This window comes from Bos taurus, chromosome 27 (assembly GCF_002263795.3).
Source record: "Bos taurus isolate L1 Dominette 01449 registration number 42190680 breed Hereford chromosome 27, ARS-UCD2.0, whole genome shotgun sequence".
Lineage (NCBI taxonomy): Eukaryota > Metazoa > Chordata > Mammalia > Artiodactyla > Bovidae > Bos > Bos taurus.
The window spans coordinates 6,918,415-6,989,583 of NC_037354.1; the positions used below are offsets into that span (position 1 = coordinate 6,918,415).

A 71,169-nucleotide genomic window follows, 5' to 3' on the forward strand; every position below is an offset into this window, starting at 1 on the left:
TGTAGGGAGCACTTGAACTCAAGCCCAAGTGGCTTTGACTCCAAAGCCCTTGTTTTATTAAATATTCAACAGTCCCAGACAACTAATGTACTTACTGAATTACATGAAATCAACAAATCCTTTAGCTCAAGTGTGATCTGTGCATCCGTCGGGACATACTTATCCTACAAGGTTATGTGTTGCTCACCTGCAATCCAAGCTAAACTGGGTGTCTTGCATTTTGCCGACAGCCCTCCTCAGGATACAGCATGTCCAGGCTGTGCTGTGGTGACAGCGCCTCCGGATCTTAGCATCTTCAAAGAGCCAAAGTGAATTCTCGCTGAAACGACGCCAACCCGGGAGGGCCCGCGTGCTCTGATCACATCCCCCCCACCTCCGAGGAGCAGCCACCACCGTGGGTGCTGCTGGTCCCGTGTCCTAGCAAAGCGCTCTTAGGACTCTCGAGCTTGGGATTAAGGCCCCAGCCCTGAAGGGAAAGGTCAGTTCCGCTCAGAAGTCACTAACCAAGCAGGTCCAGTTGTTTAGTCACTCGGTTGTGATCCACTCTTTGCGACCCCATGTACTGTCGCCCACCAGGCTCCTCTGTCCATGGGATTCTCCAGGCAAACATACCAGAGTGGGTTGCCATTCCCTTCTCCAGGGGATCTTCCCGACCCAGGGATCAAAACCGCATCTCCTGCATTGGCAGGTGGGCTCTTTCTCAGTAGGGCCACCTGGGAAGGCCTTTATCTGGTATGCTTTGGAGCTTCTCACTCAAGAATACACCGATGAATTACCTGTATTAAGAAATACTCTAGCCCAGAAAGGCTCACCTGATTGTGGTCTATGCAAGAACTTGTTTAGGAGGGTTCAATCCTCTCTGAAAATGGTAGCAAAAAAAAAAAAAAAAGGAAAGAAAAAAGAAACGTTGAGAGTGAAACAAGATCATTTTAATTTCCAAAATTCCTTTTGGACGGTCAAAGGTGTATGTGTGTTGGGTTGTTGTTGTTCAGTCAATGAGTCGTGTCCAACTCTTTGGGACTCATGGATTGAGGGTGTTTATTCTGAAAGGAGAAATGGACAGATGCAGAGACATGAAAAAAAGGTGGAAAAAAGTGCATAATTTTCCAACAGAATGCAATGTTCAAGGATTTGTCTCCAACAAATGCACCAAGCCTCAGAGCCATAAGCAGAAGTGAGAGTCAATGTGGAAATCCTGACATCCTGCAATCCACTTCCTTTACGACAGGCAAACACTTGGACCATGTGTCCATAGATGAAACATCCTCAAATTAGGCCCAGGCCGAGCTGAACATGTCTGGTAGGATCAAAGCACTTTCTTTCCAGCTGAAATTTTCAAACTCTCTGCCAGACCGCCTGCCCCGATTCAGGTGTGCCACCAGACACTGGTTCTACTTGCAATTCCGAAAACTCCTTTCCCATCATGAAGCCACTGTACCTTCCCTTCCTCTTACTTGTGTGTCTTATCCAGACAACATCGGGTTAAGTGGCAGAGGCAACTGGTCGGAAGATATGGTGGATGAGCTTGGAGCCTAGAGTAGGGAAGGTGAAGTTGGTTCCTCATCCAGGGATGTGCTAAAGGGAATAATATCAAATCTGAGAGAAGCATAGCATATGCGACATGCTCCATTCTACAAATAATGAAAGAGAAGCTTAAAGACGTGAAAAATAGCCTCCCACGATTGCCCTTAACTAGTTGGTGGTAAACCCATAAATTGTAACGGTGATAGAAAACATTTACAGGGGCCTTTACGGCTTGCAAACGATTTCCATGTGACTAACAGTAACACTAAGAATGGTAAATCATGTTGACCACTTCCAATCCCAAAGAAGGGTAATGCCAAAGAATGCTCAAACCAACACACCATTGCACTCATCTCACACGTCAGTTACGAAAGTTAAGTGCTCAAAATTCTCCAAGCCAGGCTTCAGCAGTGCATGAACCGTGAACTTCCAGATGTTCAAGCTGGTTTTAGAAAAGGCAGAGGAACCAGAGTTCAAATTGCCAACATCCGCTGGATCATCGCAAAAGCAAGAGAGTTCCAGAAAAACATCTATGTCTGCTTTCTTGACTATGCCAAAGCCTTTGACTGTGTGGATCACAATAAACTGTGGAACATTCTGAAAGAGATGGGAATACCAGGCCACGTGACCGGCCTCTTGAGAAACCTGTGTGCAGGTCAGGAAGCAACAGTCAGAACCGGACATGGAAAAACGGAATGGTTCAAATAGGAAAAAGAGCACGGTACGTCAAGGCTGTCTAATGTCACCCTGCTTGTTAACTTATATGCAGAGTACATCATGAGACATGCTGGGCTGGAAGAAGCATAAGCTGGAATCAAGATTGCCGGGAGAGATATCAATAACCTCAGATATGCAGATGACACCATCCTTATGGCAGAAAGTGAAGAGGAACTAAAAAGCCTCTTGATGAAAGTGAAAGCGGAGCGTGAATAAGTGGGCTTTAACCTCAGCATTCGGAAAACAAGGATCATGGTATCTGGTCCCATCACTTCATGGCAAAGAGATGGGGAAGCAGTGGAAAGAGTGCCAGACTTTGTATTTTGGGGCTCGAAAATCACTGCAGATGGTGGCTGCAACCATGAAATTAAAAGACGCTTACTCCGTGGAAGGAAAGGTATGACCAACGTAGATGGTATATTGAAAAGCAGAGATACCACTTTGCCAACAAAGGTCCGTCTAGTCAAGGCTATGGTTTTCCAGTGGTCAGGTATGGATGTGAGAGTTGGACTGTGAAGGAAGCTGAGTGCCGAAGAGTTGCTGCTTTTGAACTGTGGTGTTGGAGAAGACTCCTGAGAGTCCCTTGGACTGCAAGGAGATCCAACCAGTCCATCCTCAAGGAGACAAGTCCTGGGTGTTCATTGGAAGGACTGATGCTGAAGTTGAAGGTCCAATACTTTGGCCAGCATATGCGAAGAGCTGACTCATTGGAAAAGCCTTTGATGCTGGCAGGGATGGGGGGTGGGGGCAGGACGAGAAGGGGACGACAGAGGATGAGAGGGCTGGATGGCATCACGGACTCGATGGGCATGAGTTTGAGTGAACTCTGGGAGTTGGTGATGGACAAGGAGGGCTGGCGTGCTGCGATTCATGGGGTCACAAAGAGTCAGACACGACTGAGAGCCTGAACTGAACTGAACTTCCTCTTTGACTGAAACGATGAAACTTTTAATGTCTTATCCCAAATATATTCCTCATAGCAATATTTATCGGGTAGGCCATTTTACAAGATGGGATTAAGAAATCAAGTAATTTGTTCAAAGGAGTGCAGATTGAATGTAGGGAGCACTTGAACTCAAGCCCAAGTGGCTTTGACTCCAAAGCCCTTGTTTTATTAAATATTCAACAGTCCCAGACAACTAATGTACTTACTGAATTACATGAAATCAACAAATCCTTTAGCTCAAGTGTGATCTGTGCATCCGTCGGGACATACTTATCCTACAAGGTTATGTGTTGCTCACCTGCAATCCAAGCTAAACTGGGTGTCTCACATTTTCCCTGCAGCCCTCCTCAGGATACAGCATGCTCCAGGCTGTGCTGTGGTGAGAGTGCCTTCAGATCTTAGCATCTTAAAAAATCCAAAGTTAATTCTTGCTCAAATGACGCCAACCCAGGAGGGCCTGTGTGCTCTGATCAGTCCCCCCATTCCCGAGGAGCAGCCACCACCGTGGGTGATGCTGGTCCTGTGTCCGAGCAGATTGCTCTAAGGACTGTCGTGCTGGTGATTAAGGGCCCCAGCCCTGAAGGGAAGTGGCATTTCTGCTCAGAATTCTTTAAACAAGCAGGTCCAGTTGTTTAGTCACTCGGTTGTGGTCCACTCTTTGTGACCCCATGGACTGTTGCCCAGCAGGCTCCTCTGTCCATGAGATTCTCCAGGCAAGGATCCTGGAGTGGGTTGCCATTTGCTTCTCCACGGGATCTTTCTGACCTTTCCCTGATTGATTTGTACTCGCTTTTTATAGTCTCAGCTCACACATGGCCTTCACTGGGAAGACATCCTTCATTCACCCAACTTGAGTAAGAGAAGAGACTTTGGTTCCATGGCCTCAGCTACCAGTAAAGTTTCTAGCACACAGTAGGTGTTGAATAGATGTTGACAGAATAGTCGACAGAATAAAGAAAACAATAGAATCAGGCTTCAGCTTTCCAATGTAATTCAGGGATGATCCATTAAATGTGAATTCCTCAATGTACTTAATTCAGGAAGTTCCATCAAACATGAGTCCATCATACAGCAGAAGTGTTTACCATGTGATGAAGACCATTCATTTTCTTCCCAGACACACACTTGTGTGAGAGTCACACAAATTAAGCATTCTACAACCTAAAGAAAGAACTAAAATGTCTGTTTTTGGAAGAAAGTCTTGAGATCAAGATCTGGGGGAAGAAATAATTCAGTTCAACCAGGAATCCCCAAAATACACTGCCAGGAAAGTATTCTGTCTTATGCACCTCTTTTCCCTGACTTTGTCCCTCCTATTATACTTGCTTGTTCAGTAGGAGAAAGGCTGAATTTCAAATTTGTTGTGAATAGAAATTTTATGCTGTAATTTGGAAACTAGGATCAGAGACTGTAAACAGCTCTCTTGGGCTGACATTTACAGCCTGTTATTGTGCCCTCTTTTCATACTGTTCATGGGGTTCTCAAGGCAAGAATACTGAAGTGGTTTGCCATTCCCTTCTCCAGTGGACACATTCTGTCAGATCTCTCCACCATGACCCGCCTGTCTTGGGTTGCCCCACGGGCATGGCTTAGTTTCATTGAGTTAGACAAGGCTATGGTCCTAGTGAGATTAGATTGACTAGTTTTCTGTGAGTATGGTTTCAGTATGTTTGCCCTCTGATGCCCTCTTGCAACACACACCGTCTTACTTGGGTTTCTCTTACCTTGGGCGTGGGGTATCTCTTCATGGCTGCTCCAGCAAAGCGCAGCCATTGCTCCTTACCTTGGCGAGGGTTATCTCCTCACTGCCACCCTTCCTGACCTTTAACGTGTGATAGCTCCTCTAGGCCCTCCTGCGCCTGCACAGCCACGGCTCCTTGGACGTGGGGTTGGTCCTCCTGGCCACCGCCCCTGATCTCGGGTGTGGGGTTGCTCCTCCCAGCCGCTGTCCTTGGCCTCGGGCGTGGGGGCATGGGGTAGCTCCTCCGCCCGCCACCCCTGGCCTCGGATGTGGGGTAACTCCTCTCGTCCCGGCCCCTGACCTCAGATGCGGGGTAGCTCCTCTCAGCCATCCCTGCTCCGTCACGCTAAGTGCAGGCGGCTGCAACGGGGGGGGGGGGGGGGGGGGCACTAAGTGCAGGTGGCAGCGACAGGCTATATATATATGCATTTTTCAAGTTTTAATGGGTTTTTCCCAATTGCACATGCTAGAAACTGTTGTACCACTTTATCCTCTTACTGACAATGTTAAACAGTATATTTGACAGTCAATATTCTCATTACTAGTGGTTTTAAGAATTGTTTCCATTTTTCTAAATTGAATGAGGGAATATTTTCTTTTTTGTTTTAATATATTAAAAAAATTGTTTCTGAGGTTGAACATTTTTTAAAATGTTTTTGGTTATTTTTATCTCTTACACTTTACCCATTTTTCTATTCATCTTTCCTTGCTGACTTCTCAGAAAGTGAAGTGAAGTCGCTCAGTTGTGTCTGACTGTTTGCGACCCCATGGACTGTAGCTTACCAGGCTCCACCGTCCATGGGATTTTCCAGGCAAGAATACTGGACTGGGCTGCCATTTCTTTCTCCAGGGGATCTTCCAAAACCAGGGATCGAACCCGGATTTCCTACATTGCAGACAGACGCTTTACCGTCTGAGCCACCAGGTAAGTGGTGACTTCTCAGAATCCCATGTATATTTAAGGTCACTAATCCTATGGTATATGTATAGCAAAAATTGTTTCTGGCTTGCTTTTGGCTGTGTGCTTGCTCATCTAATAGATGGAATTTATAGCTACACTTAGAGATTACATTTGGTTTTCTTCAAAGATATTTATTAGTATTTGTATCTACTCCTGTCTGTATTCCTGGTTAGTTTCATCCTTCATTCATTCAGTCCTTGAATGGAGGCTCTTCTGAAAACCTATGACAGACAAGTCCCCAGCAGTGACCTGAGAACTGTTGCTTGCACCATCCAGCACTATGAATTTCCTGAGCCCACAGACATGCCCTCACTCCCACATGTTTCATATGGAAGGCTGATGTCTGAGTTCCCATCTCTGTCCTCTTAGGAAACCTAATCTTGCATGGAAGAGAAACAAGCTCATACATGATTGGAAGAATTGAAAATGATCAGGGCCACCCGGGTGATCCAAGTACAGCAGGCCATCCGGGGGAGGACAGGGGAACACATATTATACACCCATCAGAGCACCTAAACCACACAGCCTGCCTGGCACCTACCTAGTCCTGGTCAGAGACTGTTCTGTTCCTTCTGCTCTTCTGTTTGTCTCTGCTGGAGGCAGCACTAAGTGATCTGAGCTATTAATAACACAGCTCCTCGAGTACAAAATAATCAAATCTCCCTCTTTAGTCTCTTTCAGAGGGCATGGCTACACTCACTGATTCTCTATTACCAAATAACATTTAAATTATTCCATCAAGTTAAACACAATGTTATTGCTTCATTGAAATTACAGGTTTTACTAAAGAAAAAAAATATGTGGGTGATTGAGTCTAAGAACTAGATTTCCCTTTAGATGTTTTTGCCTCCTCTTAGTACAACCTTTTGTACTAAGAAACTTACCTTCAGTAAGTTTCTTTCTGGGTCCTTCAGAGTGTTTTTGTAACTTGACTCCTAGATATTTCATGGTTTTTCTTTATGAACCACATTCTTCTTTCATTACATTTTATAACTGCTACTGTTTGCATAAGAAAAGCTCTGGATCTGGGATAATAATGCATCACTAGCCCACAAGTTGAACTCTTATTCATTTAGATTTTTTGTGGTTACTTCTCAGTGGTTTTGCAGCTCTAAAATTATAAGTCTCTAAGAATTATCATTAACCTCCTTGATTCTGAACTGTAGGAGTCTTCCTTTCTGCTCTTAATGAAAGACATTGACTCACAATGCCTGGAACTGGCAGAGATCCTCAAAGCCAACTTCCTTACTTCACAGAAGAGGAAATTGTGGCCAAACAAGGTCAAAATCATGCCTAGGCATTATCCTCTGGTAAATGTCTTTTATGCTGTAAACTCTTTCTCAGTTATGACAATGCAAACATTAACTTGTTTCTATCCATTTCCCCTGTTTTTGGGTTTCTTTATCCCTTCTTTCTCCTGTCAAAGATCAACTTCCTCAATCTCAAAAAATGAAACAAGGTTTTTCAAAAACAGTTTTTAAAGACAGTTGCTGTTTTTTAAATAGATGCTTCCACCTTTTTTTCTTTATGTGTAATTTCTTCTGTAACACCTTTGATTTTTCTTCCAGGGCTTGATGAAGAATTTCAACTCATGCATGAAGCATGAGTTGTAGTTTCAGCCAAGATGTCCTTGGGTGGTCAGAAATGACTGTGTCCAGTGAAGAAATGGAGGGAATCTTAATGACAACACCAACACCCAGTGCTTCTGCCACCCTGGGATTAAGTCTACCACTCTTGCAGGGTCAAAATGGAGATGACTGAGTTCATGTCAAGATTCCTGTTTGAAAAGTTAGAGCGAGATAAACATCCACATTGGGTCTAGTAATGTGAGCTATTTCTGATTATGGGCCCTGAGTGAAATCTCTGGAGGATGTATGAGCTGTGAGAGAAACTGTCCAAGGCAAGGATGGTTGCTACTTCAAAGGAGAGAAAATAGAAATGGAGGGAAGAAGGGAAGGAGAGAGAGCAGTCACAAGAATCTCATAAAATTCTTCTTCAGTTTTGGGGCCATAAAAGGCCCCAGTCTGCTCCCCACGTGCTCCTCCAGCAGGCCAGCCAGGGAGCATGTGGCCCTGGGTAAGCATGTCTCTTCTCTGTCGGGTGCTGGCAGCTCTGTTCCCAGCAGGCTCTGCTCTGAGGAGCCTACTTATTCCACTCTGACAGGACAGGCCTCACTCTGAGCCCTCGTTCTCTCCCTAGAGAAACAGAATGACGTCCTTGAGTCATGAACGAATTGGGAGTCCTGTTACCTGTCGACTTTGTTTCACCTACAAGACTCCAAGGTCTTGGAAACACATGACTGAGTCCCCTTAGTGCTGAGATGAGGTGTGAACCAGATGAAGAATAACTCGAGCCTGGAAATAAGAAGCACCTTTGACAGAATCATAGGAACATGGGATGGGATTCTTCTCCTTCTTCCTCTGTGCCCAGACTTCTCCCATCAATGCCCGTGCTCCCACGCCTTACGCGCTGGACCACGAGGGGCCTCACTCATCGCTCCTGTCTCAGGGGCTCAGGAGCCCGGGGCCCAGCATGCCCGCTTCTGCACACCCTCCAGTCTCGGGGTCCTGCTTCCAGTGAGAACAAGAAGGGGCCCCTCAAGCCCCTGACGATCTGTCTCAGGTCAGTCTGGAGGAGGCATCATCCCACGTGCGCACAGGCCGCTTTGGGTCTTGGGCCGCGGTTGGCCGCCCTGAGCGTCGGTTGCGCGGGAAAGCTTGTAGGGCATTTGGAGCACCGCACCAGCATCGCGCGGAGGGCCCCAGGACCCTTTCCCTGAGGAGCACCCCAGGACCCTCCCTGCAGCCTCCCGGGGATGACCTTCAGCGGCCATTCCCTCTGCGGGGAGCAGGACCACACCGAGGTCAGGAGGACTGAGCCCCGGTTGGACGCAGAGCCGGGCCGCCACCGCGCGTGTCCCTTCACGCAGCCCCCTCGCTCCCTCAGAAGCAGCTTCAGACAACTCTCGGATGTCTTGTGGAAAGATGACGCTGGACCAAGGCTTCAGACCCAGACTACAGTCCCTCCTCCGAATACAGGTAAAGTCCCTTCATGGCACCTCTGCGCCCTCATCAGCGAGATGCCAGAGCTGGGTAAGCTGAACCCCAGTCCCCCCGGATCTGAGGCACTTGGCTCCAGGCGCTTCTGAGAGGCGTGGAGGCCCGACGCAGAGCAGGGACCGCGGGTGGACGGCCACTCGCCTGGTCCTTGGGCTCCCGCCTGGGGTCCCCCGAGCCGAGACTGGGACCACCTGGGCCCTCAGCTTCGTTCACCCGCCTCCTCTCCTGTGGGCAGCAGGGCCTGAGAAGTCTCTCCTTCGTCCTCCAGGGCCTGTTCCCAGAGGCGGCCTGACAGCCCACCGTGTTCCCATCACCGGGCGCTAATGAACCAGAGAAATCACTGAGTGGGCACCTGCGGACGCGCGGTGCCTCCTGGCAGGGACCCAAGGGCCAGCGCCTGGCGCCCGGGGCCTCTGTACCTGGGCCTGGCTCATTGGCAGAGACTGGAGGGTATGCGAGGCAGCAAAATGCGGGGGCCTCGTCACTGCCCCTGCCTCAGCAAGCTCAGGGAGCCAATCACCCCCGACCCTGGAGAGCTGAGCTGCTGGGGGAGTGGAGGGTGTCAGAGGGTCCGAACCCTCTGCAGTACCCAGAACACTGAGGACTGGAGGAGATAGAAGGAGGAGAACAGCTCTCTGTGACACCATGGCACGGCCTTAGGGCTCAGATGGTCAGATCCCCCTGCAGAAGGGAGGAAATCAAGAGGAAATAGGGCAGCATGCCAGCAAGAAAAAGAGAGAAAACCTGTCTGGGGAGACAACGCAGTAAATCATACCTAGACGTGCACTTTAACCATTGCATCACCAGGAAAGTAGGCGGCAGGGGCGGGGAAGCAAGGAACTCAGCTGAGAAGAGGTGAAGAGTCTTGGGGTCTTCAGTACCTTGGTCTGTGGAGGGTGCTTCATCAAGTGCATTTGAAATAGGGAGACTAAAAAATGGTTTAGGTTGAAAATGACAAAAATACTTTGGCAATAATATTACAAAGTGTCCATAAAAGGAAATAGCACAACATTGCTTAATTTCACCTTTTTAATCTTCTTTTATTTTCTGATTTCTCTTCCGATTATTATTCAGAACTCTAGACACTTCCTCCATGAAAGAGTGTCATTAATGAGTCTCAGCATTAACTGAGAAAACACCAATTATAGAGTCCAGGAAACTGGGGCTGTGGCTCCAGAGATGCCACTTGCCTCTGGACCCCTGGGAAGTAGCCTCTCTTTTCTAGACCTTAGTTTTCTCATCTGGAAAATGTGATGATCACTTGCTGCTGCTGCTGCTGAGTCACTTCAGTCGTGTCCGACTCTGTGTGATCCCATAGACGCCAGCCTACCAGGCTCCACCGTCCTTGGGATTCTCCAGGCAAGAACACTGGAGTGGGTTGGCATTTCCATCTCCAATGCATGAAAGTGAAAAGTGAAAGTGAAATTGCTCAGTCGTGTCCGATGCTCAGCGACCACATGGACTGCAGCCTACCAGGCTCCTCCGTTCATGGGATTTTCCAGGCAACAGTACTGGAGTGGGGTTGCCATTGCCTTCTCCGGCGATGATCACTTAGGTCCCTCCAACTGAGATGCTACAGCATCAGAAGCCCACGGCTCCCACCTGCTGACACTAGGCTCTGTATGAACGGTTTCTAGAAAAAGATACTTATCCTCTCTTTTGGAAAAAGACAAGACTCCCTGCAGGAGGCAAGGCGTGGCTCTCAGGGACCCTCCAGCGCCTCTCAGCCATACCAGCCACTCTCCTCCCACACATCCAAGTGATCTTACTGCCCTCTGAGCTGTCCCATGACATTCAGCACTTCTGTGATGCGGGGAGCAATCACACAGGGGCTCAGACCCCCACCTCCCCTTCTTTTCTCATCCCTGCCACTGCTTGCTCAAGATATGGGGCAGAATATACATCTGTGTTTTTTCCCAAAATGCCGTGGTTCTACCTATATGAATTATCTCCTAAAGAATACCTCTAAGCTTCCTCTTTTTTCATGCTCTGCAGCCAGGAACAAAATGCCTCTGGAATGAGGCAAATGGTAAACTTTAGGTACCGCTCTCAGCTCAGATACACGTCAGTAGGTGGAAGGTTTAAAAAAGGAGACTATGTATGTTATGACTATGTCATCATATTAGACTTTAAGGAAAGCAGATGATGGTTTGTTTTCATTCTTTCCCATTGATTTCAGGGTTTCTTCTCTATGCCTCCAGGCCAGATAGCCTTCTGCAAACCGGCTGGGAAACTTCCCTTTTCTACTCTTCCCAGATTAGCATCCCTGAGGTGCTTTGGGGACACCAGGGTATCTCTCTGAAAGTGGAGCAGGTTGGAGAAACGAAATTGAACTCAGATATGACAGGGAAATGCCAGAGACCATTTTCCCGGGATCACATGAGTAAAGAAGACAACAAAGATGAGGAGGTAAGACAGCTTCAGGCTGGTTCAGAAGAGACTCCTCACAAGTTCCTGGAAAGGAGAAAACAAACAGCACTTCAGCGGGTTGAATAAAAAGCAACCCAAACCTTCTTTTATAGGTCCAATCAGGCGACTGCATGTGGAAGATAGTGTTCAATTCTGATCTGAAGTGCTAACCTAAAATATTCGGCTGGACTTCGAAACCACGTGACATGGAACAGGATCAACGATTAAACAATGTTTCGGGCACATAGCTGGGAGGGTTTCTTTCTGTTAGCTCTTAATGGGTGCAGGACCAGAAGAGAACAACAATGATGATGATAGTAAAAATAAGAATGAATAGATGGGATGTCCCTTGCAGTCCAGTGGTTTAAGACTTGCCCTTCCAGTGCAGGTGATGTGAGTTCCAACCTTGATTGGGGAGCCAAGATTCCCACATGCCTTGTGGTCAGAAAGACAAAACTTAAAGCAGAAGCAATAGGTTAACAAATTCAATAAAGATTTTAAAAACGGTCCACATCAAAAAAATAAAATCTAAAAGAATGATTAAAATTGATGAGCACTTACTCTATGGGAACCTGTGAATAGTTTCAGATGACGTTTTCCCATTTGCTTTCACGGAGTTAGTACCATCTGCTACTTCAACTCAGGCACAAGTACAGTCAAGATACAATCTTTTATTTTTCTGATAGTCACTCTTGCACTTAACCCAATGGGACTTCGAGAAGGAAAACTATCACAGGGTTTTAGGACTCACTTCTCTTCAGATGCCGAGAGGTGTCTGAGATCTATTGTAGCATGTCACTTGGCTCAGTTTGTACAGAAGATGGTCCCCTGCATCTTGACAACGGGCTTTATCTGTGCTCTAGGAACGACCCTGCTGATTCAGGGCCCTGTCCAGCCATGGTCATGTCTAATGACCGATAAAGCCTCATGTTCTTGACTCTTTGTGCTATAAAACACAGCATAGTTCCAGGGTAAGTGAAAGTCGAAGGGCTTTGCTCCTTAGCCAAAGCCTGAATCAAAGATGGCATCTTGAGATCAAAAAATGAGGAGGCTGCTGGGTATAAATCAATAAGTCCGTTTTTTTACAAGGTTGGGGAGCACCTTACTTACTCACAGAGCAGGACTCCAAGGCTCTCTCTGAGGAGCCACTGGGGCTATTTTGTTGCTACCTGGTGTATGTGGGTGGGGGCTTGGAAATAGGAATCTATTTTCCTAAGATTTGTGAAAGGGTAACTAGTCACATGGGAATACATCAGGGAAGGTATTCCTCATTGTTTGGGGACTAACAGAGCATAGAGGCTGCCTGGTCCTAATGGTTATTAAACAATATCTATTAACTACAAGACCCTGCCGACAGAGACGTGATTCATCACACAGGCCATTTCTGGGCAGGGTCAACAGAAGGACAGCAGGAGCTGCACGAGCCCAAGATGGCGTCAGTGATGCTAACAGACATCCAGGGCACCCTCCTCCTGGTTTTCCTTAACCTGCTGTTTCTCTCCTCCGTCTCCGGGCTTTGGCAGAGCCTTCCCTAACGTAAGTCTCAGCAGCTGGGGGTGAGATTTCAGTTTTTTCTCACCCAGAAAATCTTGGGCTTCTCATAAGAAATGATCCCCCTTATTCTGAATGAAGCATTTTTCTGTAACAAATGTCTTCAGAGTGACTGACTCAAGAATTCTTTTATTTTCCTCTCATCTCAAGATGATGGCTGATTACTCATCCTACATTTATACAGTTAATCAGAACCCACCAAGTGAAGCGTATTGAAGGTGATTATGATGGCCTTCCTACAACCAGAAGTAAACTAGTCTTACATTATACCAATACTAATATCATCCCTAATGGTATCCATGGGGAAAAAATAAGACTAGAGATATTCAGTGTGGTGTTCGAGTTTGTCTGTGGTGAAATTAAAGTTGGAATCAGGAATCTGACTCTAGGTACTGAATTCTTTATTACTGCAGGATGTTCTACTGGTCACCTTCCTCAAGGATTAAATATTAGAATCAAGTGAAAATTATTATACATTTTAAAAGAATGATAAATTGGCTCACGACCTTCCATACACTAGTAATAATCTAGAAATTAGGATTTAAAAATATTTTTATGTTGACCAAGGTGATTTTAAAATACCCTGTAAAGGGAAAACTTGCAAGAATAAGCAAGATATTTTTTATAAAGAAGAACACAGTGACTTTCATTACCAGTTATTATAATTTATGATCGTGCTGAGGCTTGAAATATGTGACTTTGGCTGAGGAATTAAAAAAAATGAAACCTGAGGCAAAACAAAGAAGCCAGAAACAGTACACTGGTTGTTCATCTGCTAACCTGTTCTGAATTTTCTTTAATTATTCATGATTGAAAGTCAAGTGAAAGTGTTAGTTGCTCAGTGGTGTCTGACTCTTCCTGACCCCATGAACTGTAGCCCACCAGGCTCCTCTGTCCATGGGATTTCCTAGGCAAGAATACTAGAGTGGATTGCTGTCTCCTCCTCCAGGGGTTCTGTCCAACCCAGAAATCTGCATAGCAGGCCGATTCTTTACCATCTGAGCCACCAGGGAAGCCCACTCATCACTGATTGGGACCCAGTTATAGAACTGGTCCTGGTCACACCACCGCAATGCCAGTCACACTCTTTGTTTCCTGTGAGATTGTTCAGGTTTTGGAAGAATGCTCGTGTCTCTTGTCCTTCCTCTTTGTCCCCCGCTTCCTGGGCACCTTGCGTCCTGTCTCCGTCCTCCTGGCCTAAACCTGCTCTGTAAACTGCAGAGAGCTGTGGTCCTGTCAAGGCCTGCTCCCTCCCCAGAGAGAGGAGAGTGACACCTGTATGGAGAGGCGGCCTACTCAGCAAACTACAGACGGGGCCACACCTTGGACAAGACACGTGAACAAGGAAGACACCGAATGATCGCACCTCTCTCAGGACTCCAGCCTGGGGCCAAAGTGGCTTAAGGGTCACATTTGCTCTGTGAATGAAAACACTGTTGCAACATTTGTGTTCAGTTGCTCAGTCCTGCCAAACTATTTGCAACCCCATGGACTGTAGCCTGTCAGGTTCCTCTGTCCATGGAATTTCCCAGGCAAGAATTTAAAGCATAATAACTGTCTCCCTCCCACTGCCTACCCTGCCATGGAAAACAACATCAGTCCTAATGATATAACATTCGATTGTGTAGATGTGAGAACTGTCTGCTTTTATTTGCACAAGAGGAGACCTGCTCAGGGTCTCTCGCTGGGTTCCTCAGCTGGGCTACCTCCATCAGCTCGGCTTTATTTTGCAGCAAACGGTGAATGCCCGGCAGGGTCCTCTGAAGGGCTCACAGCTCGGCGTCCCTTGCTTCAGGCAGATTCTACCCCGAAGATGGCAGGGTCTTTCAAAATTGAGCACCCTAATGCTGTTGGAAAAGGAAAAGACATTTATATGAAGCCTCGTGGAAGTCCCGTGAGGAAATATGGGAGTCTCACCATCTGACTGGGATCCCCTTCTTTCCCAGCTAAACACCAATAGTAAACGTCCCCCTCATATCTCTCACTCTCTGTTCTGATGTAAGATGTCAGTGTTGTTGATGAACCTGGTTTGAGAAGATCCCACGTGTGGGAGCAACTAAGCCCCTTAGACACCACCGTGAACCTGTGCTCTGGAGCCTGGGCTCCACAATGAGAAGCCCCTGCAACGAGAAACATGTGCCCTGCAACTGGAGAGTAGCCTGCGCTCTCCAAAACTAGAGAAAAGCCCGCGCAGCAACAAAGACCCAGCACAGCCAAAAGAAAAAAAAAATATATATATATATATACCCTTCTTGACACAGGAACACCTGGGTGTTAACCGCAGGGTCAGTAACCACTGCCCCGTGTGCCTCACCAGTCACCCCACCTCCCCATCATGCAAAACCCACCCAGCTCTCACAGGCTCGTTAGATGGAAGCCTTGTCCAGCAGAACTCAAGGTCACACCATGTCATGTGGAAAGAGGTCTCCGGTCCAGGCCTCATAAAGGAAGTTTGTCTCATACTGGGTTATACCAGTTAAGTGATTCAACTGATTTAGTTCACAAATCATCCAGCTCATTCCAGGGAAAGGAGAGGATGGAGAAAGTTACCACGAATAAGACATTTAAGGTCATGAAGATGCAACAATATGCTTTGGAAAGAATTCTCTAATCACTCAATGCCTACTTTTGGGTGTGGAAGTGACCTACTAGTAGCTCTGTCATGCTTTACTTTCTGATCATGGTTAACTTAGGGAAGGAAAAACCAAGTAATGATAAGAAAGGGCATCCTGGTTGGTATTTACTGGGCAGTACCTGGAAGAGGATCAAGAGAGCGGTGAGGAAGACACGGAGGAGCCTCATTGTCCTGGAACGGAGGTCCCGGAAGGTCTGGTGCGAAGGATCAAGGACACAGTCAGAAGTCCGAGGAGCTCAGGGCCTCTAGGACCAGAGCAGACACGACCTCCTGCCCCAGGGCCCTGCACCTGCCTCGGCAGGAGGATTGTGACTGCTCCATCCTTTCTGGCTCCCTGAGCCCCAGCTGTCGCTTGCCTTGGGTTCCCTCACACCTGGGGTTCAGATCTGGGGTTGAGGCCCTCCTGTGCCCACATCTATGGAGGCGGCGTCCCCATGAGGCAGAGGCTGGAGCATCCAAAGCCAGTGGTAGGGCGGGAGTCCGGCTGTCACAAAAGGAGGGTAAGGCCAGACACTTGTGGGTGAAGAGGTTCATTAGAAAAGATTTAGAGCCCAGTTGATTGGATCTTCAGGGCTACTTGAAAGGAAGATCCAGAATGGTGGTGGGTTATAATCTTCCTGGAGAATCCACGTTAAAGGAAGAAAAAGTTTGTATTGGTTAAAAATTAGTGGAGAAATACACCCAATTATTTCTAGGATTTTAATTTTAATGTTTACTTTCATTTAAATCTATCACAGTTTTTCTCATTATAAAACATAATACACATCAGAAAGTTTCAACTAAAAACACCCAAAATTTTAAGTCATAAGTAAATGCAAAAATTAAATATTTTTTGAAAACCCATAGGCCCACCCTTCAGTTATAACTACTACCTACAATTCAGAATATTTCAGCTCTTTTCCTTTGCAAATGAAATTGTGTAAATATTTATTTTTAATTTAAAACATAGAATCTTACTTCACATTCAATGCCAATGTGTTTTTACCACTTAAATATTATCTTGGAAAAATTTTATATCTGTTCAAATGAATTTGCCTCATAAATTTGTAGGACTATATATATATATATATATATAGAGAGAGAGAGAGAGAGAGAGAGAAATTTATATAACACTTACTTTTGTATAAATTCCTACAAGTGGAATCTCTCTCTCTCTCTCTCTCTCTATATATATATATATATGCATTTTTCAAGTTTTTTTTTTTTTTTGGGTAACTTCTTAAACTATTTTATCCATTAATTGTGTATTTTATTAATCACAAATCAAAAGGTCTCATGCTGCAAAATTTTTGCAAAAATGACTAGTTTTTAAAAGCTTTATAAATAAAATCTCTCCCTACCAAAAAACTGAGTTAAATTCAATCATCTTTTTTTTTCCAGTATGTTTTTAAATTTTTATTCCTTTATTTATATTTATATATAAATAAAGGAATTTTTCAAGTTTTAATGGGTTTTTCCCAGTTGCCCATGCTAGAAACTGTTGTACCACTTTATCCTCTTGCTGACAATATTAAAAAGTGTATTTGACAGTTAATATTCTCATTACTAGTGGTTTTAAGAATTTTTTCAATTTTTCCAAATTGAATGAGGGAATAATATTTTCTTTTTTGTTTTAATATATTAAAAAATTGTTTCTGAGGTTGAACATTTTGAAAAATGTTTTTGGTTATTTTAATGTCTTACAGTTTATCCACTTTTCTATTCATCTTTCCTTGCTGACTTCTCAGAATCCCATGTATATTTAAGGTCACTAATCCTATATTATATGTGTTGCAAAAATTGTTTCTGGCTTGCTTTTAGCTGTGTGCTTGCTCATCTAATAGATGAAATTTATAGCTACCCTTAGAGATTACATTTGGTTTTCTTCAAAGATATTTATTAGTATGTTTATCTACTTCTGTCTGTATTCCTGGTTAGTTTCATCCTTAATTCATTCAGTCCTTGAATGAAGGCTCTTCTGAAAACCTATGACAGACAAGTCCCCAGCAGTGACCTGAAAACTGTTGCTTGCACCATCCAGCACTATGAATTTCCTGAGCCCACAGACATGCCCTCACTCCCACATGTCTCATATGGAAGGCTGATGTCTGAGTTCCCATCTCTGTCCTCTTAGGAAATCTAATCTTGCATGGAAGAGAAACAAGCTCATACATGATTGGAAGGAATTGAAAATGATCAAGGCCACCCGGGTGAGCCAAGTACAGCAGGCCATCTGGGGGAGGACGGGGAAACACATTTTGTACACCCACCAGAGCACCTAAACCACACAGCCTGCCTGGCACCTACCTAGTCCTGGTCAGAGACAGTTCTGTTCCTTTTGCTCTTCTGTTTGTCTCTGCTGGAGGCAGCACTAAGTGATCTGAGCTATTAATAACACAGCTCCTCGAGTACAAGATAATCAAATCTCCCTCTTTAGTCTCTTTCAGAGGGCATGGCTACGCTCACTGATTCTCTATTACCAAATAACATTTAAATTATTCCATCAAGTTAAACACAATGTTATTGCTTCATTGAAATCACAGGATTTACTAAAGAAAAAAAAAATGATATGTGGGTGATTGAGTCTAAGAACTAGATTTCCCTTTAGATGTTTTTGCCTCCTCTTAGTACAACCTTTTGTACTAAGAAACTTACCTTCAGTAAGTTTCTTTCTGGGTACTTCAGATTGATTTTGTAACTGATTCCTAGATATTTCATGGTTTTTCTTTTTGAGCCACATTCTTCTTTCATTACATTTTATAACTGCTACTGTCTGCATAAGAAACGCTGTGGATCTGGAATAATAATGCATCACTAGCCCACAAGTTGAACTCTTATTCATTTAGATTTTTTGTGGTTACTTCTCAGTGGTTTTGCAGTTCTAAAATTATAGGTCTGTAAGAATTATCATTAACCTCCTGGGTTCTGAACTGTAGGATTCTTCCTTTCTGCTCTCAATGAAAGACATTGACTCACAATGCCTGGAACTGTCAGAGATCCTCGAAGCCAACTTCCTTACTTCACAGAAGAGGAAATTGTGGCCAAACAAGGTCAAAATCATGTCTAGGGTTTATCCTCTGGTAAATGTCTTTTATGCTGTAAAATCTTTCTCAGTTATGACAATGCAAACATTAACTTGTTTCTATCCATTTCCCCTGTTTTCCTGTTTCTTTTATCCCTTCTTTCTCCTGTCAAAGATCAACTTCCTCAATCTCCAAAAATGAAACAAGGTTTTTCAAAAACAGTTTTTAAAGACACTTGGTGTTTTTTAAATAGATGCTTCCACCTCTTTTTCTTTATGTGTAATTTCTTCTGTAAAAACCTTTGATTTTTCTTCCAGGGCTTGATGAAGAATTTCAATTCATGCATGAAGCACAAGTTGTAGTTTCAGCCAAGATGTCCTTGGGTGGTCAGAAATGACTGTGTCCAGTGAAGAAATGGAGGGAATTCTGATGACAACACCAACACTCAGTGCTTCTGGGACCCTGGGATTAAGTCTACCACTCTTGCAGGGTCAAAATGGAGATGACTGAGTTCATGTCAAGATTTGTTTGAAAAGTTAGAATGAGATAAAAATCCATGTTGGGTCTAGTAATGTGAGCTAATTCTGATCATGGGCCCTGAGTGAAATCTCTGGAGGATGTATGAGCTGTGAGAGAAACTGTTCAAGGCAAGGACGGTTGCTACTTCAAAAGAGAGAAAATAGAAATGGAGGGAAGAAGGGAGGGAGAGAGAGCAGTCACAAGAATCTCATAAAATTCTTCTTCAGTTTTGGGGCCATAAAAGGCCCCAATCTGCTTCCCACGTGCTCCTCCAGCAGAACAGGCCAGGGAGCATGTGGCCCTGGGTTAGCATGTCTCTTCTTTGTCAGGTGCTGGCAGCTCTGTTCCCACCCGGCTCTGCTCTGAGGAGCTTACTGACTGCACTCTGACAGGACAGGCCTCACTCTGAGCCCTCGTTCTCTCCCTAGAGAAACAGAATGACGTCCTTGAGTCATGAATGAGTTGGGAGTCCTGTTACCTGTTGACCTTGTTTCACCTACAAGACTCCGAGGTCTTGAAAACCCAAGACTGAGTCTCCTCAGCATTGAGCCCTTAGGTGTGAACCAGACGGAGAATAACTCGAGCCTGGAAACAGGAAGCACCTTTGACAGAACCATAGGAATGTGGGATTCTTCTCCTTCTTCGCCTGTGCCCAGACTTCTCCCATCGGAGCCCGGGCTCCCACACCTTCGGCGCTGGACCCCGAGGGGCCTCACTCATTGCTCCTGAATCAGGGGCTCAGGACCCCTGACCCCAGCCTGCTCGCCTCTGCACACACTCCAGTCTCGGGGTCGTGCTTCCAGTGAGAACAAGAAGGGGCCCTTCAAGCCCCCGACGCTCTGCCTCAGGTCGGTCTGGGGGAGGCACCATCCCACGTGCGCAGGGGCGGCTTTGGGTCTTGGGCCGGGGTCGGCCGCTATGAGCGTAGGTTGTGCCTGGAAGTGTGTCGGGCGTCGGGCGGCACCATGCCGGCTTCGTGTGGAGCGCCCCGACCCTCTCCGTAAGGAGTGAGATAGGACCCTCCCTGCAGCCCCTGGAGAGCGACCTCGAGTGGCCGTTCCCTCCGCGGGAGAAGGACCACACGGAGGTCAGGAGGACTGAGTCCCCGGAGGACACAGAGCCGGGCCCCACCACCGCGCGTGACTCGTCCTGCAGCCCCCTCGCTCCCTCAGAAGCTGCCTCAGACACCTCTGGGATGTCGTGTGGAAAGATGACACTGGACCTAGGCTTCGGACCCAGGCTCTGGTCCCGGCTCCGCCTCTGATTACAGGTCACATCCCTTCGTGGTGCCTCCAGTGCCCTCGTCACCGAGATGCCAGAGCTGGGTGAGCTGAGGCGTGGTTCTGAGGCCCGTGGCTCCAGGCGCTTCCAAGAGGCATGAGGGCCCGACACAGAGTGGGGACCGCGGGAGGATGGCCGCTCGCCTGGTCCTCGGGGTCCCGCCTGGGGTCCCCTGAGCTGAGACCCCGTCCGCCTGGGCCCTCAGCTTCGCTCACCCACCTTCTCTCCCTCCTGTGGGGCCTGAGGAGCCTCTCCTTCATCCTTCAGGGCCTGTTCCTGGAGGCGCCCTGACGGCCCGCAGTGTTCCCATCACCGGGCCCTAGTGAACCAGAGAAATCACTGAGTGGGCACCGGCAGAGGGGCGGTGCCTCCTGGCAGGGACCCAAGGGCTAGTGCCTGGCGCCCGGGGACTCTGTGCCCGGGACTGGCTCATCGTTAGAGACTGGAAGGGATGCGAGGCTGCAAAATGCGGGGGGCTAGTCACTGCCCCCGCCTCAGCAAGCTCAGGGCGCCAGTCACCAATGACCCCCAAGAGCTGAGCTGCTGGGCGAGTGGAGGGTGTTGGAGGGTTCGAGCGCTACTGCAGCGCCAGGAACACTGAGGACGGGAGGAGATAGAAGGAGGAGAACAGCTTTCTGTGACACCGTGGCACGGCCTTAGGGCTCAGATTTTCAGATCCCCCTGCAGAAGGGAGGAAATCAAGAGGAAATAGGGCGGCATGCCAGCAAGAAAAAGAAAACCTGTCTGGGGAGACAATGAGTAAATCATACCTAGATGTGCACTTTAACCATCGCATCAGTGGGGAAGTAAGGGGCAGGGGCAGGGAAGCAAGGAACTCAGCTGAAAAGAGGCAGGAGTCTTGGGGTCTTCAGTACCTTGGTCTGTGGAGGGTGCTTCATCAGGTGCATTTGAAAAAGGGAGACAAAAAAATGGTTTAGGTTGAAAATGACAAAAATACTTTGACAATAATATTAAAAAGTGTCCATAAAAGGAAATAGAGCAACATTGCTTAATTTCACCTTTTTAATCTTCTTTAATTTTCTGATTTCTCTTCTGATTATTATTCAGAACTCTAGACATTTCCTTCATGAAAGAGTGTCATTACTGAGTCTTAGGATTAACTGACAAAACACCAATTTTAGAGTCAGGAAACCGGGGCTGTGACTCCAGAGATGCCACTTGCCTCTGGACCCCTGAGAAGTACCCACTCTCTTCTGGACCTTAGTTTTCTCATCTGGAAAATACGATGATCACTTAGGTCCCTCCAACTCTGAGATGCTATAGCATCAGAGCCCAGGGCTCGCACCTGTTGACACTAGGCTCTGATGGATGGTTTCTTAGCAAAAAGATACTTCCTGCACTAAGGAAAAGCCAAATTATCTGCCTCTGGGAAAAATATGTTTGTCCCTCCTGCTAAATAAAAGGAAGTAAGTTACTCAGAATGTAGACTTATCTTCCTGCTTAATGTTACACGAGTATAGTAATCTAACATCCTTGAAGTTTCTGGGCAAAGCGCTCAAGTGAGAGGAATTACACAAAGATAGGAAACAGTCAGATGGGTCCCTTTGGGCATCACCTGGTTCTTAGTTTCTAGCACTCTCCTGGCCCCCTTTCCAGGCACAGGGCAGCTTGGCTCAGCACCATTCTTCCTGAGACCCATTTCCTCTGCTCCCACGATTTCCAGATCCTAGGCAGAATCGGGTACAAAATGAACAAAGTGTGCTCCCAGAATGCCAGGGGATTTCAGCTGGATCAAACAGATCCACACTGTAACAGTTCATCACTATTCACTGCAGTGAGGAGGAGGGGTCTTAAAGGAAGGAAGGGCTGTTCCTGTTCCTATGGTGTGGGGGTGGGAGTAGGGGGAGAGGTTGAGAAAACTTTGCTGTGAGGACAGTTTTTGATTTATGGTCTAAGGGATGAGTCAGTATTTATGAGGCAGACACACACACAGTGGTGAAGCCAGTCCTGGAAAAAGGAATATCATAGGCAAAGATAGAAAGGTGTAGATTTCAATGTGAATTTGGGAAGTCATGTGTCCTTTGGCTAAAGAAAAAGGAAACACTGTAGGATATGTAGACTCAGGTTTGGATATTTGAATTTGTCTTGTAAGCAAAGAGAAGAAACTGAAGGACTTTAAATGAGAAAATAACACTGTCAAGTTTGTAATCTGGAAATAACTCAGTAGCTATACATAGACTGGATTCAGGAAGTGAAGGTAAAGGACTGTTATAAACCCACCATATGAAAAACAGCTAGCTAGTGGGAAGCTGCTTTATAACACAGGAAGCTCAGCTTCAGGAAGGAGAAGAGATGTGCTAACTTAACCATCACATGAGGGACCACACTGGTAGGAAGCAGTCTGCTTAGGAGGCAGCAGTTGTGAATCCAGTTATGAGAATAGGGATGTTATTCTCATTGGTTACCCATTGAAAGAAGGTATTCATAGTAACAGACATGCATCATAGGGAGAAATCTCTGTAGCCTGGAACCCAATTCTGTCTACCCCCCTACAAATCCTCTTTAAAATAGATTGTACAGGGACAGCCCTGGTGGTCCAGTGGTTAAGACTCTGAGCTCCCAATGCTTCAGCACATGTTCGATCCCTGGTCAGGGAACTAGATCCCACATGCCTCAACTAAGAGTTCACGTGTCACAACTAAAGATTCTGCATGCAACAGCTAAGAGCCGGCACAAATTAAAAAACAAACAAAAAAGAATCAGTATAAAGCAAGCAGTTAAATACAATAAATTAAGAAAAATAGGACAGGAATATTTCACCTGGACAAAGATGAGTCATCATCAAACAGAAACCACTCCGAATCTCTCAAAGATGCTGAAAGAAAAAGGAGATGGTGGGGACCGGGGAAGGGGGGGCAGGGAGAAGAGACAGGAAGGTGTGCAGGGAGCTTGGATAGAATCCCACGCCACATGTGGGCACAGACGTGGACACACCTGGGGGCCGCAACTGGGGAAATTCATTTCTGGTTGCTTTGGTTTTCTTTGAAAACCTGGGATGCCGTCTCTCAGCTGAGAGTGGGCTTGGTGAGCTGACAGGAGCTTTGGAGGAGAAGATGCCGCCTGAAGCAGTCGTGGGGAGTGAAGGCAAGCGGAGGGGAAGGAGGCGTCCAAGCAGGGTTAGTGGGGAGACAGGACCCGCTGTGCATGAGGCATCCTGAAAACAGGCTGAACCCGGGGGCATGCGAAGGGGATTAGCAGCATCAGGTCAAGGATTCTAGGTTCTTCGTCTACAAAGGGTTGAGCCAGAAAGACAGGAGGTGGAAGTCGAGAGCAGTTGCTTAGCACTGAGATTACAGATGGTTTGCAGGTCCTGGCTGAGAGGGTTTTGTTTGTGTGTTTTCCCTTCTTGACACCAACTGTGTGTCCAGGGCTTCAGATCAGTTCTGACACTAACCACCCCAGAAGGAGGGGCAGCCTCACAGGTATGATCCCAGTTCCACAAGACTGTCCCACCTCAGATGCCAACTCTTGGGTCCCCAGCTCCCCCACACTTCTGCCCGACTTGGGTGCAAACTCAAGAGATCCCAGTACCTCCCCCTTCAGGTTGTATGATTTGCTAGACTGACTCACAGAACTCCAGAAAATGCCAGAGGAAGGGCCAGGCCACGGCTGCCTCCCCAGGCTCCTTTGTTTTACAAACCTTGGTTGATTTCTGTAACTGACCATTTGGGTCACTTGTTTGTTGGTTTCTCTTCCTACACTTTAAATTCTCCCTTGTATGTTTTCAATTCACCAATAGTGCATCCTTGAATGGAGAAGGCACTGGCAACCTACTCTAGTATTCTTTCCTGGAAAATCCCAGGGATGGGGGAGCCTGGTGGGCTGCCTTCTATGGGGTTGCACAGAGTCGGACATGGTTGATGTGACTTAGCAGCAGCAGCAGCAGCAGCATCCTTGAAAACACAGACCCCAACCCTATACCTGAACAAAAGCAAAAGCCTAGGCACCCCATGCATTCTCTCCCTACCTGACACCATGGTAGGGAGAGTATGCTGTTAAGTTTTAGGTCTCCTAAACAAAAAGCCTCTATTTTTTTTTTTTCTGTTTTCAGAGCTTCCGGAGTGCATCAGACCCACAGGGGGCGGTGATTCACAGGCTGAGAATAGCAGAAAATAGTGCAGGACACCCTGGGCTCCCTTTGCCACCCCGGTGGTGCCTCCAGCTCCCTGCTGCATAGGCCACATGCATAATCTGAGCCCAGTAAACGACCAAGCCCTCCTCGGTTCTCATTGTTGGCTCCACACTCACTGAGGCAACAGACTTCATGGAGTACCTGTCAGGAGCCAAACACAGACAAGTTCGTGGTCCCTTCCCCCTCCCAGAGGTCACTGTTGTTCTTGTTATTGTTCAGTTGCTTTCCCAGGCATGTCTAACTCTGTGACCCCACGGGATTGTAGCACTCCAGGTTCCTCTGTCCTTCACGATCTCCTGGAGTTTGCTCAAATTCATGTCCATGAGACTGTGATGCCATCCAACCATCTCATCCTCTGCCACCTTCTTCTCATGCCCTCAGTCTTTCCAAGCATCACGGTCTTTTCCAATGTCTTGGCTCTTTGCATCAGGTGGCCAAAGCATCAGAGCTTCAGTATTAAGCTTCCAATGAATATTCTGGGTTGATTTCCCTTAGGATTGACTGGTTGGATCTCCTTGTAGTCCAAGGGACTAATGCCCACCATTCAGTGAAGATGAGGGTAAATGTTATTTAAAGGTAAACTACAATGAAAAACCATGTGAGTTGAGAACTACTGGCATTAAACTATGGTAACTTATCAGAACTACTGGAATACAAAGCCGGAGGTCCTTGCACTGCTGAGAATGTGTCCTGACCCCACGACCCAGATTCTACAGAGTTCTGCAGACGAGATGAGCAGGAGAGGGTCAGAGAGGAGGAGGTGAGGGGGTCAAGGTCACTTGGGGCTGGATGGGGCCATCCCAGAGTTTGACAGGGATGCGGGTTCCAGCTGGACACTCAGGATCTGTGCTCCTCACTCTATGCAAGCTCTGCATCAATTGAAAATTAGCAAAGACAAAATGCAGGGTTTGTAATAAAGAGCTCTTTAGGTATCATTTTAAAATGGGTAAATGGGCCGGACAGGAGGGACGGAGGACCACTCCCATGTGTCCTCTCACCTCTAAGGGACCACACATGCTGTCCATCTCAAAGCTCCTCACGGCTGGAAACCCACACTGTGAGGGAAAGGGAGACAAGACAGAGAAGAGCGAACCTGAGAACCTCCCTGTGATGTCTCATCTTACGTACAGACGCGGCTGGGCCTTGCTGCCTGGATATTTGGCCAAACGTCATTCTGGGTGTTCCTGTGAGGATGTTTGGAAATGAGACGTACATTTAAATCAGTGGACTTTGGTAAAGCAGGTTATTATTACCCCTGTGTGACATGGGTGGGCCTCATCCAATCAGTTGAAGGCCTGAACAAAGACTGACTTCCCCCCAAAGGGAAGGAATTCTGCAAGCAGCCAGGTTCAGATTTGAACTCCATCATCAGCTCCTCCCTGAGTCCTGCTGGTCTACCGAACTGGCACTGGATCTGTTTGTTTGTTTGTTTGGGGACTTGCCAAAACGTTTGTTTGTTTTGGGGCTTACTTTCATAATGGTGTGAGATGATTCCTTAAAGAAATGGGTTGTTTCTGTGGAGAACCCTGACTGACTCACAACCAAATGTGCACAAGTGAAGAGGAAAAAATGGGAGGCACTCCCAGAAAGCCCCTCAGGGATGGGCTGTGGGTGTCTACACTCTGAAGTAACTTTTCCTGGGTTGCAGAACCTTTGAGAACACACTTCCCCCCCTCAAACACCCCTGCCCCCAGGAAACAGACACAAGAGAGTCTTGGAAAATTTCAGTTTCTTCACCAAAACTTGGCCACAGCATGCAGCTGAAGTTGCCTTAGCATGATGTGGACAACGTGTTTTTGCAACCCTGCAATAACTGACACAGAGACACAGCTGGTGGGAGAAATGAACAGAAGCTAAGAAACACAGAGCAAGAAGGGTGGCCCCAAATGCCAGAGCCGGGAAGCCGGGAGTGGGGGTTGGTTGTGGGCAGAGGACTGGGGAGCCGGGGAGGCTCAGGAGGCAGCCACTCCCGGGGAGCACAGGGCTCAGGGAAGAGCTTCTGCAGAGACCCTGGGTGATGATGGCGGGTCTCTGGGAAGCCCTGCCAACCGGCGGCCACTTGGTTTCCATTGCTTCCTTCCTCCCATGGTCCATCAGAAGAAACCTCCCCCCCCGATCCCCTCTGAGCAGAGTGGACAGAGCTCCCGTTTCTAAGGTCTTACCTCCCACCTGAAGCTGCTGGGTAAAATAAATGAGGTGGTACAGGTAGCTCACTGGAACCACCGTCTACACAAGCTTGGAGCTGGGTTACCTCTCCTTTAGCAGTTTTCCCTCCACAAAATGAGACAGGCTGAGGATATAGAAAGAGGGTGAGAAAGAGGAGGGGAGGGAAAGGGAGGGAAGCAAAAGGAGCCAGAGTGATGGAAACCTGCTCATAGAACCTGCATCACTGCCCCTGAAACATGCAGGAAAATTACAGGAAAGCTCAAAGGGGCTGGGATCTTCAGCAGCAACTAAAGCAAGGAGCATCATTCAGGAACATGCAGCTCCAGGAGAGAACAGGAATCTTGCCGAGGTGAGGGGAATTGTTTACCTGAGTATATTCAGGGTTACAATATTATCTACATTTGACATATGGGGGGACAACTTTTATTTTTGTATTACAAGCTTCAAGAAAGATTGGACCAACTCCTAGCTGATGAACATATGTAGCAAGTTGAATGAATTCTTGGCAAGCATCCCCAGGAATCTTTGGGTGGAAAAGGGGAGGACTGTAAGTGTGGGGCTTTCTTGTTTATCGAAAGGAATGGAATCTAAGAAAGAGTACAAATGAACTAATTTACAAAACGGAAAGAGTCACAGATGTGGAAGATAGCCTTATGGTTACCAGGCTGTCGTGGGGGTGAGGGAGGGAAGGTCTAGGAGATTGGGACTAACATATACACACTACAGACTACATATACAAACTACACACTACATGTACAAGCTACCCACTACGTATGCATACTACATATACACACTGCACACTACATATACAAACTGCATACTACATATACACACTGCACACTACATATACACACTGCACACTACGTATACAAACCGCATACTACATATACAAGCTACACAGTACGTATACACACTGCACACTACATATACAAGCTACATATACACACTGCACACTACATATACACACTACTTTATGGAAAATAGATAACGAATAAGAACCTGCTGCGCTGCACAGGGAACTCTATAGGCCAACTCTCCTCAATACTCTATGATGGCCTATAGAGGAAGGAATCTAAAAGAGAGTGGATATATGTATATGTATAACCGATTCACTTTGCTATCCTCCTGAGGCTAACACAACATTATAAATCAAGTATACTCCAAAAATAATTTAAAAACTAAAAACGTTAAAAAAAAAAAAAAAAACGTTGTAAAATGAAGGGGGGCAGGCAGGAGTTTTCTTAGGAGAAAGGCTAACTCCGGGAGGTGGAGTGTTTCTGTCCGACCACTAGAGGGCGGCAGCTCGCCCCACCCTGCGCCTGGACTCCAGGCCCGGCAGCTCCTTGGCTTGTGCAAGTGGTCCTTCTAGGCACCCTGCCAGGAATCCCAGGTTGGTTTTGCTTTTGTTTTCTTAACCACTACACTCTTTTAAAAGAGAAAGTCGTTTCAGAGAAAACAAATAAATCTAAACCCCAGAAAGAAACCCAAGTTGGTCAAAATATGCACACGGAGCTGGCAACTCTCACCCCATCTCCCTTGTGGTCAGAACTGGGGTTCTGCCCATCATCTCCCCTCCCCTCTCCCCCCCCCCCCCAACCACATCCTTCAGAGCAACGCTTCCCAAATGTTTCCTGGTGAAAACTTTTATTATGTTTGTGTATGCCAGCCTGTGCATTTTTTAAAAGATGTACAAATTATTAGTCCTATTTTTTGTTATTAGATTCAACAAACATAACATTTCATTTCAATAAACATAGTCGGAACAAACCACACAGAATAAAAAGGGAAATGAACCGCATGCATTGTCCACTGGAGGTGCGCTTACAGGCACTGAACACAGACAATCGCTGTTCTGTTTGGTCTTTCTGTCCTTCCTTAATAACAGAAATTACATGCGTAACATGATTACCCCATTGGAGAGGCCTGTGACCATGCTGAGAGGACATGTCTCCTCAAGTTAGTTTGCCATTCGCTTGTTACCACCAAACCAGGGTGGTGACGCTGCCACCTGCAGGCAGTACTGTGTATAACATGTAAGCTATTTCTGTGCTTTGCTTCAGTGACTCTTAATGAGGCAAAACAGTCTCACCTGGATAGCCACAGAAAGGAAAGAAGGAATGTTAAAAACAAACTCTTCAACTAACTCAGAATCTGTTCTTATCTTTTATTCAAAATGAAGGAAATGAGTCTACGTTTTTAGATTTTGTCTTCATCCCTTCCTCAGTTCCAACAAGCCATGGTTGCATGCAGATTATTCTTCCATGAAAGAAACAGACTCTGGGTCTGCACTTCCTACATATGGACTTTCTTTGAAGGAATTTAGGATGTGAGCATTCTACCTCTATCAGAAGCTGTTCAGTGATCCCTGTTTGCTGCTGGGCAGGTAACTTGTGGCACATGGCGTCAGGGTCTGCAGAACTCTGTCCTGCAAGTGTGTAACTTTCCTCTCTGTCCTTTGGTCTCATGACTTTATCACCTGAAAGTGTTAAGGTCGTTGAGAACATTGCCTGAACCAGGAATAAGCAGCTCTGGCTGGTCAATGGGCAGTTGTAAAATACTGTGACTAAAATTGCTTTTTAACTCAGAGAAAAGTGAAGTGTCACTGATTAAACGTTTCCAACAGTACTTTCCCTGTGATTCACATGCAGTGACAGCTGTTCATGATCTTTGAGATTCTCAAATTGTAAAAATCATCATCTCAAATTTACCACACTGGTCTTGATGAGGCTGCATCTCTAGTAAAATAATGCAGATTTTCCTGAAGGGAGAGGGGACCCCACCTCCTTTCAGAGAGGAGGAAGGAGTGGGTCCTTCTGCCACTTCGGACAGGCCAGCATCACCTCTCAGGGAGCTGAAGGGGAGAGTGCAACTCTTGGCCATTGAGGAAAGAGGAATCGTTCATTTAATGTAAGAAAAATGCCATTATTAACTCTGGAAAGTGATGTCAGGTTGACTTGTTTCTCTGATCTGAGGACCATATACATAAGCAAACATACATGATTCCAGAGCACAAGGCAGATTTCTTCACTAAATAACCTCTCTTGAGAGTTTCTAGGTTACTGCTCTTTTTACCTTCTTTAAAAAGAAAATTTCAAACTATGTGATCATTTTGCTTTTCCACCTGCCTGCATAAAATCCGTAAGATGTGTTTTCTGGATTTGGCTTCTGTTGTTTTTTTTTTTGTGTGTGTAGCTAAAAAGTTTTCTAAATCACTTAGTTTATTTGACCTTGATGTGGCCTTTTAAGCCATCAGCAAACCTGAGGTCTGCTGGCAAGTCCTTCACCTGAAGGCGGAGAAGTAGCAGAGCTGTTTCTGAAAGCGCGTTCCTGCTCCTGAGACACTTTCGTTCAGTGACCAACTCTCAGGCACACTGCGGGAACTCAGAAAACACTGGCTGAATTGTACCAGAATGAGTCAAGGGATAACAGTCTGGACAATTTTATTTCTACCTCTTGTAAAATGTGTTGTGCATGTCTGTGTGGTGTGTGTGTGTGCGTGTGCACGTGCAGGCATGTGTGTGCACCTGTGTGTAACCCCCCGGGAGAGCGCATGCCTCACTGGGAACTAGTAACCAGAGGACTCTTGCCCCCAGGCGCGCACAGAGCTGCTGCCTCATCCTGTGCAGGCCTCAGGCTCCCTCCTCAGACACTTCCCCCCACCCGCCCTCTGAACTACCCCCTTCATCCTTTCTGCTGCCTCCTTTTCCTCATGAGCTGATTCATTCATACAAACACTCACACACGTGTGTGTACTGTTTGTATTTCTTGTCCATCTCCCCCTCATCCACTGAAGTAAAAGTTCTAGCATCAAGGACCCAGCAGTCCTTGAATCGTCTGAGTCGAATCAGAGAGACAGAGTCAGCACCTGTCCAAACAGCGGGCCCTGCAGGGGTGTCCCCAGCTGGGCTGTAGCCCACGACCCCAGCCTCAGCTCCTTTGCAAGCCTGGACTTGGGGGTGTCAGAGGCCTCATTCATGGGAGTCTGAGAAGGTCCCCCATCTTCCTAGAGTCACAGTCTCCAGAGTTCCAGCCCCAAGTCTCACACTAGCTCTCTAAGGTGGCAAGCTGACCTAGGCCCACGTGTGAAGGGACAGGGTGATGGTGCCCTTGGAGAGACCAGCAGGTCTAGCATGGCCGACCCCGGAGCAAGAGGGTCCCAGACACACAGCAGACAAGCAGTCACCCTGTGGGAGGAACGGAGCACCCCATAAGCGACTGGTGATATTTAGATCCAAGTGCACTGGGAAACTGAAACCTCCAACAACTCAAAATGGTATTGGCTATTTAAGAGCAATTTAGGGCACATTTATTCTTAACAGAAAGCTTCTTGTGCCTGCCCTGGAGTGCCTCCCCCTGGGATTGCTTGTGAAACTGGTGATGACTCAGAACTTCGGAGCAGAGCAGGGCATCCCCGGCCCGTATCTCACTCAGTCCTGCGCAGACCCTGATTTCCGCCCCCCCACCCCCCTGTCACCCCTGCTCTCTGCTCACGGGTGTCAGACTGCAGGGCTGGATCACCGCACGGCCCCACCTGGGACTAGAGGCTCTGCAGTTGTTGCCTGATGAGTAACCCGAGCGTGGTCTGCTCTCCTGCCAATTATCTTTGATAAGATCAAGCCCACAGCATACCAGTTTTTCCCACTGATTTCACGATAAATACTCATTCCTGGAACCCAGGCCCACAGCAGGTGTTGTGGTCATAGCAACAACAGGAGCAGGATGATAAGCAGTAGGGCAGAAAGTTCTGACCATCTCTCACCTAGGTTCTCAGCCTCGGCACCGCGGGACCTTTGGGAGGACAGTCCTTGGTCCAGAGGGTTGTTTCCTGTGCCGGATGATACTCGGATACTTAGCCATCCTCTCAGCCTCCATGTACCAGATGCCATGGCCACCTCACCTTGGTTAGGAAAAACACCAGGAATTTCCCCAGACATTTCCGAACATCCCCCTGGTCAGGAATGGGCGGGGGGTGGCAGGGGGATGCCAGGTCCAACCAGCTCATTGAGCTTTTCTGGAAACACAAGCTCTGAGCGGGGAGAGGAAACATCAGGGCTGCCTGGAGGAAAACCTCAGTGGACTCAGAATGCCGTGGTGCATCCACCCCAAGGGCGAGGCTTCAGAAGGCAGTTTTGGGTGCTCCCAGTTATAATCCCAGGCCTCCAACTGATACCATCATCAGTTTGCCCACAAAAATGCAGCTCTGGCTTAAATTTAACCTTTACAAGGCTGTTTGTTTCATCTTGTGAGTTTTTTTCTGGACCCTGGGGGATGGACAGATCTCCAGGGGCTTGAGAAAATTCCAAGACCCACTCCCTTTCTTAGGGACTTGCTGATGACAACTGGTGTGTTTGCGAGTAGGCCCGTAGTCCAGGCAGACCAGACATCAGTCGGAGGCCTGCTCTCCTGCTTCTGAAGCCCAAACAAGACTCTGTTTTCATTTCCCTAAAACAGCAGTGATTCCGTTTTAAATGCTTGTGTGTGGGTGCACTGTGTGTGCTCACTCAGTCGTGTCCATCTCGGTGACCCCATGGACTGTGGCCCGCCAGGCTCCTCTGTCTGTGGGGTTCTCCAGGCAAGAGTACTGGAGTTGGTGGCTATTTCCTCCTCCAGGGGATCTTCCCGACCCAGGGATGGAAATGAGCTCTCCTGGGGCTGTATTAGCAGGTGAATTCTTTACCACTGTGCCACCTGGGAAGCCCCATATGCATATGTATGTATATATTCTTTTTCAGATTCTTTTCCATTATAGGTTATTATGAGATATTGAACATAGTTTTCTGTGCTATACAGAAAGGCCTTGTTTATCTTATAAACCCATTCTTTTATTATCCTAAATAAATTCCTTTATTTATTTCAAAATGTTTATTGAAATATAGTTGATTGACAGTGTTGTGGTAGATCCAGGTGAACAGTAAAGTGATTCAATTATATTTACATATGTAATTATATATAATCATTTTTGGAGAAGGCAATGGCACCCCACTCCAGTACTCTTGTCTGGAAAATCCCATGGACGGAGCAGCCTGGTAGGCTGCAGTCCATGGGGTCGGTAGGAGTCGGACATGACTGAGCGACTTCACTTTCACTTTTCACTTTGATGCATTGGAGAAGGAAATGGCAACCCACTGCAGTGTTCTTGCCTGGAGAATCCCAGGGATGGGGGAGCCTGATGGGCTGCCATCTCTGGGGTCTCACAGAGTTGGACACGACTGAAGCAACTTAGCAGCAGCAGCAGCAGCAACATCAACAGCATAATCATTTTTTACATTCTCATAGCTTATTATATAATATTAAGTATAGTTCCTTGTACTGTACAGTAGGTCCTTGTTGGTTATCTATTATATATAGTAGTTTCTATATGTTAATTTCAAACTCTTAATTTATTCTTCCCTCCTTCCTCTTTGGTAACCATAAATTTGTTTTCTATTTTATAAACTCATTCTTAATAAGCAAGAAACCAAGACCCAGGAAGGGACTTGCTGAGGACTCCTGTTGGGCCCCTGTTGTAGAGGCCTCTTGGTTTTCTAGAATGGCAGTGAGCACACAGCAGCATCTGTCTGGAGAAAATACAAGCAGTTTCCCGTGATGAGAAAGTTCCTGGGTAACAAGCAGGTGGTGCACGAGGAATCTGGACATATATGTTCAAATAACAAGAATTTGGTCGTTTTTCCATCTCTGTCTACGGATGAGCAACACATAATACGAGGGCTGTCAGGACCAGCAAGGTGTTCCTTATGCTCAGGCATAACGTCTGGCACAGGCAGATATTGTGATATTTGTTACATAAGGAGGGAAAAAAAAAGTTTGGCTCGGAGCCAGGGCACTGACTGGGGGCATGTAATGATTTATACAGGACCCAGCACCCAGGGTTAATACCCACCCTGGCCTTCCATGGGCTCGATAAATGGGGAGGCAGGTGTGTGGGGATGGGGTGCTGGGGGGCAGTGCACCCCCTTTTCTCCTGCTAAGACAGCTGCTCCATTACCTTTCTGACACATTCACTGTCGATGCTGTTAAAAAATAAAACCTGCTTTAGTTCTGAGTACTTTGCAAGGAAGCCAGATGGTGACGTCTGCAGGTGGATCCTGGGTGGGGGCAGGGGGTGTGTGCGGGGGCCAGGCGACCCCCCTCCCATCCTGATGCCTGCACAGGGCCCTCACCTGTCCAGTGGCCAAACTGGAGGCCTGGTGAGTCCACAACTTTAGAGCAAATGCTGCCTTCACGCTGCCAGCCCGGCGGGAACTCTGGAGGCCATGAGACCTGCAGGAAGCTCTTCCTTCTGTGCACAGAGCCACAGTGTCGCCTGAGTCTTTTTCGTGTTGAAAAGGCAGATTCCAGGGAATTCCTTGGCATCCAGTGGTTAGGACTTGGTGCTTTCATTGCCAAGGCAAGGGTTCTGCCCCTGGTCAGGGAATTATAATCCTTCAAAGCTGTGCAGCACAGCCCAAAATAAAAGACAGATTCTAGAGTTTCACTGCAGACAATTTTCAAGCAGGAGCTTTTCGTGAAGGTGTCCCTGGTGATTCAGATGGGCTGCCTCGTTTGGAAACTGGCCACTAAAAAACCCCATAGAATTCACCACCTTCTTTTGCTGGATGGGAACGTGAGGGTGGCAGGTGGCCTGGGACACCTGAGGTCATCTGCACCCAGTGGCACCTGAGCCCTGATTCAGGAGGGAGGTGTGATCAACACCTGATGCAAACAACTCCTGCCTCTGGGAAGCGGCTGGCCACGTGGCCCGTGAGGCAGATGTGCCCTGGAGACCAGCAGATGAGGACAGGACCCAGCCAGCTGTGGCCAAGGTCAGGCACCAGGGAGAGAACAGGAGCAAGTGCAGGGAATTCCGGGGCATGTGCCACCCCTGACCACCATGTGAGCTCCACTAACCGAACAATCAGGATGCAGACCTGCCGTGGGAACACGGAGGGTCTCTCCCCAGCCTGTCCCTCCAAACCCCTGCCCCTTCTCAGAAGCAAATACTGCTTCCACTCGGTGACTTTCTGTTAGTCTCCAGGCTTTCCCCTGTGTCTCCATATGTGGATGTGCACGCACGTAGATTTTCTTTTTCTTTTACCCCACACAAATGTGCTTAAATCTGAAGTTTCTCCCTGAAAAGACCCTGACCCGAGCTTTCTCAGGCAAAGAGTGTTAATGATCTCCACCGTCTGCAAAGCAATGAGGGATGCAGGCCCTCCTGACGTGGCCCCAAACTATAAACAAGGCCTTGAGTCTGCTTTCAGACACAGCAGAGCGGAGTGGAAATAGCTACCGTGGACCACGTGAAGAGGTAAACTGAGGCGAGCGCAAAATTGCCGAAAAGATGAGTTTATTCAGGAACAGCAGTAATTGCATCAGGGCGCACAAACTGTAGAAGCCATAAGTGAGTCAGTCAAAGGTGTGGAGTAGGCTATATTTATGGCCAGGAAATGTAAAGAAGGGAGAGTCCAGTTAGTCTATTAAATTAAAAATCAGTTTAAAAAAGTACAAAGGCCAGGCCTGAAAGTTCCCTGAGCAGACAAAACCAGCCCAGGCAGGCAAACAAAGCTCAGATGAGCCTAACCCAGGTCATTGCTTTTTCTCACCTCTGGAACCGTAAGCAAACCTTCCAAGGCTGATATGAGGCAACCTATGACCAAGGCCCTCTCATTTAAGAAAACTGTAATATTATCACTTTTCTGTGAACCAAGCATTTACAGAAATTCTGTTTCTAGTCCTGAAGTTTTACTTTTCTGAGGGCACATGCATAAGATTTTCCACTTTATATCTTCTGGTTCCATTTCAGATTGAAATCCTTTCACAAACGTGGGCTGTGGCATTTAGAGAAGAGCCATCGCTGGGGTGTCAAGAGTTTGGGGAGCTCTCAGGAGTGGAGTCCAGGGAGTTCTGGGGTCCTAGGAGATGGAGAGTTAACCGAGGTGCAGACACGTGTGTTAGTCGGGATGGCTGCTGTAACGAAACACACAGGCTGGGAGCTTGAAGGGCAGAAGCTCCTGTCTCGTGGTTCTGGAAGTGGCCTTCTCATCGTGTGCTCATGTGGCAAAGAGAGCAGTGAATCTCTTCCTCTGCTTATAAGACTACCCGTCCTACAGGGATGGGGCCTTGTGACTTCTTTCAGCCTTAACTACCTCCTTAAAGGCCCCACCTCCAAACACAGGGCTTCAACATGGGCAACTGGGGGACACCATTCAGTCCATGGCAGCACTCATTTCATTCATTTCCTCCAGCGACTGGTCATCTATACCGACACCAGACTCTCCTGGGAGGGGAGATGATGGGGGTCTCCATGCGGCCCCTCCCTCAGACCCCACTGATGTCGGGGGAAGCAGCCAGCATGCCAAGAACATGACAGGAAGGAGGCTGTAAAAGGGGCAGCCCAGAAGTACCAGCCACTTTTAGGACGAGGGGAGGTCAGGGAGGACTTCTCAGAGGAGGTGGCTGGCAAACAAGAGAGAGGCTCACCCACAGGAGCCGCCAGCCCCCAGGAGCAGGGCGCCTTCTTCCCTCCTGCGGCGCTCAGCACATGGTGGTTATGTCATAAATATCGTTGAAATGCAGTCGAGTCCATCTCTGCTGCAGAGCGCTCCATGCTCAGTAGTCACGCAGGGCACGTGGGCTGGCCCGGGGCCTGTGAGCTGTAAGTGAAAGTGGCTGTTCTTACTCTCAGGAGCGCCCCACACAGGTGCACCACCAGTCCCTCCCCTGATCTGTGTAAACACCACACATGCCAGCTGTGCTGACCTGATGGGCTCTGTCTGAATCTCCCTGGTTCACAGATGGGGCAAGTCCAGCCAAGAGGTTGTCCTGGCCACGGTGCCAGGCCCAGCAGCTCCACAGGCCCCGCAGCTCCGCAGAGAAAGTGGGAGCCTGGAGCCCTGCCGCTGATGAGGAAGGGAACCGCAGGCTGGAGGCACACGTCTCTGTCTGCTTCCTTCTCGTCCAGTTGCCTTCCCCCTCTCTACTCTCTGAGCTCTCCACCTTCAGTCACGTTCTGGGCTCACATTCTGCATCTCAGGAAACCCAAACCAAGACACTCCTTCTGCAGAAATGTCTATGCAACTCACCACCATTTCCCCGAATCACCTCCTCCTCCTGGTTATGCTACCTTGGTCCGGGGCATCACCTTCTACCTAGACAGAGCCAGGAATCGAGCTCAGTCTGTCTCCAGTGTCTGCGAGACTTTTCCTTCTTAACATCCCTGAATCCATGTCTCCTTTCTTCCCCGCTCCACGACCTTAGTTAAGACCCTCATTGCTCCACCAGCTCCTCCCCTTTCCTCCCAAGTCCAGTCTTGCCTTTCTCCACCCACACTTCCCTGAGACGGTTTCTAAAATGGCAACTGGCTTGTGTATTTCTCCTGATTCAAATCTTCCCAGACCTCCCTATTGCCTAAGGAAGAAACCAAAGCCAAACTCACACACGCTTCCTCAGATCCCGGCCTTGTTCCGTGGTCCTCACTTGCTGCCAATCCCAGCGCCTACCCAGTGCCATGGCAACAGCCCGTCTGCTGATCCATCTCAACTAGACTTTTGCAGGAAACCAACATAAATCTTGGTCCTCAGTGCACGCCAAGACCCTAAACATCACCCAGCACATAACAGGAACCACATATACACACTTGAGTCAGTGAGTGAAAGGATAAATGTTTGAATATGACGAACTCTGTCCCTTCCCCTAAATTTTGCTGTGCACTTAAAACTGCTCCAAAAAATTTGTCTTGACCAAAAAAAAAAAAAAAGTTTAAGTGACAGAAGAGGCTCATAGATTATAAAAGATTTGAGAGATATTTTGATTTAAAAAAAGCAACACCAGCCAAAAACTAGAAGAAAATTCCATCCCTAAAGGTTGGAGGAAAGGCAACAGCCCGGCTTTTGTGAGGGACGAGGGTGAAGTCTGGGGCACCGCGTGGAGAGCGCAGCTCCCCTAGAGGCCTGACTCGCGGGCTGCCAGCTGGGCGGCTGCCTGGCTCAGTGCCCCGGGGCCACCTCTCCACTCCCTGAGCCTCTGGCAGCTGGGGTTCGAGCGTGCACTCCTGTCCTGGGAACTCCATCTGAGCGGTTCTGCGGGGACCCAGAGCAGAGCAGGTGGGAGGAGCTGCCTCCAGGCCTGCAAGCCCAGCGCGGGATCCAGCTGCTGCAGCCGAGGGAGACGCGCGTCCACGTGACTCCCCGACAACTCAGGGCTTGTGGTGAAGGGTTATTTATTAGAATCTCTCCCTGGCCTTGGACGCCGCCCTTCACGTCGGTGTGTGCGGTTGTGCAATCCTTCAGCCCTATAAAGGCGGTGACCCTGCCGCCACTGGAGCCTCTGGAGCCTCTGGAGCCCGGCCTCCCCTGAGCCTCCCTCCCCGGGCCTCCGGCTGCCGGCCGCCACCATGAGGGTCTTCCACCTGCTGCTGCTGGCTCTTGGCTTGCTTCTCTCCCAGCTGGGCCCAGGTGAGCCGGGACCCTGCAGCGCCTGGGGCTGGAACTCGGGGACATGTCTGAGGTTGACCTTCTCTGCAACCCAACCCCAAGGCAGCAGGAAGGCCTCTCCGGGGCTAAGCTGCCTGTCGAGGGCAGAGGGCACGGGGTGGTCTGACAGCGGGGTCCAGGCCATCCTGAGTGCAAGGAGTGCACCTGCCTGCCTAGAGCCTCCCTGGGCTAGTTCTCCCAGGAGCCTGAGGGCAGCTGAGCGGCAGGAGGGCCCTCCTGTCTCTCTCTCATCTTTCCCTCAGGGCTCCCTTCCCTCTGCCCTTGGCGGGGATGTGAGGTACCAGGCAGCCCCCACACCCCAAGCCCTGTCTCTGTCTTGGGATTCCAGAAAGTATCCTCTGTGAAGGGGACCCCTACTCCATCTGCAAGATGCCCCCTTACCCCCGAGAGGCACAGCATCCCAGCCAGCCCAGAGGTGCACCTCATCTCTTGCCAGGGCCCAGGGTGGGCCCTCCCAGGTGTTCTCCTGCAAGCAGGTGCCACCTGCCCTGCCCACAAGACCAGTTCCACCGGAGTCTTTGACTTACCCGTGTGTAGACACTCAGGGATCCACCTTCCTTCAGAAATCCGCTCACATCCTCCAGGGTGGCCCATTCCCCAGTGCACCGCAGGGGAGCTCTGTGTCAGGCCAGGGGATGCCAGTTCCTTGGGGTCAAAGCAGCAATGCCCCTGGTGTAAGAGAAGGCGAGCCCCTGCCTGCCAGAAGAATCAAGAACACAGTTTATCCCATCCCTGCCACTCACTCCCAGGTCATCTCCAGCCAGTCACCTCTTCTGGCTGTTAGTTTTTTCGTTGGCAGAGTGAGTGGGCTGCGGCAGAGGGCTCTAAGAGCCTTAAGCTCTGGAATTCTCTGCAAGCCCTGCTGTGCTTTCCTCCAGGCCAGCACGTCGTTGTGCAGTTAGTTGGGCCTCATTTACTCCAGGGGTTCCTCAGGGCTCCCCTCGGACAGCTGGGTTCCAAAGTATTCCAATACAGAACTTTAATGTTTCTAGTCGGGACCCTTAAGAGAGGCAGAGAATCCATGCAGTGTCCTGCTGTTATCATACTCATCTCACAGCACGTGAGTTCATAAACAGCCATGCAAAGTCTCTTACTGCAGCTCAGTTTACATTGAAAATGTTTGAAAGCCACTATATTAACATGAAGAGTTGTTTTCAGCCTGTGACATCTAAGTAGGATTACAAGCATCTCATCCAAAGCCTCGAAAAAGGGTGTTCCCGGGGACATGCAGGAGGAACTGCGCTTACTAATCACTCCTTCCAGAAATGGCAGCTGATCTGATGGCGTGCCCAGCGTAAACTGGACTGGCTTAGATACTGCCCTTGGACGACAGGCAAGCCCTGTCTGCACAGAAGCAGCAGCAAAGAGGGCCTCAGGATGGGGACCTTCAGGACTGCTCGCCGAGCCCAACTCCTCTTCTAGAAGGGGCAGAGTGGGGTCCTCCCCACCTCTGGGCTGGAGCTAGGGGTCCTGAGCAGTGGGGTCCGTGCAGGTGGAGCACCCCCTCTGAGCCCTGAGATGCTCACACCAGGAAAAGGGCTGCAGGGAAGGGTAAGCTCGACACCACGTTTTCTGGGGGATGCAAAACTTCTGGAGGAGAGGAAGAGCCCAGGTGTTTTTTGCGTCAGAACACACTGTGGTCCCCAGCCTGTGTCCCAGGGTCGAGGTGCCCTGCACTCAGCTGGGGTGTTTCCCCTCCTTGTGGTTGCATGTTCGTTGCTGTGTGCTGGTTGTTGCAGCTGCTGCAGCCGCCCCTGCAATACCTGCCCTGCCAGCAGGCTGCCCCAATGCCAGAGGCCTGGGGCTAGTGCCGGGAGGGAGGCCACACTACTCAGCCACCCTGAACCCCTACACGGTCGGTTCACTCCTTTTCTGGAAGAGCCCTCAGACCAGGTGGTTTCACAGGTGGGGAATCAAGGCCTGCGAGGCCCCGGGGAACCAGCGCTTTATGGTCACTGCAGGAGATCCTAAGACTTGGTGTTCTTGGGCAGTTTTCATCCTGGTCAGAGAAAAAGGCCTGTGTTGCCCACTGTTAGCTTACACGGATGGTCTTTGTGTGAACATGGAGTAATGTCACAGTGGCAAGGCCACCCAGGTCCCTGCAGAAGCTGGACAGGAGCCCAGCAGAGGTGCTAAGAAAGGCTGAGGCTGTGTCCTCGTTGTTCAAGGAGTATCTGGCGAAGAGCTGCTGCAGGCAGGCATTGCCCCGGGATGAGGGGACGCATCAGGGAACAGCCCCGGAATCCATGGTCGCACATTTGAGAAGCAGAGCACAAGCAAACCGATTACAGAATTCCTTAGCTAATGACAGTGGTGCAGTGAAATGCTGTTAAGGGCACAGTGCTAGGGGAACACGTGACGATGAGAGCTGACGGGGCCTCAAGGAGCCAGGAAGGCTTTGTTGAGGATGCTGAAAAGTGAGGGAATGATGAAAGTCATTTTTGAGTTCATGGAATTTTCAAAATAATAATATTTCTTTTAACTCTCTCCCAATTAAAAGTCAAGATATGTCACAAAAAGAATCAGATTTTTATCTTCTTTCCTTAAAAAAGTTTTAAAATTTTATTTAACTTTTAATTTTATATTGGAGTATACTTGACGAAAAATGTGCTATATTCAAGTGTACAACAACATAATTCAGTTGTATGTATACATGTGTCTACTCTTTTTTCAAATCTTTTCCAGTTTAGGTTGTTACATAATATTGAGCAGAGTTCCCTGTGCTATTCAGTAGGTCCTTTTGGTTGCATTCTCAGTGGCTTCAGTCAAAGTCTGTCTCTGTGACGCCATGGAGTGTAGCTCGCCAGGCTCCTCTGTCCATGGGATTCTCCAGGCAAGAACACTAGAGTGGGTTGCCATGCCCTCCTCAGGAGATCTTCTTGACCCAGGGGTTGAACCCAAGTTTCCTGTGCCTCCTGTATTGCAGGCAGATCCTTTATGTGCTGAGCCACCAGGGAAGGCCTTTGGTTATCCACATCAAATATAGCACTGTGTACATGTTATCTTCTCCTAAAGACACAACAGATGTGGCAGATTCCTGCATGGCAGCAGTGAGCTGCAGCTCAAGAGTGGCTTTGCCTCCACACAGGATGCACTCCTCAGGACACCGCAGACCCCACCAGTCCCTACTGCCTCACCTCAGCCCATTTCACACAGCTGTGTTATTTGCGTGGCCGAGGTGGGAATCTGGATTTTCAGCCCCAACTTAATTAAACCAGTGAAAGTGAAACTGTTTGGAGTCATTTTTGGCCAGGGGTGTTTCTGAAGAGCTCTAGTACCAAAGTTCTTTATATCTCAGCCCAGAAAAGAATTCAATGAGAGGCAAAGTGATAGAAGTGATTTATTAGAATATGACATTTGTGAGGTTTAAAAGTGGGCAGACAATGGGGTGCTGCACCCCAAAAACTTACTGCCTTCATTTATAAGCAATGGAAAAGTGGGGAGGGGGAGAAGAACTTCTTTGACTTTCTTAGGTGGGCATCATGCTTCCAACATTGCTCCTCCTCCGGGTTGAGCAGGGGCGTTTTCTCCTCCCTTCCTGGTCAAGCTGGGTCCACAACTTAATTTTACTATGTGTGCAGAGACCATGTCTGGGGGTCATTGACTCACTGGGCAGACGTGGGTGTCATGCCGCCATTGTTTTACTGTTTTGAGGCATGCCTCATGCCTCTGCTGCATGGTTTTGTTGCTAAGCAAACGCTGAAGAATTGATGCTTTTGAACTGTGGTGTTGGAGAAGACTCTTGAGAGTCCCTTGGACTACAAGGAGATCCAACCTCCATTCTGAAGGAGATCAGCCCTGGAATGTCTTTGGAAGGAATGATGCTAAAGCTGAAACTCCAGTACTTTGGCCACCTCATTCGAAGAATTGACTCATTGGAAAAGACTCTGATGCTGCGAGGGATTGAGGGCAGGAGGAGAAGGGGGCGACAGAGGATGAAATGGCTGGATGGCATCACCAACTCGATGGATGTGAATCTGAGTGAACTCCAGGAGTTGGTGATGGACAGGGAGGCCTGGCATGCTGCAATTCATGGGGTCACAAAGAGTCAGACACGACTGAGCGACTGAACTGAACTGAACTGAAGCCTGCTTGGTTTTGTGGTTAAGCAAGCCTGCTCTCGAGTGATCATTAACTTACAGGGATCTCCAATATTTTTCTGCTTTCAATCCCCTAGTGGGATTAACTATTTCATCACCTATTTTGTCTCTTCATCTGCCTCTGTCAAAACGAGAGAGGGCAAGGACAAACCACATGGAAGGAGAGCTGGGATCAAAGACCAGGAGGTAGGCGAGCCGCTCAGTCGTGTCCGACTCTTTGTGACCCCATGGACTGTAGCCTGCCAGGCTCCTCCATCCATAGGATTTCCCAGGCAAGAATACTGGAGTATGGTGCCACTTCCTTCTCCAGGGGATCTTCCCCAACCCAGGGATTGAACCCTGGTCTCCTGCATTGCAGGCAGACTCTTTACCATCTGAGCAACCAGGGGATCCCTTTGAAAGCCCAGACATCCAGATAAATTAAAAAAAAACAAACAAACACAGAGCTCTCACTCTTACTCTAGTCTTCCCAGCTCTGCTATGGGGAGGAAGACTCATTACCCCCATTCTGTGGCTTAATAACTTGGCTAAAGTCACATGATTGGTAACAGACAGAGCAGTGACTCTGTCAAACCCAGGCCATCAGCTCCAACTCTGCAGGGCTGTCAAGGCACAAAGCATGCTGGGACCAGGGTGAGGGGTCAGGAGAGGAGCCAGGGATGTAGGGAAGCACAGGTCAATCAGGCCTGAGGCAGCAGGAGACCCCATCTGTGTTCAGGTGGGCCCCAGTGGCTTTCAAACCAGAGAGTCACAGAATCAAACATGGCTTCTTCTTCTTTGTAAGGATCTATTTCTTCATTTTGGCTGTGCTGGGTCTTCACTGATGTGAGGACCTTCTCTAGCTATGCAGCGGGGGCTGCTCTTTGTTGTGTGTACAGGCTTCTTGTTGTAGTGGCTTCTCTTGGGGATGAGCATGGGCTTTCCGGAACATGGGCTTCAGTAGTTGCGGATCCCACGCTGTAGAGCACAGGCTCAGTAGTGTGGCACGTGGGGCTCAGTTGCCCTGAGGCATGTGGGATCTTCCTGGACCGGGGACCAAACCCATGTCTCTTGCATTGCAAGGCAGATTCTTAACCACTGGACGGCCAGGGGTGCCCCAGACATGGCTCCTTTAAGTGATTGGTCTCCTGGGTGTGGAGGCTGGACAGAGGAGAGGCTCTGTAATCTGGAGTAGTTTTTTATATATTCTACATAGCAGCCCTGTCAGCTGTAAGCATGACAAATATCTTCCCTCACCTTGTGCCTTAGTTTTTCACTCTCTGAATTTTCCACATTATTTTAAGGTGGTTAAGTGTGTCATATTTTTTCCTTTAGCGTTAGTACTTTGATGCCTTAAGAAATCTTTTTCTAGCCCAAAGGCATGAAGAGTGTTCAGTGTTGTCTTCTGAGGGCTTATTGATTTTCCTTTTACATCTAGGTTTATAATCATCTGGCAGTGATTTTTAATGGGCACGTATAGTGTGACTAAGGGTAAAGGGTTTATTTTTTCCATATGAATATTTAATAGTTCCAGAACCAAGCATGGAGAAGACCATTTTCCTCCACTGTTATGCTGAGGCACTGTTGTTCAACTTTCAGTATCTGCATGGATCTCCTTGGTCATCTTCTGCTATTCTGTTTGTATATTCGTCTGCCCTGTTCCGTTGGTATGTTTGTATCCTCACCATCTGGTCTAATTACAGTGGCTCTATGCTGCTGCTGCTGCTGCTGCTAACTCACTTCAGTCGTGTCTGACTCTGTGTGACCCCATAGAACACAGCCCACCAGGCTCCCTCGTCCCTGGGATTCTCCAGGCAAGAATACTGGAGTGGGTTGCCATTTCCTCTCCAATGCATGAAAGTGAGTGAAGTCGCTTAATTGGGGGAAAATTAAAAGTTTAAAAATAATTAATCCTCCAATGCTTAAGCATAGTATTTCTACTTATTTAGGGCCTCTTTAAATTACAAAAAAAATACTATATTCTTTACAGATAGAGATATTGCACATTATTTTTTAGATTTGTAACCAGGCATGTTTTATGCTCTTCTATAAGGTGTTTTGATTTTTCTTTTTTTTTTCCTATTGATTGCAGAAGTAAAATTCTTTTTTTTTCTTTTTGTATATGATCTCATGGACAACAAATTTGTTAAGCTTTCCTTTTAATTCCTTTTAGACTGCCTACATATAATCATAATATCTGCAAATAGAGACAGTTTTTTTTCTGCTTTCCAACGCTTCTACCTTTTGTTTGTTTCTTTCTTATCTTATTCCCCTAACTAGTGCCTCAAGTACAATGTGGAATGATAATGACTAGCAGTTACACTCGTCTGATTGCCGTCTCATGGAATGTTTCAGTGCTTGACCTTTAAGTGTACAGTGTGCTGTAGGCTTCTGTAAGTACTCTTTATCAGGTTAAGGAAGTTTCCTCCAGTTCCTTATTTGGTAGGAGTTCTTTCTTTCTTTTTTTCAATCATGAATCAATGTTGAATTTTTTCCAATATTTTCCTGCATCTTTTAACATAATATAACCATTGACTGATTAGATAATGAGAACATTTAATCTCTATTCCTCTGTCAGTTAGTTAGGAAAAAGTGATGCATTTCTTGGAGAATTAAGTGCAGCCATAATGGGATGGACATGTACACACTGCTACATATAAAATGGTTTATATAAAATGGTATATATAAGTACTATACGTCCAACAAGGACGTATTGTATAGCACATGAAACTCTGCCCAATGTTACACGCCAGCCTGGATGGGAGGAGCATCTGGGGGAGAATGGATACATGTACATGTATGGGTGTGTTCCTTTGCTGTCCGCCTGAAATTATCACAACATTGTTAATCAGCTATACTCCAATATAAAATAAAAAGTGTAAATTTAAAAAAAGTAACCATAAAAGTGCTATTTCCCCACCAAAAGAAAGATGACCAGCCTCAGAATCTTGAAAATGATTGAGATCACATAATCTAGTCTCCTTAATTTTAAATTTGAGAACTGGGGTTCAGAATGTTTGAGTGCTTTGCTAAAAATCACACAGACTCATTCTAGAATAAGGAACGTAACCAAAGCACTCTGATGAGATATGTTGCTATTCCTTTTGGCCCTATAATGTACTGAATCTTCAAAGATAATGCCAAAAAATGAGGGCTCACTAAGGGTGGAGACACCATAACCCACCAGCATTGAGGGGGCTCTTCAGATGCCATGTTTCATGAGCAGCTCCACAGGTCATCTTGGTGTAAAGCTCTTGCAAGGGAAACCCCTGTGATGTGCTTTGCAAAGGGCTGTCTGTCCTACTTTCCCCTGAAATCCCTGTGGCCACAAGCCAGGAGTCTGACATGGTTGTTTTTCCCTTCTCTCAGGTGCCAGCCAGCTTACGGCTCTCGGCCAGTAGTCTGACAGCTACATATGTGCCAGGAAAGGGGGGACCTGCAACCTATCGCCCTGCCCCCTCTACAACAGGATCGAAGGCACCTGCTACAGGGGCAAAGCCAAGTGCTGCATCCGTTGACTCTGAGCTGGGAGCGATGGCAGAGGGCACTCAGGAGCCACGTGGAGTATTTGTAACCATTGTTTTAATAAAAGGATTTTGTGAGGCAGACATCCTTGAGACTAGAATGAGTCTTGTATCTCCTTTTGGAAGAGATTAAGAAAGTTTGAAGTTTGAAAGGGCAGACAGGCCAGGCTGCAAAGCCCACCGAGTATGGGACTGGGGGATGTTGATGAGGCCATGAGCCGTGCCACCTCCACTCTGCTTCATCACCAGATCTACAGGTGAGCAATGCAGGGGGTCCAGGTGAGACCGAGAGCACGTGATAAATGACAGAGCCTCAGGCCCCCCTCATTCATAGCAGAAGCTCATCCCAGACCCAGCGATCTCAGCAGCCTGTCCATCTGCTGAGCCCAGAACTGCTGCCCCTGCTCCTCCCTGGGCTGGGACAGTGGGCTGTGGGTTGGTTAACCTTAGCATTTGAGAACTTTCATTAGGACCATAAACCTATCCCGAGTAAGGAGGCCTAATAGCTGGTTCCTGGAGGACCATTTCTAACTCAGGCACCGTCACATGATCTACTTACACATCACTCACAGAAGCATTCTCCAGGACCACTGCCCCTGCCTTTTGTCATCTCTGCACCACGAGGCCTGTAGACACCCACTGCTGGGAGAAAGAGGGTTGCCTTCCCTTTACTCCAATAAATTTCTTACAACTCCTGATGATACACTCACTGTCCTCTCCTTCATCTGGCAAGAACAAGTCCACATTCCACTTTGATCAGTCACAAGCACACATAAAAATCAAGCAGTATAAAAATGTGGGGGAATTCCCTGGTGGTGCAGTGGTTAGGGGAGTGGGTAGTATCAACTAAGTCCTTGTGGTTTATGAGACAACAGATGGTGTTTAAAGTTGATAAGTGAAAATAAGAGGGGTAAGCATGTCATTCAGAGAAGGAGCAGAGGTGAATGTGAAAAACATTGAAAGGCAGTGGCTTCCTGTTAAGTACTGTTGAAGAATTTTGTTTTCACAAAATACATGTATATTTGTGTAAAATGTATGCAGAGTTTGCATGCAGAACATATATTTTGAAGATGCAAAACATGACTGTTGTCCAGTGGAAAAGCCAAAGTCATCTGAACACGCCATGACCAGTGCCCCTCCTCAGGCAGTATCTACGAGATTTGCATCTGAGTTGTTTCCTGCACTGACATTTTGCCGAAGAATGGCCTGTTCCTAGGAGGTACGAGCTGAAGCATTTAGGGCTGGCTGAAATGTCACAAAGCTGGCAACTTCCTCTGTAATTGCTCAAAGCAAATTAAATTTGCAAAGCGATTACAACTGGTGGATCCAGAGGGAGGATATACGGATACGCACTGTACTAATCTTGCCTGTGTGTCCATCTGAAGCTTCTCAAGATGAAAGTCAGGTTGGGGGGAGGATGAGAAACATCATCAGAACCAAGAGTTTTGACGTAAGAAAAGATTCATATAAAATTAAAAGGTTATATTAAAATCCTATAGCCTTAAATTTGAATTGGATGTATTAGTATAAAATCCGGACTTTTCCCCTCTTAACAAGTATATATCTCTCAGCCCCACCCCTACAAATGCAGAGACAGTGAAGTAGCAATGAGCACCCCTAGCACACAGGCCATGGGTCATTACCTTTCCCACTAGAAAGAACCAGGATGTCTTATAGAAGTGGCAGGTTCCAAGTATGGAGCATGAGATGGACAAGATGAGTCTGGTGTCTCATCATGCTAGATAGTAGAGAAGCTACAAAAGGCTGGTGAATGTCCAGAGAACACTGGCTCCAATCTGAGAGGGACTCCCTAGGTTAGGATGGAGCATTTTCCATCCTGGCAGAGAATTATGACTATAACTGATTAAATATATAATATATAAACACATTAAATACACAAAAATATAACAGTAAATTATATTTTAAACACCAAATATAGAAAAATCCACGAGGTTGTACTGATACTTAAAAAACAATACTATTTACACTTGGAGTTTGTTAAGGTGCCAACTTATCACTCTGGAAACCGGTATATAAGAGAAAAGATTAAGCATTTACTGTGCTCTTCTTGTAGAAACTGTATTTTAGGGTAAACAACCATTCAGTTCAGTTCAGTCACTCAGTCGTGTCTCTTTGTGACTCCATGAACCGCAGCATGCCAGACCTCCCTGTCCATCACCAACTCCCAGAGTTTACCCAAACTCATGTCCATTGAGTCGGTGATGCCATCCAACCATCTCATCCTCTGTCGTCCCCTTCTCCTCCTGCCCGCAATCTTTCCCAACATCAGGGTCTTTTCAAATGACTCAGCTCTTTGCATCAGGTGGCCAAAATACTGGAGCTTCAGCTTCAACATCAGTCCTTCCAATGAACACCCAGGACTGATTTCCCTTAGGATGGCCTGGTTGGATCTCCTTGCAATCCAAGTGACTCTCAAGAGTCTTCTCCAACACCACAGTTTTAAAGCATCAATTCTTCAGCACTCAGCTTTCTTTATAGTTCAACTCTCACATCCATACATCACCACTGGAAAAACCATAGCCTTGACTAGACGGACCTTTGTTGGCAAAGTAATGCCTCTGCTTTTTAATATGCTGTCTAGGTTGGTCATAACTTTCCTTCCAAGGAGTAAGTGTCTTTTAATTTCATGGCTGCAGTCAAAAAACAACCATTATATGAGTGAAATATTTATAGAAAATTCCAGCTAATAAATGAAGAATGGATAATAGAATTGGAAAATCACCATTTTCACCCTTGAATGAAATCATAGAACTAAAACAATGTCATTGGATGGCTTTAAAACATGCACTGGAAAGCCTGGCAGGGAATTTGATGATAGAAAATTAAGGCTGAGACCAACTCAACTCAATGATCAACCTTGTCCTCACTGTAAGCTTACAAGACTCTAAGTTCATGGACCTCCTACTGTGATTCAGAGAAGTGCACACCACCACCCAAGAAATATTCTGGCCAAAAGCATGTCCACTGAAAAAAAATGCACAACCTAAAAGTTGAGAATTATGTTTATTAGGCCAGTAGTTTTAGGGAGAGAGCCTCTCAGATAAAACTGTTGGAAAAGGAAATGGTGAACCCAGTATATATGCCAGGATATACAGGAATTTTTGCGATAACAACACGTAGTGAGAACAAAAGGTTACTGGTAATAAAAGAAAAACCGATATCTCCAGTTAAGGAATTTAGCACTTTTCTAGGTATGGGAAAATGCAAGAGTTTGGGCTCATTGAAATCATTCCTCGGCTCTCTGGGGCCAGGATCCTGTGTTTTCTCATCCTGAGTTTCCTCAAGCTGCACCATCAGGGGTGGCTGCAGTCTGATGGCTACTAGATAGTGGATATTTCTTGTTTCCTTCCTGAGTTTCCTCAGGGTTCACCAGCAGTTGAACCTGAAACTAATCAAGTTTCTACATCCAACAATTTACAGGAAATGCAAAAGTTAGAGTAACAAGTAAAACAAGTGCTCAAGGAAGCAATAAGTCAAAGTCAGAACATGAGATGCTGCACAGGAAAAACAAACTATTTTTTGTTTACAAAAACAATGGCCTGAGGAGAAAGGATTAGAGAGAAAAGAGGCAAAACAACCAATGGGTGGGCTTTGTTGGGATTCTGTAACAAAGAGACCAGTTACAAGAAAACATTTTTGAGAGGGCCAGATAAGCTTGAATATGGACTGGGTAATATCAGAGGCTTCTTATAGACTTGATTAAGGTACCAGCAATGTGGCAGTTATGTTGGAAGAGAAAGGGCCTCATCAGCTAAAGAAGCTCACTGAAGGGCTGAGCAGTGAAATGACAGGGTACCCTGGATTTGCTTCAAAACAGTCTAGCAAAAAGAAAAAGAAAGGGAAAATGCTCTGTGGTGACCTCAGTAGGAAGGAAATCCAGGAAAGAAGGGATACATGTATTCATGTAGCTGATTCACTTTGCTGTACAGTAGAGACTGCTGCTGCTGCTAAGTCGCTTCAGTCATGTCCGACTCTGTGCGACCCGAGACGGCAGCCCATCAGGCTCCACCGTCCCTGGGATTCCCCAGGCAAGAACACTGGAGTGGGTTGCCATTTCCTTCTCCAATGCATGAAAGTGAAAAGTGAAAGTTAAGTCGCTCAATCGTGTCCCACTCTTAGCGACCCCATGGACTGCAGCCTACCAGGCTCCTCCGCCCATGAGATTTTCCAGGCAAGAGTACTGGAGTGGGGTGCCATCGCCTTCTCCAACAGTGGAGACTAACACCTGGAAAATCCCATGGACCGAAGAGCCTGGTAGGCTGCAGTCTATGGGGTCGCTCAGAGTCAGACACGACTGAGCGACTTCACTTTCACTTTCATGCACTGGAGAAGGAAATGGCAACCCACTCCAGTGCTCTTGCCTGGAGAATCCCGGGGACGGGGGAGCCTGGTGGGCTGCCATCTCAGGGGTCGCACAGAGTGGGACACGACTGAAGCGACTTAGCAGCAGCAGCAGCAGAGACTAACACACGTTGTAAAGCCACTACAGTCCAATTAAAAAATAAATGAATACATAAATGAAAATTAAAGAGTAAACACTTCCCATTTCAGTCAAAAAAAAGAAAGAAAAAGAAGAGAGAGAGAAAGACATGACAAGTACAGAAGTGAAAAATTTGTAAAATGTTGAGAAATACCAAAGCTAGGAAATAGGAATATTGGGATTCCATATGTTTGTGTGTATTTGAAGCCCCTTCAGCCGCAGGGTCACCTCCGCCCCCCAGCCCTGTCCCTCAGGCGCCATCGCGTGAGGAAGACGCCCGGAGCCCCAGGCACCCCCAGGTCCGTCCGGGAGGGAGCAGATCCGAGCGCGCCCATCTCACAGGAGCGGAGCACAGGTCTGCTCGCGGAGCCTGCTCCCCAGAGCCAAGTCGTCCCTGTGGGTTTGGATGTGAGTCCTCTCCTGCTCTCTGCTCTTCCCAGTGAACAGCCAGGCTCCACTGCACCAAGAAAAGGACGTGGGGAGCTGAGGGCTGCCGGGAAGCCCGCAGTGTGTGGGCCCCGCGTCCGGGGCGTCTGCCCGACCCCGCGGCTCTGCGCGCACCCTGTCCGGTCCCCGCCGTGTACAGCGCCCGCCTCTCGCACTTTTCAAAAGAGGACCGCAGATCTCAAGTTCCGCCTGGCGCTCGCTCAGCCCTGTCAGTGAGCACCTGCGTCTCTCCGTTAACAGTCCGTTTGTCCAGGCTCTTTGCAGACTCGCGTTCAAGAGAAGTCAGGTCCCGCCTGACGCCCGGAACGTGGACCGCCCGGTCCCTTCTCCGGCGCCGCCTCGTGGCGCGCACGGCAGGGCGGGCTCCAGGGCCGCTGGCACCTTCTGGCGCAGGACCTTCTCAGTAGCTCAAAGCCAGCGCTCTGACTGTTCGAGTCTCCGTTTTCCAACTTGCCAAAACCTCTTGTTCAGGACCTCGAGGAAACGTATTTCAGACGACTGAGGGACTTGGATTCCCAGATGTCAGGTCTGAAGGCCACAGACTTGTCTGGACCGCGGTTCCGCCGTCAGGGAGGTCTCGCCGGGTCTGTTCCGCTCCAGCCTCCGGGGGTGTGGTCGTGGGCCGCGTTTTTGTTGAACAAGAGGAGATCCGAGCCTCCCTTCGTGGTGGCCCCGCAGGACAAGGGCTGAGTCCCCTGGAACAAGGGCTGAGGGCTGGGGCTGCTCCGGGCGGGACCGTCTGCCTCTCTGGACAGAGCTGCGTTCAGAGATTAGACAGAGCAGCAGAAATGCGGTATCCTGGTGGGAAGCCGCTCTCCCGCTGGCCCTTGGCAGCCCGTCACAGGGAGGAGTGAGATGCTGTAGGAGAAACAACAGGGCCTGAGGTTCGCAGCCTTAGGCAACTGGAGCCCACGATTTTCTTAGAGCTGCGTCCCAGCATTGATGTTGGCAAGAAGCTGAGTCCCGCCCCGGTTGGAGGTGACTCACTTTCCCTGGAGGAAACCTAGTGCCCCAAATATTCCTTCGCTCTGGGAAGAGCACAGACAGAGGCTCCTGTGACAGGTGACTAATACTTACTTTTATAAATTAAACTGCCAAATAAACTAGCTGAATAAACTATGTCCTGTCCTTTCCCCCTACCGGAACAAAGACACATCCACAGCAACCCGGATAGCCAGGTGGGACAGAGTCCTAGGACTCCTGAAAGTCCCTCTGGATAGGCCAGGACAGGAGTGCGGGTGTCTTGGCTGGCACCCCCTCCCTTTTGTCATACCCTCCAGACCACGCATCACCCCAAGGGTCTCCTACGCTCCTTCACGGAGACAGTGTGCTTTCTTCTTGGTGATCAGTAACTGTGGGGTCACCAGGACCCAGAGAATGATCGACAGGGAAAAAGGGACACGGGTTTGGCCAGAGAGGAGACCCCCTTCCCCCGCCCCCGCAAATACAGGCCCTGGGAAGGACCCCCCTTGCCTGCACAACTGAGACAGGCAAACTCAACTGAATCTAAAGGTTGAGTCCTGAAAGCTCCCTGGGTTGAGTGGTGGCCCAGAAAGTAGATTGCTGCTGCTGCTGCTGCTAAGTCGCTTCAGTCGTGTCTGACTCTGTTCGACCCCATAGACTGCAGCCTACCAGGCTCCCCCATCCCTGGGATTCTCCAGGCAAGAATACTGGAGTGGGTTGCCATTTCCTTCTCCAATGTATGAAAGTGGAAAGTGAAAGTGAAGTTGCTCAGTCGTGTCCAACTCTTAGCGACCCTATGGACTGCAGCCCACCAGGCTCCTCTGTCCATGGGATTTTCCAGGCAAGAGTACTGGAGTGGGGTGCCATTGCCTTCTCCGGAAAGTAGACTAAGTAACCCTAATCCAGCTGAGTGGAAACAGATTCCCATGAGAGATGTCTCAGCCCTGCTACTATTCAACAGAAAAATGTAAGTTCAGGGTGTATGCATATGTGTGTGTGCACATGTGTATATGTGTGAATGTGGGTATACAGGCACGGATATCTGTGTGCTCCAGGTGTGTGTGTGTGTGTGCGTGCACGCGCATGCATCTGTGCACAGGTATGTGTGTGAGTGTGGGTATACGTGCACAGATGTCTCTGTGTGCAGGGCTGTGTGTGTGTGAATATGTGTGTGTGTGTGTGCATGTGGGTGTACAGGCACGGATATCTGTGTGCTCCAGGTGTGTATGTGTGCCTGTGTGCGCATGCATGTGTGCACAGGTATGTGTGTGAGTGTGGGTATACATGCACAGATGTCTCTGTGTGCAGGGCTGTGTGCGTGTGAATATGTGTGTGTGTGTGTGTGTGTGTGTGTGTGATTTCCCCTCCCAATCCCAGGCTTCTTTCCCCATGCTGAGTGTGTGTCACTGGCTGTCTACACTGGCCCAGGGGACACTAGGCACTGACCTCTTCAGTCGGCCTGCAGGCTGGTTCTGTGTGAGGCCTGGATCACGGCCACCTGTAGACTCTTAAAACAAGAGGTTGACAGACATTTCTGTCCATTTTCTGGACCCTGCTGTCTGCAGTCTCTAGAGCGAGTTGAAAAACCTGTTAAACTGGATCTAGGGGCCTGCAGCAGCCTAGGTCTGTTATTTGAGTCTTTTTTTTTTTTATCCTATAGAAGGACTTTACAAAGGATTTTCACCCCTCACTTTTCCTGGTTTAATTTCCAAACCACACTGTGATATGAACCTAGTGTCCAGATGCTTTCACCTGACGTGGGAGGGGAGGCCTCAGAGCACAGAGATCCATGGCAGGCCCGGGGCCCAACCTAGCACACCCTCAGACATGCCCCACTGTGGTCCACACATCAGTTGACCAGAAACATGCTTTGCTGCTTAGAGGAAACTTATCTACAAATCTACATGCTCACTAAGAGACTTTCTAGCAGATTCCAGAAAGCCAGAGGCATGAACGCAGACATACCCAGACCTCTCCCTCCTGCACTGACCCTTCACCCTCACAGAGGTGAGCTGCTTTTCTCTGGACCCAGGGGCACCTGCTTCCTTGCACGTGGAGACACCTGACCCGAGCCGGGTGAGGCCCCACAGACCTGCCCAAAGGAAGTGTCTTGGGCTCTTTGCCTGATGCAGCAGTTTTGAGCTGCTCCTCTTAGTGGGGAAAAGTGGCCCCATTCTTGCTAGGGTGGAGACTTCAGGGCAGAAACCCCAGGTGTGAGGATGACTGTCATTCCATACAGCAAGCCTGTGACCTTATTATATGAAACGCGAAGTTGCAAAGAACGTAAGGATCGTGCCCTTGCCTTCGGTGACCTTGCTCTGCCCTTCACAGTACAATCCTCCTCTGTGAGCCTGGACTGAGATCACTTTTCACTTCACTTTAAAACTTGTGCTACCATAATTACCCACCCAGGAAACAGACCTTTCGTTTACACATGGTCAAAGGGGAAAAAAATACAGTTGCTGGTATTCCTGGAGGCTGTTTAATGATGAATGTAATACAGATCTCACCTTCCTCCAGCTCTTTGAAGCTAATAGGTCTGTTTGGCTACTTGACTGTGGGAAAACCAGACTGTCAGCTCGAAGACCATAAAAAACATGGGGCAGTCTCCTCTGTCCCTGTACCTGCACGTCCTTGGGACACGAGTTCTCCTGGGAAGGAGAAGCCAGTGAGAACCAGATCATTCTGGGTCAGAGAAATGGAAAATATATCCTGAGGGGTTTGATGTGAAACTGCACCTTCCCCCAGGCTGAATTTAGAGGTGCACATTCTAGTTTGATCCTTGGGTTCAGAAGATCCCCTGGAGAAGGTCACGGCAACCCACTCCAGTGTTCTTGCCTGGAGAATCCCCATGGACAGAGGAGCCTGGCAGGCTACAGTCCATGGGGTCCAAAAGAGTCGGACATGACTGAAGCGACTTAGCACGTAGCATGAAAAAGTTTCCAACTGCTACCAGAGGCTCGGTCCTGGAGGCAGGAAGTTTCTAGATGAAGAACAAACCTAGGTGGGTTTGTTTACTCCTGAGGCCGCCATCCTTAGAGTGTGGACACCACTCACCTACTGCATCCTTCTCAGCCTGCCCCTCCTTAGGCTCTGGGGTCTCCTGCTTTTCTTCTAAGGGCATCAGTCTGCTGGGATGAGGGACCCACCTTCAGGGGATGACTTTAACCTAATCAGTGTTTTATCTGCCCCTTCCCCATAGACAGCCCCATTCTGGTCTCTTCAATCTTTATTTATTTTTAATTTTTGGCCACACCCTGCAGCATGTGAGATCTCAGTTCCCTGACCAAGGATCAAACCTGCTGTCTCTGCATGGGAAAGTGAAGTCTTAACCACTAGATCCCCCATCAGGGATGTCGCATTCTGGTCTCTTCAATGTGAGGGACTCAACATATGAATTTGGGGGAGGGGACACAATCCAGTTTATAAAGTTCATTCATTTCTTGGGTTTTGTTTTTTTTCTTTTTGATTTGTTTTTAAACCTCTTATTTTTTATTGATTTTTTAAAAAGTAGAAATACAATTGACCTACAGGATATTACTTTCAGGTGTACAATTTAGTACTTTGACATTTGGATGATGATAATGGGTCATGTTGTTGTTTCAGTTGCCCAGTCATGTCCAACACTTTGTGACCCCATAGACTGCAGCACACCAGGCCTCTCTGTCCCTCACCATCTCCCCAAGTTGCTCAAGTTCAGGTCCGGTGCATTGGTGATGCCATCCATCCATTCCATCCTCTGACACCCTCTTTTTCTCCTGTCTTCAATCTTTCCCAGCATCAGGGACTTTTCCAGTGAGTCAGCTGTTCGAATATGGAGAAGGCAATGGCAACCCACTCTATCACAATTTGCCCTGCTTCATTCCATACTCCAAGGCCAAATTTGCCTGTTACTCCAGGTGTTTCTTGACTTCTGACTTCTGCCTTCCAGTCCCCTAATGAAAAGGACATGTTTTTTGGGTGTTGGTTCTAAAAGGTCTTGTAGGTCTTCATAGAACCGTTCAACTTCAGCTTCCTCAGGGTTACTGGTTGGGGCTTAGGCTTGGATTATTCTGATATTGAAAGGTTTGCCTTGGAAACAAACAGAGATCATTCTATGGTTTTTGAGATCGCATCCAAGTACTGCATTTCGGACTCTTTGGTTGACCATTATGGCTACTCCATTTCTTCTAAGGGATTCCTGCCCACAGGAGTAAATACAATGGTCATTTGAGTTAAATTCACCCATTCCAGTCCATTTTAGTTCACTGATTTCTAGAATGTCGACGTTCATTCCTGCCATCTCCTGTTTGACCACTTCCAATTTGCCTTGATTCATGGACCTGACGTTCCAGGTTCCTATGCAATATTGCTCTTTACAGCATCGGACCTTGCTTCTATCACCAGTCACATCCACAACTGGGTATTATTTTTGCTTTGGCTCCATCCTTTCATTCTTTCTGAAGTTATTTCTCCACGGATCTCCAGTAGCATATTGGGCATCTACCAGCCTGGGGAGTTCCCCTTTCAGTGTCCTATCATTTTGCCTTTTGTACTGTTCACTGGGTTCTCAAGGCAAGAATACTGAAGTGGTTTGCCATTCCTTTCTCTAGTGGACCACATTCTGTCAGACCTCTCTACCATGACCCTCCGGTCTTGGGTGGCCCTACAGGGCATGACTTATTTTCACCGAGTTAGACAAGTCTGTAGTCCATGTGATCAGATTGGCTAGTTTTCTGTGATTGTGGTTTCTGTGTGTCTGCCCTCTCATGACCTCTCGCAACACCTACTGTCTTCCTTGGGTCTCTCTTACCTTGAACGTGGGTTATGACTTCACAGCTTCTCCAGAAATTGCAGCTGCTGCTCCTTACCTTGGACGAGGGCTATCTCCTCAGAGCCACCCCCCTGACCTTGAAGGTGGAGTACCTCCTCTCGGCCCTCCTGCATCCGCGCAGCCAGCACTCCTTGGCTGTTGGGTAGCTCCTCTGGGCCACCGATGGTGTGATCACTCACCTAAAGCCAGACATCTTGGAATGTGAAGTCAAGTATGTCTTAGAAAGCATCATTACAGACAAAGCTAGTGGAAGTAATGGAATTCCAGTTGAACTATTTCAAATCCTGAAAGATGATGCTGTGAAAGTGCTGCACTCAATATGCCAGCAAATGTGGAAAACTCAGCAGTGACCATGGGACTGGAAAAGGTCAATTTTCATTCCAATCCCAAAGAAAGGCAATGCCAAAGAATGCTCAAACACAATTGTACCCATCTCACACGCCAGTAAAGTAATGCTCAAAATTCTCCAAGACAGGCTTCAGCAGTACGTAAACTGTGAACTTCCAAATGTTCAAGCTGGTTTCAGAAAAGGCAGAGTAAGGAGAGATCAGATTGCCAACATCTGCTGGATCATCGAAAAAGCAAGAGAGTTCCAGAAAAAACATCTATTTCTATTTAATTGACTCTGCCACACCCTTTGACTGTGTGGATCACATTAAAGTGTGGAAAATTCTGAAAGAGATGGGAGTACCAGACCACCTGACCTGCCTCTTGAGAAACCTGTTTGCAGGTCAGGAAGTAACGGTTAGAACTGAACATGGAACAACAGACTGGTTCCAAATAGGAAAAGGAATACATCAAGGCTGTCTGTTGTCACCCTGCTTATTTAACTTCTATGCAGAGTACATCATGAGAAACGCTGGGCTGGAAGAAGCACAAGCTGGAGTCAAGATTGCCGAGAGAAATATCAACAACCTCAGATATGCAGATGACACCAGCTTTATGGCAGAAAGTGAAGAGGAACTAAAAAGCGTCTTGAAAGTGAAAGAGGAGAGTGAAAAAGTTGGCTTAAAGCTCAACATTCAGAAAACGAAGATCATGGCATCTGGTCCGATCACTTCATGGCAAATAGGTGGGGAAACAGTGGCAGACTTTATTTTGGGGGTCTCCAAATTTACTGCAGATGGTGACAGCAGCCATGAAAGTAAAAGACGCTTACTCCTTGGAAGGAAAGTTAGGACCAACCTAGATAGCATATTGAAAAGCAGAGATATTACTTTGCCAGCAGTGATAGACTTCCAGTTGAGCTATTCCAGATCCTGAAAGATTATGCTGTGAAATGCTGCACTCAATATGCAATATGCACTCAATATGCAATACGCCAGCTCCCAGCATCTCCCCCTTTTTTATTTCTTAAAACAGCCAGATGCAGCTCAGTCGCGAGCTTCTGAATGTTCTGCCGAAGAATCCTGACAATACAAGGAAGAATGATTATGAGAAGCAAAATTAAAGCACCAGCAGTGACGTACACAAGGATATTATACAGGATGTTTTTTCCTGAAATGAAGTTAGAGAAAGTGTGAAAAAAGTCATTAGCTGCTCCAGCGGCGGTAAAATCCAGTCGAGAGTGTTCCAGGGTCTGTATTTGATTATGAAGTTTTCCTAAGTCCAGGCCAATGTCAGGGCTGTTCCAAACACCTGAAATACGATTTGTAATTTTTTTCCCATTTAATCTGTCTCGTTTACCTTTAAAGATGTCACGCATATCCACCAGTAATCAGCATGGCAAGACAGAGCCATTTTCACTTTTAAAGCCTGTAACTCAGTCCCAATATGCATTATTGCCTCTTCCAAGGCATCTACCCTCATCTCCAACTTTCTGTCTATAGCTTCCTGTGTTGCTAGAGTTAAAGAAACATTTTTAGACATGGTATCAACATATTGGGCAGTATGCACTTGTTGAGTCAATGATATTGCTCCCGCAGTAACAGAAGTAATTGCTGCTATTAAAGCTGATATTCCTAAAATAAGTAAGCCCACAAATCGTCATGATCACATTAAATCTTGTAGTTGTTGTAACACAGCAAGACTATAGTTATATCAATAAGTGGTTACATCATAAGATAAGGTGGATGTTGTAACACTACAAAGGAGCAAACATTATATTGAGGGTTTAAACAAGATGAGAGCATACATTGTTCACAAGTCACTACATTGGGTCCACCAGTGAAAGTCATATGTACATTAAGTTTTCCAGAATCGTTGGTAAAGAGAAAAACATAAGGAGAGGGTAGACAAGCCAAAACAGCATAAGTAGAATTATTTTCTGGTTGGAGTTCGTGCTGCAGCAGCCCCGTCGGTCTCACCGGGATCTCGATGTTGAACTTGCCTCCCCTTCCGGTGGGCTCCTCTTTTGTGATCAAAGCAATGGGGCAACCGAATGTCTGGGGGACTGCAACATGGCGAATCAGTCTGTCTGGGATCTAAATTGGAGAATCTGCATCCTGTGGAAAAATACAAGCACATCCTCGACCACTAGTTAATAATGGGTCAGGACCCTTCCATTGTCCTGAGAGGAGGTCCTTCCATTTGACTAATGGTTTTGCATTCAATTCCTCTGGGCACCAATGGTGAAGCATTGCAGTAGTTCCGGCTGAATCAGTATTTAAAATATTTATTACGAAAAGAGCACATTGCAAGATTTGATGGGGAGAACTATACTTAAACTCCCATTCTTTTAGTTTTTGAATTTGGATTTTTAATGTTTGATGCGCTCTTTCAACAATGGCCTGTCCCTGGGGATTATAAGGGATGCTTGCATTATGTTTAATTTGAAACTTTATACAAAATTCCTGAAAAGACTTAGAAGTGTAAGCAGGAGCATTGTCAGTTTTCAAAGCTTTTGGCAGGCCCAAATATGAAAAACAAGTAAAGAGATGTTGTATTACATCTTTAATTGCTTCCCCTGTACGAGCAGTTGCAATAATAACATGAGAAAAGGTGTCTACAGTTACATGAACAAAGGACAGTTTTCCAAATGAATAAACATGAGTTACATCCATTTGCCAGAGTACATTAGGTTTGAGACCGCGAGGATTAACTCCCATAGGTAGACTATTATAAACAGTGGGGCAGTGTAAGCAAGAACGCACAATCTCTCAAGCAGTCTCTCTGGGAATTTGGAATTGATATCTTAAAGCAGTAGCATATTGATGATGAAGTGAGTGAAAGGCTCTGGCCTCCTCAATCACAGTAGCCATTTCATTTCTGGTTAACAAGTCAGCCAAATCAGTAAAGGCATTTAAAGGGCTGGGCAATCCGGAATGAGCCCGAATGTGTCCAGTGAAAAATATTGTATTTCTTTTCCAAATTTGTTGCTGTAATTTAGTTAACAAATGAAATATGGTAGTTTTATTTTCAGGCAAAACCACAGTTTTAATGTGTGGAAACAACCTGACAATATACTGAGAATCAGAATAAAGGTTAAATTCCTCATCTGCAAACATAGCAAAAGCCTCTATGACTGCTGTTATTTCAGCTCTTTGAGCTGAAGTTTCCTGTGTTTCTAAAACCTTTTGGTGATTTTTAGTAACTATGGAGGCTTTACCGTTTGCTGACCCATCAGTAAAAACTATTTGAGCATTTGGAATAGGAGATTGTTTACATCTGACAGGAAAAATAACTGGATGTCTGGATATAAAATTCAGCAAAACATGTGAAGGTAAATGATGCAAAAATTTGACCAAAATAGTTTCCTATAGCAATCTGTCAATTTTCAAACATTAGAAGAACATCAATTTGTTCTTTATTATATGGAATTACAATTTCTGATGGCTCTTTACCAAATAATTCAATGCTCTGCTTTTTTACTTTAATATCAAAGTAGCTATCAATCCTGGATAAGAAGCTGCTACTTTTTTACTTTGAGCAGGAAGATGGACCCACTCTAGGGGGCCGTTTTGCCGTAAAACCAATTTTTTGTCTGGCTACCCCAATTACATCTATGGCGGTTTTATGGCAAAGGAATTGTCAAGCAGTTGTCAATTTAATTTTTTTTTAATTTTTAAAATTTCCTTTTTAACAACATAAATTTAGAGATATGTTAATTTAGGTCTAATGTTTAGTTTAGGTCTCTGTATAAATTTAAATAATAAATGTATAACCTCCTTATCTCAGTTTGGTATACAGATATACCTAAATGCAAAATGTATTTATATATAGCAACAAGTATAAACTTATTGACATATAATATATATTAATCAATATACTTGAATTAATCTTTATAATTAATATATTAATTAACATATATTACAGCAATACAACACGTACACAGCTAATACCAACCAACACAAACCAATGTACTGCAATAATACATGTCACACATACACAATATAATTATACAGTATATAGAACATATATCATCACAGCACATCAATCCATACCAATTAATATCAGCCACACACACATTATATTACTGCAATATATATTTAATTATACAGTATATATATAATATGCATATATAGTATACATATTAATTTATATACAAATTAAGTATAGATCTATAAATAGAATTAGGTATACCTTTATTATATCCATACCTAATTAGGCAAACTGTAATTAGGCAAATATATTTATATTATGTATTTATAACAATATATAAAGTATTGTTAATTGTACCTCCTGTTGATAACTAAGAAATTGCGAAAACCCTTCTCTGAGTATCTCCTATTTGAGACAGCACGTCCCTCCCCCATAGGGTAAAGGGAACCGTAGGAACTACATAGGGTTGGAAAGTTCCACAGGTATCCTCAAACTACCAATCTAACATTTTTGAACTTTTAACTACTGTGGGGGCTTGAGGGCAAATGAAATAAAATTTGACCCCTGAACTCTATCAGGGCAACTTGCCAATCATCACTATTTTGTTAAAGACTTGTAGTTGATCCTTATTGAATGGAATTATTATATTTGCTACTTCTTTTCTAAAAACTTCCACACTTCTTTTTTCCTCCTTTTATAATTAATTGTGCCACCGAGCTGGGATAAGATAAAACTACTTTTCTTGGGGTCACTGGTAGATGGAACCAATGGGTCTTTTTGTCACAAGCACCTTGTAGGTGTATGTTTTGTGGCAAGAGTAATTTAATCTCATCTTCTGGTAATATTAATCCTAATTAACTGATCATTTAAAGTCTCATCTACTTTAACAAGAGCCGGCTCTGTCTCATTAGTCAACTTTCTCTTAGAACTGAAATTAGGATCGCTTTTTAAGCAATCAAACAAAGGCTTTAAATTTGCAGTAGTCAGTTTTAAATGTGGGCGTATCCAATTAATGTTCCCTAATAATTTTTGGAAATCATTTAAAGTTAGTAAACAATCTCTCCACAGCTTCAAAGGGGCATTATCAGTTTTCAAAAGTTTTGGCAGACCTAAATATGAGAAGCAAGTAAAGAGGTGTTGCACATCTTTATAGGCTTCTCCAGTTATCATTTTGTAACTAAATCTGGTCTATAGCTTTTTAGATGACAAGCAACTATCTAATCTTTGCTTGAATACTTGGGGAACTCACTACTCTTCAAGGTTTTAAACTCTCCCTCACCTTTTTCTCTACAGCATTTCCACCCCGCATACCACTTTCTCTAATCCCACCAACTCATTTTCAGTAGTATATGTTGGCCAGGAGTTGGGTCAGTCTTTCCCAGCAATGTTGAGACGTCTGTTCCTGTGTCTAATAGCCCTGACATTTTATTTTCTTGAATTAAAAGATCTTTTAAAGGCCTTGGAGCTGTAATTTCCTGCACCCAAAAGGCTAGATCACTAGATCTAAATGCTCTGTGGCTCTTAGCTTGAGAAGTCAAGTTTTTTCCTGTCTGATAAGGTAAAAGCAAAAACTGTGTTATTCTTTGACCTTTATTAATTTGCACAGTTTTGGTAGGCGGCGAGATCAAAACTTTAATTTCTCCAATATAATCAGAATCTACTACACCATGCACCACCGAAATTTTTTGAAAAGAAAGCGAACTATGTCTCAGCACAAATCTTACAAGGCAGGGGGCCAGCCACTCCCGTTGGAATCAGAGCAACCAGCACGTCAGGGGTTAATATTGTTGCTAAATCCCCTAACCGTTCTAGTTTTCTCTTAGCCTTCGTGAGACCCCCCTGTGGGGGTTTTCTCCCAGGAGCATGCTCTGAATATTGTGCATGCAGTCTGTTTTAAAAGCTCCACAGTTGAAAAAACTTTTTATCTTCCTCAGGCTTAGGCAACACTTTGAGAGGCTTTGGGGGCAAAGTGGGAAACTCTTGGGCCCTGGAAGGCACAAACGGAGGCGTCAGCGATGGCCTTAAATCAAAAAGTGGTGGATAAGTTTTTTTTTGTTTTTTTTTTTTAAGGTTTGCGCAGAGGCGGAGGGAGCTCTCCAGGGTGCCTGGTCGCAGCATCTCTTACAGTCTCTCTCTCTCTCTCTCTCCCTCTCTTCCTGCCTTTCTCACTTTTCTCTCCCCCTTCCTTTTTCGCTACCCTTCTCTTTCCTTCGTTTCTTTCCCTTTACCCTCTTTCTCTCTTTTTCTTCCCTCCTCCCTCTCTTTCTCTCTGTATCTCTTTTTCTAACTTCCTTTCTTCCTTTCTCTATCTTGATGCGTTCCCTGATACCTTCCTTCTCTGTTCCTCTCTCCTTTACACTCTTTAGTTCTTTCTCTATTTTCTTTCCTTTTTTCTTTTTCACTTATTTTTTTCTTTTTATTTTTCTCTCTCTCTCTCTTTTTTTTTTTTTTTTGGCCTGGGTGAGGCCCCCTTGAGGGCGTTTTCTGCAAGGAGCAGGCTCTGTATATTGTGTATTTTTTAAAAGTTCTTTTGTTTAAAAGAAATCTTTTTTATCTTTTTCAGCCTTAGGCAATGCTCTGGGAGACTTTGGATGTAAACTGGGGAATTCTTAGGCCCTGGGAGGTGCAAGCAGAGGTGGGGTAGTCTCCTTAAATCAGAAATTGTTGGATAAATTTTTAAAGATTTGTGTAGAGGAAGAGGGGGCTCGTCAGGGAGCCCAGCCGCAGCATCCTGTAAGCCCTCTCCTTCCTCGGGCGGTAGAGCACAGTCTCCCTCCTTTCCTTCGTCAAGGGCAGAAAATATGATCTGCGCAGAAGGTGGAGACCCACTACCATCCACCGCTATAGCCTCTCCCATAGGCTATCCCACAGCCTCATGACGAGGGTCCAGAACACTTTAAATCATATTTATAGGATAAGTTTTTAGTTGTTTTTTTTTTACCTTCACCCAAGTATCTAAATTAACAGTACCCTTTTCTGGAAACCAAGGACACTGTTCTTGTACAAATGAAAAAAATGATTGAATGGTAGATTTTTTAACTTTGATTCCTCTCTTACTTAATAACTGCAAAATTACTCCTATAAAGAACTGTCTTTCATTTGATTTAGTGTTACCCATGTCAGAAAATTAAATATAGTAGAAGATATAGTTTTAGTTTTCAAAGATCAAGTTTCTTTCAACCTTTTAACTCTAGAAACTGGGTTTTCTCTCAAACCCCTTTGACACTTTCAATAAAAACCGGGTTTTCTCTCAAACCCCTTTAACACTTTCAATAAAAAACGGGTTTTCTCTCAAAACTCTTTAACACTTCCCACCACTACTCTCCCTGTCTGTCCTACAGGGGGGTCCGCGGCACCCTGAGTGGGGGCCTATCCGTCCCGTAAATTCAACACTTTCTCAACACTTTTTCTGAGGTACATACCTTCGAATTAGCCTGTTTGGGCGCCACCTGCCGGGGTCCAGCCCTGACTGATCCAGGGTATTTGAAGAAGAGACGGCATCGGCGACCTATTTATTTAAATATTCATCAAAGATATAAAGAGTAATAGAATGAGGATAGCTCAGTGAAGAAATTCAGTGGAGAAAAGAGGCTGAATAATTCAGCCAGAAAGTGAGAGAAAGAACGACATGGGGAGACCAAGTTTTGGTGAACAAGGCCCGCACTTTATTTTCCAAAGTAGTTTTTATACCTTAAGTTATGCATAGAGGATAATGGGGGAAGGGGAAGAGTCATGCAGTAAGCCAGGCTTTCTTCCTGCAAACTTATCATATGCAAAAGTTTAGGTGATTTGCATCATCTTCTGGCCCGGAGGCCTGTTAACATTTTAAGACCCTTTCTTCAGAAAACTTATTTTTCTCTAAAGGTGATTAGTCAAGCGCCACCCTCCAAAAGCATTAGATAAAGTTGCATTCCTACAGAGCAAAGGTGTGATGGGCTATAACAAGACAAAGAATTAACTCAAGGGTCCAAGGTTACAAACACTGCCAGGGACACAGCAGGTAAGGGATATGGAGACTTAGCAGCAAACATTGGCCCAACAAGTGAAAAACCCTTCACCAATACAATTTCTAATCAATCTTTTAACTGCTCAAAGGAGTCTGTATTTAGACAGTTTAGAACATCTCCTGCCTCTCACAGTTGGGAGGCTCTGAGCAATCACATGTGGCCGGAACAACCTATTCAGGCAGGCTAGAGGACTTCCAAAGGAGTTTGTAGGTTGAAACACTATCACACCCAGGAACTTTATTAACTGGAGCTGTAAGTTAACTCTTTTTTTCAGAGAGAGGTAGTGGGGGACAGCCCCCCGTAAAGTCAGAGGTGTAGGTGAGAGCACAAAGCAGAAAGTAGGCAGACTCTGGTTTTGGGGGTAGATGCTCGAGAATTTCCAGGGGGACTCCTGAGGCTCGATCCCGCCTTTGCGTATGCCGAGCCTCCTTCCTCATGACCTTTGCCACAGGCAGAGTTCCTCACGCTGGCTCCTGGCAGTGATAGACTTCCAGGTGAGCTATTCCAGATCCTGAAAGATTATGCTGTGAAAGTGCTGCACTCAATATGCAATATGCAATATGAACTCAATATGCAATATGCCAGCTCCCAGCACACACGTGTATGTCCATTGAGTCTGTGATGCCATCCAACCATCTCATCCTCTGTCATCCCCTTCTCCTCCTGACTTCAATCTTGTCCAGCATCAGGGTTTTTTCAAGTTAGTCACTTCTTCACATGAGGCAGCCAAAAGATTGGAATTTCAGCCTCAGCATCAGTCCTTCCAAGGAACACCCAGGACTGATCGCCTTTAGGATGGACTGGTTGGATCTCCTTGCCGTCCAAGAGTCTCTCAAGAGTCTTCTCCAACACCACATTTCAAAAGCATCAATTCTTTGGCGCTCAGCTTTCTTGAGAGTCCAACTCTCACAACCATACATGACTACTGGAAAAACCATAGCTTTGACTAGATGGTCCTTTGTTGGCAAAGTAATGTCTCTGCTTTTGAATATGCTGTCTAGCTTGGTCATAACTTTTCTTCCAAGGACCAATTGTCTTTTAATTTCATGGTTGCAGTCACCATCTGCAGGGATTTTGGAGCCCCCCAAAATAAAGTCTACCACTGTTTCCACTGTTTCCCCATCTATTTGCCTTGAAGTGATGGGACCAGATGCCAAGATCTTCGTTTTCTGAATGTTGAGGTTTAAGCCAACTTTTTCACTCTCCCCTTTCACTTTCATCAAGAGGCTCTTTAGTTCTTCAATTTCTGCCATAAGTGTGGTGTCGTCTGCATATTTGAGGTTATCAATATTTCTCCCGGCAATCGTCATCCCAGCTTGTGCTTCATGCAGCCCAGCGTTTCTCATGATGCACTCTGCATGTATGTTAAATAAGCAGGGTGACAATATACAGTCTTGATGTACTCCTTTCCTGGTTTGGAACAAGTCTGTTGTTCCATATCCGGTTCTAACTGTTGCTTCATGACCTGCATATAGATTTCTCAGGAGGCAGGATAGGTGGTCTGGTATTCCCACCTCTTCAGAATTTTCCAGAGATTGTTTTGATCCACACCATCAAAGCGCTTTGGCATAGTCAATAAAGCAAAGGAGGATGTTTTCTGCAACTCTCTTGCTTTTATGGTGATCCAGTGGATGCTGTAAGCATCCTCCCTACTGTGTACTGCCTGTTCTCACATCTGTGTGTTACCTTTGTCTCTGCTGTGTTTGTCACTGTTCTGGTTTGTTCCTTCTTTGTTTGCTCTCACTCTTCTACCCAGGAGGGAAGTCCTCTTGTCTTTGCTTTCAGCCTCTGACTTAATTCATCAGCATCATAGCACTAAGGTCTCTCCATGTTCTGGAGAATAATAAAATCTCAACTGTTTTTCTTTGTCTGGCTGATTCGATTTCCATTGAATATGCATACTATTGAAATCCAAAAACATTATTTGTTCATCCTTAGTTGAAACATGTATTTCACATGAGCTAGGTACAAATGAGACGCTGAGGACAAAAGTTCCAGGAAACAGACCCTCAGCCATGGATCATCTAAGCTAGTAGAGAGGAAGATAATTTGAAGTGAGTTTGTACTTGAAAATTGCCTTCCCTGATGTCACATGGGAGAGCCCAGTTTTCCAAATAATCGCACTTATTTTTGATTTTCAAATGCCTATTCCTCAATATTAAGTGTAGCTCCCCCCTAGCACAAATGTTTGTGTACATGGGGGCAGATCTTTTATCTCCTAGATTGTGATACATGTAACCCAAATCTCTAAATTTAGTCTTCTGAGGATGCAAATCCAAATGCATGTTAGTCTGGGTCCTAATCTGTGTGTCAGTAATCAGAGGAGAATATAGAAATGTCTGGGCAGTTCAGTTCAGTCGCTCCATCATGTCTGACTCTTTTGAACCCCATGGACTGCAGCACACCAGGCTTCCCTGTCCATCTTCACCTCTTGGAGCTTACTCAAACTCATGTCGATTGAGTCAGTGATGCCATCCAACCATATCATCATCTGTCGTCCCCTTCTTCTCCAGCCTTCCATCTTTCCCAGCATCCAGTCTTTTCCTGTGAGTCAGTTCTTAACATCAGATGGCCAAAGAATGGGAGTTTCAGCATCAGTCCTTCCAGTGAATATTCAGGACTGATTACTTTAGGATGGACCGACTGCATCTCCTGGCAGCCCAAGGGACTCTCAAGAGTCTTCTCCAACACCACAGTTCAAAAGCATCAATCCCTCAGCATTCACCTTTGTTTACAGTCCAACTCTCACATCCATACAAGACTACTGGAAAAACCATAGCCTTGACTAGATAGACCTTTGTCAGCAAAGGAATGTCTCTGCTTTTTAATATGCTGTCTAGATGGGTCATAGCTTTTCTTCCAAGGAACCAGTGTCTTTTCATTTCATGGCTGCCATCACCATCTGTAGTGATTTTGGAGCCCCCAAAAATAAAATCTGTCACTGTTTCCCTACTCATTTATCATGATCTTAGTTTTCTGAATGTTGAGTTTTAAGCCAACTTTTTCACTCTCTCCTTCCACTTTCATCAAGAGGCTCTTTAGTTCTTCTTCACTTTCTGTGAAGAGAACAATCTGGACAGGAGAAGTCAAATTGTCAGAAACCTGGTCCCAATGTCATGATCCTCATTTGGGGTCGATAAGGCAGGGATGTCTCTGTGTCTCTGCATCAAAATGACAGTTTCTTCTTCCTTTTCACAGAGGAGATCCAAAAATTAAGATTGAGGAGAATCTCCAGTAGGTGTGGAAGATGGCTGGTCATTACGGATGGCTGAGAGCCTGCTGACTCTTTCAAGACCAGAAAGTGAGCAAGCAAAAGCCGGGACCTGGGAGGCAGATGGCTCCCCTACCACAGGAGAAAGACTCCATGGTGAGTGGAAGCGTGGACCCGCAGGGAATCTGTGGGTGGCATGGACTGCAGAGACAGGGTTTAGACCTGGAATATTCTGGGTCCATAACTCATTAGTGCATTCACATCCAAAGATAGCTGCCTGGACCTCCCTCCCCAGCAGATCGGGCCACTCAGAGCCTGGGAGGGACCACTGGGGCTCCTCAGGGTTATGTCTGCCCTGGCTTCATCCAGATCTTTCAGTGGGGCTCTTACAGTTCACCTTAGACTGCCAGCCCCTCCTCCTCTGATGCTCCGGATGAGGGCTTTGGGAATCACAAGGTTGTAACTACCCTGGCACCTGAGGGACCACGTTCTTTCTCCAGAACCAGCATGCAACACTCTCCATCCGTCCTTTCATTCCCTTTGGCCTCGTGCCTGTGGCTTCTGATGACTCACTGGCCTAGTTCTCCTCCACCCACAGGTGAAGTGTACGCACTGTGGAGCCTTTGGGCACACAGCAAGGAGCCTCAGGTGCCCCATGAAGCGCTGGCAAGGGGCACTGGTCCCCCTGCCCTTTGGGTCCAGATTCGATAAGGAGAACCTGGCGTGGAAGCTGCAGGACCCACCGACCCCAGGGACCCCTAACACGGCTGAGAGAGAGGAGGAGGAAAGGCAGAGGTGAGCAGCAAGGAGGTGGGACACAAGGTCTGTGCTGTAATCTGGAGAAGGTTCCTCTCCTTGTCGACACTGTGCTGAGCCATCTCTAGAAAGGACAGGGAAACTGGGGAGACAGAGACAGGAGCCACATCCTCAGTGGCCACACTTGGGAGCTCACACTAGGCCCTGAAGTCACTAAGGAGAGTGTGGAACACTCACAACTTTGCAGCTGACCAGCCTCAAAGCCCTGGAGGGGTCTCTGGAGATGGCGAAGGACATGGGGTGGGGGGATCTGCACAAAGGCAGAGGGGTTCAGGTCCTGTGTCACTCCCAAACTAGAAAAGGGGCTGGGCCACAGCACCGATGGTCCCAACTGTGGCAAGGACACTGGATTTCTGACACTTGACATGTTTGTGTTGCAGGAAAGAGGAGCAACAGAGGAAGCTCCTAAAGCGATTTCCCAGGAAGCCCCACAGTCGGCAGCCACAGAGCTGGAAGGAGGAGCTGGAGCCTGGCCTCTGCCTGAGGGTCAGTTTCTGCTGGGCCCCCTCTTTAATCCACTGGCCTTAGTCCTGTCTGTGGGAGGAAACGGTCATGTTCTTTCCTGACCAAAGTCATCATTTATTTTTCAGAGGCCATTTTTCATGGTGCTTTGATTTTGCATTCTTACACTCATGTCTGGTGAGATGCTGGCAGGGACATGGAAGTGATTTTATCAGCAGCTTCCAGAGTTGAATCCTTTAAGTTAGAACAGGAGTCTGTAAATTGTGATTCATCCTCCAAAACTGGACATGAAAACTCATTTTGCCATCAAGGCGCCTGCAAATCACCAATCTGTGTACAGTCTGGAGAAGAAGGTCTACCAAACACTTGCTTCCCCTTACTTAACAAGAGACATTGTTAGAACATTTCCATTTGCCTTTGGATATATAAATGTATCAAGGTCACATGAGCATCCTGATGTTGAGGATCTTATCATATAAAATTAATGCCTGTGAGATGTTTTACTGAATGGAAAGAAGATTCTCACACCTGGCGTCTCTGTGTGTGGTCTTCTCTTAGAGCACCCAAACATGCCTGTGCTTATCCACACATCCAAGAGGAAATCCTTCCAGGAAACAGATCACTCAAGAGGGTCACCCACGAGGAGAGATGATGTGAAATCCAGCCTCCCTGCGGTGCCTCTCATCAACAGGAATTTGGCCCCGGCCTCCAAGGGCCGCATTGAGGCTCCAGGCGAGATACGTGTGCAGACCCCCAGCCTGACACGTGTGAACCCCCCAAAGAAACCTAGACTCAGCCCCGTCCATACTCCCCAGCAGAGCACTCCAACAGCAGATCTGGGGGCCTTCCTGAATCTCCCTCCTCCACCTAGCACAGCTGGACGTGGACTGAGAGTGGCCGCCCATGTATCCATGGAGACACCTGCTCAGGGGCAGCACTTTGACCTCCAGCCTCCAGCGGACAGATCTCCCTCCGGGAGTGTGTGCGCCATCTCCGCAGCCGACCCCCCACCCATCATCCGTGTCCCGGCCCAGCCTCTGAGGATGCTCTTCCTGAGAGACGGCGAAGGCTGCTGGAGCTGCTGGTACATGGCGCCCCCGTCTCCGCGGCCTGCGGAGCGGCCAGCCCCTCCTGCTCAGAGCCCGTCCGTCGACCAGGAGCCAGATGGACACGCTGTCCCCGGGCCCCCGAGCACCCTCTATGATGACCTCCAGGTGTCTTCTTCCTCAGAAGAAAGTGACTGGGATGAAGACACCAGTGGCAACTGAGACTCATCCTCCAGCGCCTGGTGCCTGACGTGACTGTGACTCTGGCGGGTGGGCTGGGTGTTAGAGGGAGCAGCTGTTCCCGGTGAAGCAGGACTCCCCACCCTGGTGGGCGAGACAGCAGTGAGACTGGACCACCCTGGGGACACACAGCTGCACACACTGCTCTGTCTCCTCATGGAATCCGAGTCTGTCCCATGGCACTCATCCAACCGAATGTCAAGCTGTCAACCTAAAACTAGTATAAGTAATTGAGGCAAATTCTAGGAGTGACTTTCAACCATTGTGTAGATAGGAAGTGATGGTAAGTATCGGTAGTTGATGATGGTAGTGTCTGTGTTGGATGGTAGTATCTGTATCTGAACATTTGGAACCTGCCTAAAGAGCCTGACTCTGCTCTGCAGAAGGTCAGCCACGCCCTGTCCTGACAGAAGTCTAGTGGACTCTGTGGAGTCTTGCAGTATAAATCACAGTGGGGAAAATTCCCAAGGCTGTGCTTATCAAGTGTCATTAAATGTTACTACAAAGTTTTGCTTTGAAATATTTCTTTCTGTGTTTTCAGAATAAACAAGAAAAATTACAGTCCTCTCAAGAGATGTAGAAAGATCATTTGGTCACATTCAACACCCTGGTCAGGCAGGCCCTGCACCCAGCCCCTGCAGGGCATTCCTTCTGCCCTAAATCAA

At 46.8% G+C, this 71,169-nt stretch overlaps 2 protein-coding genes and 1 long non-coding RNA gene across 3 annotated transcripts; 2 read left to right on the forward strand and 1 right to left on the reverse strand.

Annotated features, from left to right (window-relative positions):
- Positions 1 to 37,966: 37,966 nt before the first annotated feature.
- On the forward strand, positions 37,967 to 45,824 carry DEFB (defensin, beta). Its single transcript, NM_001078133.2, has 2 exons — positions 37,967 to 38,096; positions 45,584 to 45,824. The coding sequence occupies exons 1-2, from the start codon at positions 38,036 to 38,038 to the stop codon at positions 45,613 to 45,615; spliced, it is 93 nt and encodes a 30-aa protein (NP_001071601.1). The 5' UTR covers positions 37,967 to 38,035; the 3' UTR covers positions 45,616 to 45,824.
- A 1,817-nt stretch (positions 45,825 to 47,641) lies between these two features.
- On the reverse strand, positions 47,642 to 51,967 carry LOC132344033 (uncharacterized). Its single transcript, XR_009493100.1, has 2 exons — positions 50,907 to 51,967; positions 47,642 to 50,875 (listed from the first exon to the last, which is right to left on the reverse strand). It is a non-coding gene; the product is annotated as an uncharacterized lncRNA (long non-coding RNA).
- Positions 51,968 to 68,595: 16,628 nt separating this feature from the next.
- LOC132344023 (protein FAM90A27P-like) lies at positions 68,596 to 70,486 on the forward strand. Its single transcript, XM_059882312.1, has 3 exons — positions 68,596 to 68,735; positions 69,137 to 69,242; positions 69,779 to 70,486. The coding sequence occupies exons 1-3, from the start codon at positions 68,596 to 68,598 to the stop codon at positions 70,484 to 70,486; spliced, it is 954 nt and encodes a 317-aa protein (XP_059738295.1).
- Positions 70,487 to 71,169: the final 683 nt, after the last annotated feature.

Excerpts from the sequence above, each read along its gene's own strand:
- DEFB (NM_001078133.2), top strand. The coding sequence starts at position 38,036 with ATGAGGGTCTTCCACCTGCTGCTGCTGGCTCTTGGCTTGCTTCTCTCC. Across the intron at positions 38,097-45,583 it reads TCTCTCCCAGCTGGGCCCAG|GTGCCAGCCAGCTTACGGCT; the intron begins GTGAGCCGGGAC and ends CCCTTCTCTCAG.
- LOC132344023 (XM_059882312.1), top strand. The coding sequence starts at position 68,596 with ATGAAGCGCTGGCAAGGGGCACTGGTCCCCCTGCCCTTTGGGTCCAGA. Across the intron at positions 68,736-69,136 it reads GAGGAGGAGGAAAGGCAGAG|GAAAGAGGAGCAACAGAGGA; the intron begins GTGAGCAGCAAG and ends TTTGTGTTGCAG. Across the intron at positions 69,243-69,778 it reads AGCCTGGCCTCTGCCTGAGG|CACCCAAACATGCCTGTGCT; the intron begins GTCAGTTTCTGC and ends CTTCTCTTAGAG.